This window comes from Panicum virgatum, chromosome 9K (genome assembly GCF_016808335.1).
Source record: "Panicum virgatum strain AP13 chromosome 9K, P.virgatum_v5, whole genome shotgun sequence".
NCBI classification, from domain to species: Eukaryota; Viridiplantae; Streptophyta; class Magnoliopsida; order Poales; family Poaceae; genus Panicum; species Panicum virgatum.
Genome location: NC_053144.1, coordinates 59,997,349 through 60,059,527, shown reverse-complemented (window position 1 = coordinate 60,059,527; position 62,179 = coordinate 59,997,349). Strand labels below are relative to the sequence as shown.

General features: G+C 46.6%; 9 protein-coding genes across 10 annotated transcripts in view; 4 read left to right on the top strand and 5 right to left on the bottom strand.

Annotated features, from left to right (window-relative positions):
* The first annotated feature begins 2,498 nt into the window (after nucleotides 1-2,498).
* On the top strand, nucleotides 2,499-5,953 carry LOC120652927 (glycine-rich selenoprotein-like). Its single transcript, XM_039930878.1, has 4 exons — nucleotides 2,499-2,765; nucleotides 5,210-5,313; nucleotides 5,421-5,571; nucleotides 5,653-5,953. Exons 1-4 carry the CDS (start codon nucleotides 2,747-2,749, stop codon nucleotides 5,685-5,687), a joined length of 309 nt encoding a protein of 102 aa, XP_039786812.1. The 5' UTR covers nucleotides 2,499-2,746; the 3' UTR covers nucleotides 5,688-5,953.
* A 1,015-nt stretch (nucleotides 5,954-6,968) lies between these two features.
* On the top strand, nucleotides 6,969-11,271 carry LOC120652926 (probable BOI-related E3 ubiquitin-protein ligase 2). Its single transcript, XM_039930877.1, has 4 exons — nucleotides 6,969-7,178; nucleotides 7,283-7,380; nucleotides 7,472-7,782; nucleotides 10,519-11,271. Exons 1-4 carry the CDS (start codon nucleotides 7,081-7,083, stop codon nucleotides 11,047-11,049), a joined length of 1,038 nt encoding a protein of 345 aa, XP_039786811.1. The 5' UTR covers nucleotides 6,969-7,080; the 3' UTR covers nucleotides 11,050-11,271.
* Nucleotides 11,272-12,567: 1,296 nt separating this feature from the next.
* Nucleotides 12,568-15,590, top strand: LOC120652925 (uncharacterized TPR repeat-containing protein At1g05150-like). The gene has a single exon (XM_039930876.1). It carries the CDS (start codon nucleotides 12,769-12,771, stop codon nucleotides 15,313-15,315), a length of 2,547 nt encoding a protein of 848 aa, XP_039786810.1. The 5' UTR covers nucleotides 12,568-12,768; the 3' UTR covers nucleotides 15,316-15,590.
* Nucleotides 15,591-16,417: 827 nt separating this feature from the next.
* On the bottom strand, nucleotides 16,418-22,434 carry LOC120652923 (ASC1-like protein 3). The gene is made up of 6 exons (XM_039930875.1): nucleotides 21,952-22,434; nucleotides 19,638-19,846; nucleotides 18,431-18,586; nucleotides 17,546-17,731; nucleotides 17,279-17,457; nucleotides 16,418-16,959 (listed from the first exon to the last, which is right to left on the bottom strand). The coding sequence occupies exons 1-6, from the start codon at nucleotides 22,048-22,050 to the stop codon at nucleotides 16,940-16,942; spliced, it is 849 nt and encodes a 282-aa protein (XP_039786809.1). The 5' UTR covers nucleotides 22,051-22,434; the 3' UTR covers nucleotides 16,418-16,939.
* A 9,984-nt stretch (nucleotides 22,435-32,418) lies between these two features.
* Nucleotides 32,419-35,672, top strand: LOC120652922 (cold-responsive protein kinase 1-like). Of its 2 annotated transcripts, none has more exons than XM_039930873.1 (7): nucleotides 32,419-32,920; nucleotides 33,038-33,239; nucleotides 33,565-33,683; nucleotides 33,835-34,045; nucleotides 34,125-34,362; nucleotides 34,572-34,722; nucleotides 34,923-35,672. In XM_039930873.1, exons 2-7 carry the CDS (start codon nucleotides 33,149-33,151, stop codon nucleotides 35,286-35,288), a joined length of 1,176 nt encoding a protein of 391 aa, XP_039786807.1. In that variant the 5' UTR covers nucleotides 32,419-32,920; nucleotides 33,038-33,148; the 3' UTR covers nucleotides 35,289-35,672. The 2 variants fall into 2 exon arrangements, with proteins under 2 accessions (XP_039786807.1, XP_039786808.1); XM_039930874.1 differs by having other exon boundaries at nucleotides 32,541-32,920; nucleotides 33,560-33,683.
* A 1,082-nt stretch (nucleotides 35,673-36,754) lies between these two features.
* LOC120652921 (anthranilate synthase alpha subunit 2, chloroplastic) lies at nucleotides 36,755-40,676 on the bottom strand. Its single transcript, XM_039930872.1, has 10 exons — nucleotides 40,290-40,676; nucleotides 39,994-40,183; nucleotides 39,753-39,904; nucleotides 39,300-39,415; nucleotides 38,972-39,218; nucleotides 38,821-38,877; nucleotides 38,579-38,731; nucleotides 38,267-38,347; nucleotides 37,646-37,732; nucleotides 36,755-37,259 (listed from the first exon to the last, which is right to left on the bottom strand). The coding sequence occupies exons 1-10, from the start codon at nucleotides 40,674-40,676 to the stop codon at nucleotides 36,933-36,935; spliced, it is 1,797 nt and encodes a 598-aa protein (XP_039786806.1). The 3' UTR covers nucleotides 36,755-36,932.
* Nucleotides 40,677-46,379: 5,703 nt separating this feature from the next.
* LOC120652920 lies at nucleotides 46,380-48,747 on the bottom strand. Its single transcript, XM_039930871.1, has one exon. The coding sequence runs from the start codon at nucleotides 48,198-48,200 to the stop codon at nucleotides 46,869-46,871; it is 1,332 nt and encodes a 443-aa protein (XP_039786805.1). The 5' UTR covers nucleotides 48,201-48,747; the 3' UTR covers nucleotides 46,380-46,868.
* Nucleotides 48,748-52,078: 3,331 nt separating this feature from the next.
* Nucleotides 52,079-53,949, bottom strand: LOC120652919 (protein ENDOPLASMIC RETICULUM-ARRESTED PEN3-like). The gene has a single exon (XM_039930870.1). It carries the CDS (start codon nucleotides 53,868-53,870, stop codon nucleotides 52,443-52,445), a length of 1,428 nt encoding a protein of 475 aa, XP_039786804.1. The 5' UTR covers nucleotides 53,871-53,949; the 3' UTR covers nucleotides 52,079-52,442.
* Nucleotides 53,950-54,322: 373 nt separating this feature from the next.
* The window catches only part of LOC120652918 (chromosome transmission fidelity protein 18 homolog), a 7,872-nt gene continuing 15 nt past the window's right edge, over nucleotides 54,323-62,179 (bottom strand). Inside the window, exons 1-24 of the mRNA XM_039930869.1 lie at nucleotides 61,860-62,179; nucleotides 61,441-61,773; nucleotides 61,269-61,330; nucleotides 60,527-60,664; nucleotides 60,173-60,424; nucleotides 59,980-60,066; nucleotides 59,379-59,480; nucleotides 59,240-59,305; nucleotides 59,001-59,108; nucleotides 58,855-58,916; nucleotides 58,726-58,770; nucleotides 58,538-58,611; nucleotides 58,135-58,202; nucleotides 57,981-58,049; nucleotides 57,510-57,607; nucleotides 57,342-57,423; nucleotides 57,132-57,210; nucleotides 56,974-57,061; nucleotides 56,754-56,907; nucleotides 56,230-56,421; nucleotides 56,086-56,145; nucleotides 55,354-55,619; nucleotides 55,147-55,252; nucleotides 54,323-54,602 (exon numbers count right to left, since the gene is read on the bottom strand). The exon at nucleotides 61,860-62,179 is cut by the window's right edge and continues 15 nt beyond it. Coding sequence (XP_039786803.1) covers nucleotides 54,546-54,602; nucleotides 55,147-55,252; nucleotides 55,354-55,619; nucleotides 56,086-56,145; nucleotides 56,230-56,421; nucleotides 56,754-56,907; nucleotides 56,974-57,061; nucleotides 57,132-57,210; nucleotides 57,342-57,423; nucleotides 57,510-57,607; nucleotides 57,981-58,049; nucleotides 58,135-58,202; nucleotides 58,538-58,611; nucleotides 58,726-58,770; nucleotides 58,855-58,916; nucleotides 59,001-59,108; nucleotides 59,240-59,305; nucleotides 59,379-59,480; nucleotides 59,980-60,066; nucleotides 60,173-60,424; nucleotides 60,527-60,664; nucleotides 61,269-61,330; nucleotides 61,441-61,773; nucleotides 61,860-62,070 — 2,859 coding nt within the window. The 5' untranslated portion in view covers nucleotides 62,071-62,179 and the 3' untranslated portion in view covers nucleotides 54,323-54,545. The remainder of the gene's footprint in view (nucleotides 54,603-55,146; nucleotides 55,253-55,353; nucleotides 55,620-56,085; nucleotides 56,146-56,229; nucleotides 56,422-56,753; nucleotides 56,908-56,973; nucleotides 57,062-57,131; nucleotides 57,211-57,341; nucleotides 57,424-57,509; nucleotides 57,608-57,980; nucleotides 58,050-58,134; nucleotides 58,203-58,537; nucleotides 58,612-58,725; nucleotides 58,771-58,854; nucleotides 58,917-59,000; nucleotides 59,109-59,239; nucleotides 59,306-59,378; nucleotides 59,481-59,979; nucleotides 60,067-60,172; nucleotides 60,425-60,526; nucleotides 60,665-61,268; nucleotides 61,331-61,440; nucleotides 61,774-61,859) is intronic.

Sequence of the window (62,179 nt, the reverse complement as noted above, 5' to 3'; positions counted from 1 at the left end):
TAAATATAGAGCAAGCAAAAGGGAAATGCATGCTGGAAAAGGCCATTCGGAATATATATAGTGAGTCGGTATTGATCAAGATTGGTCTCTATTGAGTTGAATGCACCAACCAATTCAATCCAAACACTTAAATTGATGGGAAGATGTGAGAAATTTACTTGTACTTCAGTGGTCTCTTTTTCCATGATGCATATTTTTCTCTTGCAAAAGAAAATTGCTTTTTCTTTTTTCGAGGTTGCAAGATGCTCGCTGTGAACTACAAATGCCCTATCTAACCATCTTTTTTTTGGGGGTAATCATCAGTCAGACCAATCACCAATGGACTTAGCTTTTAAGGTTAGGGGGTGGGGGTATCCCCCATCTGAATTTCATTGCTGTGGCACTGAATGGCCCATCAAATGTTTAAAAAAAAATTACATGTAGAGCTCCTCTAGAGTTTAGATTGCGGATTTGAAGAGAGTACCAGGACAGAGCAATGTGCAGGTCTTTTTGCAGGAGCCGACTCCCTCGTGAGCGTGCGTCATCGCGAGCTGCCTGCAGGACAGCTCCCAAAGGATCTAGCTGTTGGATTCAACTTGAGCAAGCTAGGAATTGAACCTAGGCATCTAGCCTACTTAGTGGAGAATGAGAGCAAGACTAATAATTTAACTAAGTGCCATATAGTAAGTTGACTGTTATGGAAGAGCTAAGTATTTAGTGTTTACATGTACACATAATCTTCTATGAGTAAATTTTTGTGGTCACTGCAACAACATAATAACTCCACCAGGGAAGGGGGCGGACCGGCGGAGCACGGGATCAAGAGGAGGATGAAGCGCCACTTCTGTCGATTGCAGAGGATGAAGCGCCAACTTCTGTCGCCCGCAGCGGACTGCATGCGAGCATATATTTTCTCGAGTTTGCTGTTTCAGCCGGCGACTAATTCTTCACCCGCTCCCTTCCCTCCCTTGTATTCTCTTTCTGCCACCTAAGATTTTAACGACGCGTCCAGTTATTTAGCCGGCTGATAAGGCTTTATAATACTTGCTCTGAGTGCGCGTATATACTCTCGTCATCCACACTTAAGTCCTCTTCAACTTGAATTTGGTAGCATTTTTCTTAATAAAAATCACTTAGCTTATAACAGTTGATTTTCCTTTTGTTCTTTCATAACAAGTTATTCGCGTATTCATCTTTCACTGTGTGTGTTGGGAGTGGGGTTGACGTTAGTGAAGATTATGGAGTCTTTAATCTTGTTAGATTCAGGTTGAATGAGAGATATAATTTTAACATTGGGGAGTTTCAGACTAAAGTGAGTTTGGGTCTATCTATAGTGCATCTAAGTATTTGGTTCAAAAAAAAATTTGGTTCAAAAAAAATAGTGCATCTAAGTATTTTAGACTTGAATTTAAGATCTTCAAACCTCTACTAACATTTCATCCAACAACTTCTATTCTCTCCCTTACCTCTACTCCTCTAGCTCTCTTCTTCCTCTAATGATAGTGGCCCTGTTTGGATCACTCTTGGATTCTAGCGCACACATTTTTCGAAAAAATAATCTCGTATATATGGAGTACTAAATGAAGTCTATTTGCAAAACCTTTTTAGGTATTAGTGTAACTTTTCGCGATGAATCTAATGACGGTAATTAATTGATAATTGGCTACAGTGATGCTACAGTAACCATCCTATCATCACGTGATCAAAGGCCTCATTGGATTCTTCAGGGTTCCTAGCACAGGGGTTCTGGAGTTTATTTTGCAAACTGACTTTATTTAATACTTTTAATTAATGGTCAAAGTGACTAACATGAACTTCCTAGCATGAAGGGCCAGTCCCGTGCAATATCTGGGCATCCTCACCTAATCTACTGCCGCTCCCAACTACCATGGGAACCTACGGTAGCGCGCTGCTATTGTTCCTTCACTACCAACATCTATATCACCCTGTTGCCTTACCATAATTATATCTCTACAATTTTCTTTTTTCGAAATACATGACATACGTAGATTAACAACCAACTGTTTTACTATTAATACTACCGTTACCAACCGTCTCTGCTACTAAGAGTAAGTATTATAGTAGGCTGCGAACAAGTTAAATTCTGTGTGGAGGAAAATTCTATGTGGAGGAAAGTGAAGAAAGTTGGCGCTCCGCTTGCCGCCCGCTTAGCATTCTATTCTCTGCTTGTGGATCCGCATGCATTCAACCGCCAGCACGCACCCTGCAGCGGGCACATTGGCGGGCGTGTGCCCACATGCAACCAGCTGGCTGGCTAGGTTATTACCCTCGCTCTAAATCAACTTTCCTCCAATCTTTCCTTGTGCATTCCAAGATCCTTAAATCCTAATATTTATCGTTACCTATTGGAAATCCCCCAACCTCAAACCATCTTTCTTTTCTTTTTTGAGATCATGATTTATTTCTTTTTTCTTTGGCAAATCATGGGTTTTCTTTTGCTGCAAAGGTTCCTGTCTAATTGTTCATGAACCGTTGTTCTAAAAAAAAAATCCGGAACCGTAACGAGGCAGCAGCCGCTGGCCCCGAAGTCTGGTTGAGCGCGCTCGAGCCTGGTTGACCTTTGACCGGTTTGCGAGTCCCGACCGCATCGGCGTGACCTCTGGCGGTCTCTCCACGCGCAACGAGGAAAGGTTCGGGAATCCCCTTCTCTCTTCGCCCTCGCCTTATTATTCCCCGCCAAACCAAAGCACAAAACATCCTAGTTTCCATCGAGGAGGGCGGCAAGGGGGATCCAGGGCGACCGACCATGGCTTACGTCGAGAGAGGTAATCCGATTTCCGAAGGAATTGTCCAATCCTTAAGATCCGTTCTTGGAATTGCATATCTATCATCTGTTCTGTGGGTTCGCTTGCCTGTCCGATCTGTTAATCGATTCGTGTGATTGTTATGATCTTATAGCTGTAGATGCCGTGCGAGTTGAGCATGTAATCCTATAGATTCGGACCCTAGGGAAGCGGATACAGCATGCTGACATCTCTATTTCCAGATGCATAGGTGAAGTCCTGGCCGTATAATAGAATGGATGTCTGCTCCATGTTTTTCTTCGCAAGCGGATGTTTTCTTTCTGAATGACCAATTATTCTCCTATCACCGGAAATCAAGTGTAAATTCTGTTGGAAATCCCAGCTAGTGGATGTTTGGATAAAGGGGAATTCGAAATCCCCAATCCGATCAGGCCCTTTAGTGTTGGAACTGTAGCCAACTACCCTCGGTGGTAGGTTTTACTGACTTTTCAATTTACTGGATTAGTACATATCTTGGTGCTGTCGCCATATGTTTATTTGAGGCATCATGATGAATGGCTAGGATGAACAACTCAATGTTTGTGCCGTAGTCCTTCATTCTTGATTTCGTGGACCACGTCATTTAGACAAGAATGGGAGTAGAATTATCCAGTTTTACAGTTGAACACACTGGAGGCAGGATCCATCCCGGAGAGTGGCACTGGCCCCTTAGTCCTCTCTACTAGTATCTTATTGATCATATGTAGGTGTCCGTGTCTTTTCAGAACAAAGAGGTAGCTATTAGGATTGTAGAAATTAAAGAATATAAAAGTAGTTGATATTTTGAGGAAAGTACAATTGTTAGTTTAATTTTTTGGATTGTAGCAATACTGAGTTTTTTCCCATGAAAAACGCTGAGCTATTTCCTTTAAGCTGTGGAGTAAGAATGCAAAATGCAATTATATCACTCAGCTAATGAAGTGCTGAGTTACTGTATGTTGTCAATCATGCTATATGTTTTTCTTTTTATGAAACTGCAGACTTTTTACCTGCTAAAAGTTAGGCAATTAATAGGTTGAAGTGCCTTGCAAATTTTATAAGTTGTTCTTTGAGCTCAAGAACTGTTTAGGATGTTTTCTTCTTTTTATGAAACTGCAGACTATTTACCTGCTAAAAAGTTAGGCAATTAATAGGTTGAAGTGCCTTGCAAATTTCATAAGTTGTTCTTTGAGCTTAAGAACTATTTAGGATGTTTTCTGACAAACAACTGCCATACTTACCAGCGGGGCTTGTAGAAAACAAAACACAGCTTAAGATATCACATGTACCTTTTTCTAACACACATATAGAGGAATTATCATGTATATCTAAAACAGAATATTGTGTGTGTGCTGGTGCCTGGCGACTTATCTGGTTTAATTGTTTTCTTCCCTCAGAAGAAATTGAAATTTCTACTTTTAAAAAGTAAGCGGACAGCATTTTTTTTGGGGGGGGTGTGGATTTTTTGGGTTTCGATATCTTTGCGGAGCCCAACTCAACAAAAAGGAGAAACTGAAATGTTTTCCTTGGCATAAGGACAGGATATAAGTATATGCTGTGTGTGGAGAACTTAGTAATTTGCCAGCATAGTATTTAAGGATAGTCCTTGTGGGGGTTCTAGTTGGCTTCTTTTTCTCGATGATGATGCTTAGTAGTGGTAGTGGGTTTTCTCTTGCACTGATCTGATCACTGTCCATTACAGATTCATAATTATCCATGGCTCCCTAATATATTAGGCATGTTGGTGATGTTCGCCTGTATGGCTGTATCATTATTATCCGTGGAAAGGTTCTGAATACCCTGATTTGGTTGAAGAAGAGTCTGTAACTACTCATGTAAAAGATCATGCTTTAGATTTTCCAACTGATATCTGAAGGAAATGATTATAACAAGCAGTATTAAATTTCCTGGAGATAATGTCTGGTTTAAGAAAAGTGAAAAGTTTGAGGTTGCATTTTCTAAACCTGTTTTTAATTATTGATTTTGCTCTGCAAAAATTGATGTTGTCATTTTGGACAGCGAGGCAATAGAAAGTGGAAGATACCATGTTGAAGAAAGTGATTCATTTGTTGTGAAGCATCGAAGGATCAGGATACTTCGTCCTTCTTGCATCAAATCATAAGCAGGCTGCTCATGATTTTTCTGAGCAACATGCATTTGTTTGGATAAACCACATCGAAGAGTTGCATCAAATTTAAAACTTGTCTAATTTTGTATAGTTGTCAATTCATTCCTAAAGAACTTTTGGCAAGGTTGATAGAGGTGCTTCATTTCTGGAGGATGAAGCAGGAAGTCATTATGTTTACTTTCGAAGAATTCATAAATGGTTCTTGAAATTGGTAGGATTGCTTCCATTGCAATTGTTAGGATCCAAAAAGGACAACAACAACAGAGAGGGAGGGAGAATTGCCTTTTCATATATAATCTAATATGGCCTTGCTTTGCAGGTGTTGTGAAAGACAAGCGAACCATATGGCGACTGAGCATAATCTCTGACTTCTTTCGAGCTGTTGTGAACTTCATCAGAATCTTCTTTCTCACAATGTTCTCAGTAAGTAATAATACTGAAGTACCCAATGTTAACTGCTAACTTTGCATTTGTTGGATGTCTTTAAATTTGACAAACCAGAATCTAATCGTTGTACTTGGGCCTTCTAGGTGGAGAAAACAGACAACTACAGGAAAGGATATGGTTCTGGTAAGAAATGGGATGGTGGACCTGGTGGTGGCGGCGGCGGCGGTGGAGGCTTTGGCGGCGGTGGTTCACGTGGTCCTCGCACACTATCTGACATTCGATCCAATGACCACAGTATGTGTTCAATTTCGGGACTACATAATCCTATTTCACCACTGTGAACTTCTGTTTTCTAACCATCAGTGCTTATTTCAGGTTCTCTCCCTGCTTGTGGATCCTGCTGCGGCTAATAAGCGCACAACCATTCTGCCTGATGACTGTTTAACGGATGAATACACATGCTCCTACATGTTCTGAAGGGCATCGTAGCTATTGATATGTATTTCACTATCAACAGAGTATGGTCAGTGTGTTGTTTTAAACAGTCCATAGCTTGACTCTGGCATGATTCGCATAGTACATTCGTGGTTTATTTTGCGTGTAATGATGTCTGATGCATAACGATTCCAATTACCAAGCTTGATAAAATGTCTCATTCACTGCATCGTGCGATTAATCCTTCTTATGTGGTAATTGGAAGGTAAACAGACACTGAAGCAGCTATTGGCAGCTGTATTTGGTTCCGGCTGTGGTTGCCCAATTTGATGCTTCTGATGGCAACGAGTTGGGGCTGTTCGGCTGGTCTAAAAGCCGGCTGATTTCGGCTAATTTAATAGTACTATGTGAGAAGAAATAAGTCAAAACAAGCCGAAATAAGCCGGGAAAAGAAAAGCGAACAGTTCGTCAAAGCATAGCTTTCTTAAGTCTAGTGAATAGCGGCTCAAGGTATTTTCTCATGACCTTTTTTTCTCATGACCTTTTTTTTCCTCGAACAACGCAGGAGAACTGCACGTCATTTCATTAAGGTAGAAAGCTCAGGACCTGGTGAGTTTAGCTGTTTAGGGCGTGACTCCGGAGAGCCCGCTTTAGGCTTTAACCTCTACAGTTAGAGTTTAGAGGATATTGTGACATTTTTAAAGTAAATAAATTATTGAAGACGTTATTCAACAACGGTATAAAATACTACCAATTATAAATTTTGTGAAATTTTTTAAAACCTCCATTTCATCTCGTACATGCTATTGCTCCATTTCATTTCTACTTGCTACTATTTCTCCTTGGAGTTGCCGATTCAAAATTTCACATTGATGAAAACAAGTTTAACGATGTTTCACTCATCATTTGATTGTTCCATATCATTTACCGATCGTATATGCATTATTCTTCGCTTAAGTCGCATTTTGATAGATTAAGAAGTGAACATAATCCTGTGGATTTTTTTGCAAAACGTCACCTAATTTCCATGTATTATGAACATCATCATTGTCTAATACATGTAAAATATCCTAATCTGAGATTAAAAAAATATCCTAATCTGATTTCGCATAATTTGACGAAGCACGGGGGTGTTAGCAAAAATCTGCGGATCAACCATGTATTCCCTACTGACATGCGGGGTCAGGAAGCATGCCCCCACATGTAAATGAGAGATCTAGAGTTATGTAAGCCCATCTCTTGTGTATCTCTAATTCACATTTTGCCATTCGCCCCCAGAAGGCCCGTCTCTCTCTCTCTCTCTCTCTGACCCGCCCCCTTTCCCCTCGGTGGCTCGGTCCTCTCTTGCCTCCTCACCTCGCCTTCGCCATGGCGTTCTTCTCTCACCACCATCTCCAGCAGCCGCACCCGCAGCAGGCCCCGCCGCCGCCGCAGCATCAGCAACAGCCGGTGCTTCCTTCCTTCAGGTGAGTTCTGGACCTCAATTTTCGTTTGCGCCCCTTCTCTCGAGAACTGTTGCAACGTGAGAATCGCGCTCAATTTCCTTTCCGGATGCTGCAATTTTGGGCAGGAACGCGCTGCCAGTGCCGGTGGATGGCCAGATCCCGGCGCCCTTTGCCTTCTTCAACCCGCCGCCTGCCTTCCCGGAGCAGCCCGCGCAGGCACCGCGTAAGCTTTCTCCTCTAATCCTTTGTTCGCCTCTTGGAATTCCGCTTGAATTGGCGCTGATTTTGGAGGGGTTTCGCTCTGTTTTGGGTAGTGGTGGATGCGGTGGGGTTGACGGCGGCCGCGGGGCTTGGGTGGAGGCAGCCGAGGGAGCAAGAGCTGCTTGGGGAGAACTCCCAGATGTCGTCCGTCGATTTCCTGCAGACGGGCTCGGCAGTGTCAACGGGGCTGGCGCTGTCTCTTGAGGACCGGCGCCACGGCGGGGGCGGGGGCGGGGGCGGGGGCGGCGGGGCTGGGAACTCCTCGGGCGATTCCCCGCTGCTCCTGCTGCCCATGCTGGACGATGACATCTCCCGCGAGATGCAGCGGCTTGATGCTGATATGGACCGGTTCATTAAAGCTCAGGTCACCCACTCATCTTTCTGGGATGTGCTCATAAATATAATTGTTGATGCATTGAGATGTGCAACACTATGGGTCTGCTCAACCAGGTCATGTTACTATGTTTAGGAAATTACCGAAGAGCTATTGTTTGAGGTTTAGTTCACCAGTTTGTGGACATAGATGTTTTGGTGGCACAGTGCACATAGATGTAGTCTAGATTTTTATCTTCGCACTAGGTGGAGCATTGAGACAATTTCCTCTTTTGTGTCTGATTTAGCATCCATATTCCCTTGCTGCTATCTTCCATGTTTTGGAGCTGAGTTTTAGTCTTATCTGACTATCATAATTAATCAGGCTAAACTTGATGCCAGTAGAGTAGGCGTATAATTTGATAGCACTGATATCCATGAATGTATTACATGGATATAGACTTTGTGGGTTTCAAGCACAAGGCACAGTTAACACATCAAGCATTCGAAGTGCAAGAATAGAACTCCCTGATACAAGACCAAGATCAAAAGTGTGAAATAACTGTAGAACAAATTCTTATATGTGCCATGGTGTATTTTTAGGCCTTATGTTTGACATTTTTATTAATGCAAGACACCATTCTTTCATGTGAATCATGTTTCCTAGCACATCTCTAATTACACAGGGCAGTTTCATTTCATCCGTACCACATCTTAGTGCACCTTTCATCGGGTCTGGTCCTATACATGTCGTTGATACAGACTGGTGATGTAGATGAAAGGGGCACCTCAAATGGTGGTATGGATGAAATTTATTCCAATATCGTGATCATATGTTAATTGATGCAATTAATGGAATGGCTCTTTTTATTTGTTTATTTTGTTGAAATACGTACATAAGCTATTGTAGTGTATCTTCACCAGTCTCCCTTATGCTCTTCAACTATGATTTTGCTCCTGAGTTTTCATTTTCGTGTGTGACCCTGCCACCCTTTTTTTATGATTGAGTAACTGCAATTAAAAGGAAGAAGAAGCTGCACTCAATGCTGAAAGCTTGCACACATTTTGGGATCGGGCGAAGGGAATTTCTATTCAGCCTTATCCTTGATTGTTTTTTACAAGGAGGCTGTTTTGAACCCTAGACCTCTGGGACACAACTAGAAGGATTATTGTATAATTTGGTCTCCAGACTCCACCAACTGTCCTGTACCACATCCCTGGATTCCCTCCTGAAATGTTAATTTCATCTAAATAGCCGCTGTAATGTAATGAGACTTATTTCCAGCCAAGCAACCACCAAACAAGCAGTTTTAGTAATTTTCTTGAGTACAGATTATTTGCTTCTCAAGTTTTGCGCACCTCTAATCTGCACCATTGAGGATGCAAAGGTATTCGTGCTACTGCTAGTACACATCCTGATGCATCTTCAGTGGTGTATATTAGGGATGCACATGCCCCTGGGAGACATCATTTTCCTGACTTAATGTTAGTTATATCTTTGAATGTGTTTGGTAGAAAAGAAATCCTCTGCCTGCTTTTGAAAAAAAAAATATTAGCACAGTGGTCTTGCATGGGCTTCACTTTTGGATATAGCTCGTGCTGGCCATGTTGATTTTGTCATCAGCCCTCACCCATGAAGCAAGCAAGCCGTTCTATGTCATCACTGTTGGTGCATTTTCTTGGGATGTGTTATTGCAAACATTAATTTTGAATAGTTGTGATTGATGATCTATAGGAATTAATTTGTAACCTACTTGGTCTTTAGATTGTTGTTTAAAGAATAATTAAAAAACATTTCCAGTTTTATATTTGCATTGTTCTGCCTTTTGGCTGTAATATCACTGTTGAATTGCATGGGCCTGGATGGGCTTAATGAACTTGTATTCGCGGCATGATTTGAAAATCTAATCAATTCTCATTAATGGGAGGACACTTGATCTTTTAGCAGATCTGGGGATGGAGGTGTGTATATAGGCTTGAAGACTGGTTGGCGAGCTTTACTTTTGGGTGGATTATTTTATTTTTTTATTGTGTCTTTTTAAAGCCACATTTCAGAGTTCAATATTCAAAATGGAGGGGAGAGAGAAAAAGAGGGTGTGAACAATATTGTATGTAACAAGAGAAGCTTGGTTGCATGTGCTTCAGTTGAGGCGGCAAACTTTCTATCTGGCAGAAATCCAATCATTGGGTGTGTGCATTTGACAATAGAGGTTCTCAGGCCTGTAGGCAGACAAGCCAAAAACAATGTGACTTAATAATACTTGTCTATCATGAGAATGATGTTGCTAGTATATGAAGGTTCTCCAAATCCCTCAAAGAAATTAGGGTGAGTTTGTGAAACATAAGTTAGAGGAGAAACATCACCGACCATGTCTCATTCTAATTTGCAGTACTTGACATTCCAGTTTCATTATTTAGTGCTACCTTTATTGATACAGTATATGGTTAATTCTTTTGTCCGAAGCCCGAACTTTACTATCAATCCCTGGAGTACTGGTGCCTGAACTATCTTACTTTTATGATGCACTGGAAGATTTTTGAGCAAGGGAGAGTGGTTTTGACCGATCACTTGTGAAATTTTATTCCACTGCAAGATAACAGTTACACCTAGAGTAGTCACACAGTAGGCATAATTGAGTAACCATAAAGTTTTTTTTTTCTCTTTGTTTCAAGAAAAGTGTTTTTTTCCTCAGAATACTTAACTCTTTCTAATTGGCATTATTACGGTTGCATTCATTGTTTGTCATTTATTTTTAGTGTCCTAATTCTAACTTTCTTTAATTTGCAGAGTGAACGGCTAAGGCAATCTATATTGGAGAAAGTTCAGGCAAAGCAATTTGAGGCACTGGCCTCTGTTGAGGACAAGATACTACGGAAAATACGGGATAAAGAGGCTGAAGTGGAGACCATTAACAAAAGGAACTCTGAACTTGAGGATCAGATTAAGCAGTTGGCAGTGGAAGTTGGTGCGTGGCAACAAAGGGCCAAGTACAATGAGAGCATGATCAATGCACTCAAGTACAACTTGGAGCAGGTATGTGCCCATCAGAGCAAGGATTTCAAGGAAGGTTGTGGTGATAGCGAGGTAGATGACACGGCATCCTGTTGCAATGGTGGTGCCGTCAATTTGCAACTGATGCCGAAGGAGAACAGGCAACCGAAGGATTTGACGGCCTGCAGGGTCTGTAATTCAAGCGAGGCATGCATGCTCTTGTTGCCTTGTCGGCATCTTTGCCTATGCAAGGAGTGCGAGAGCAAGCTGAGCTTCTGCCCCCTGTGCCAGTCCTCGAAGATACTTGGCATGGAGATATATATGTAGAATAGAATTTATGTACCACATGAGTATCTTACGAGGTATCTTACAAGATACTGCTGTGTTAATATGCCAATCTATTGCCAAACTTTAGAACCTGTGTACCACTATGACCTGCCACTTGATCGAAAAGACTGCCGTTTATGGTAGATTTGCCTCAGCAAATTTCATCAGACTTTAATGCTTAATTTGTAATAAACTTCTTAGTAGAGTTGATTTTGTCATTCTGTGCTACTGGTTGTTGCCTGCACTGCATTTCAGTGACTACGCGTTTTCAAAGTGCATCGGGCCTTTATTTTGTTATTCCCTAATTTTTTTAGGTTGAGGAGAAGTCAAAAGTATTGATTACTTTGAAAGGATAAAAATATTGATTGTCAGTTAGAAGGTGTCTCCAGCCATTAGGATTTGACAATGCCTAAACATATGTAAATACCCGGTTATCATATAGCTTTCCCGTTGAAGCAATCATATAGCTGGCGCTGCATACAAGTAACTAATGTATCTCGAATTTGGTTGCCGTACACGCATACGCATGGGCTATCAGGCTATGCCACTTGATAGCCTATCTTCAGGCGGATTACGGCAATTATGACCTGGTGTCTGGTGGTTAGCTGAAAGCACCAATAGCCTTGTCGTTCAAGCCCAGCAAATCAATTACTCCTGTCGCCTGCTGGCCCGGCTATCTCATAGGTTAGGGCAATAGCAGGGCTTTATTCAGGAGAATGAACAATGCAGAGTTCAGGTGCGTTCCAGAGCAACCGATCGATCTTTTTTTTTTGAGGGCAGCAACCGATCGATCCTTCAGAAGTTGATATACGGTCTAGAAATATTCTCTGCTTAGATTCTGACTCTATAAACGGACTAAAAAACCACAAATAAATCGATAGACCGTCCCCGTGCCCCCCTCCAGGTCTCTCCACCTTGTCCAGTTTTGTTTTGACGCCTCCGAAATCCAAATCGACGGTTCCAGCAAAGCTGCTGGGCCCCGGACCACGCCAGCTAGGCCCGGCCGCCTCGCGCAACAGGATCCTCCTGCCGCTGTCGCCGCAGCAGTAGTTGTACCACCACTTCTCCATGACTCCACCCGTCCACGGCACCACAGCGACCCGCGAGAGCGAGACAACGACGACCCGGCCGCGATCGGCGCCAGCCCGAGCCTGCGCGGCGCTGTGACCAGTGGGGACGGGCGCAGGGGCGGAGCGCCCACTTTCACTGTGTTCGGCTGGCGGGTACTCATGGTTGGTGTTGATTTTTTATGAAAGAAAAAATACTGCTGGTTAGTTGGTGCTGGTGGCTAATTTTATGTGAAAAAAAATATTATTGGCGGGATATAGCGAGGATGAAGCAAACCGAGTGCTTGTGAGCTAACGAACGTTGGGGGCGAGGCGAGCCAGCCAGGCAGCCGCCTTGGGCGCCCCTGGCCGAATTGGATCCCCATGCCAGCCCAAGCCGCAGCCAGCCACCCCTCGTGCCCCCATCCACCGTCATCATAGCCATCGTCTCCTCTCGTTTAGCAGCCAGCGCACGGCCCCGCCGCCCCCTCCCCTCCGCTCCGCCCGCCCCCCCTCCGCTCCGCGCCCGTCCTGCCCGGGCCCACCCGGCATTCCTGAACACCCCCCGCATCAAATCCCCCACCCGTGCCGTGGGAGCGCCCGCCCCCGCGTGCCCGAATTTCCGCCGCAATCCGGCTGGTGTTTCCCGTGCGCAGCAGGCAGCGGGGCCGTAATGGCGCTGTCCGCGTCGGCGGCGTCGGCCGGCCGGGGCTCGCGGGCGGAGAAGGTGAGGAGGATCTTCGAGCGCTTCGACGCCAACGGGGACGGCGGCCTGAACCGGGACGAGATGGCCCAGCTCGTCGTCGCCGTCAACCCGCGGGTCAAGTTCAGCGAGGACCAGATCTCCGCCATCCTCGACGAGGTGTTCCGCACCTACGCCGAGTTCATCCTCCCCGACGGCAAGGGCCTCTCCCTGTCGGGCCTGCTCCGCACATACGACGACGGCGCGGGCGACGTCGACCGCGACTTCCTCGCGCTCTCCCTGCCCGCCGTGGACTCCGACGCGTCCTCCCCGGAGATCGCCCCGGGGGACGCCGCCACACCCTCCTCCCCGCCCTCCGGCGCGGCCGTCGCCGCGTCGCTGCTCGACGACCACGTCAAGCCGCTCGGCACCGGCGGGGGTGCCCCGCCCTCGTTCAGCTCGCGCGCCGCGGCCGCGGCCGCGGCGCCAGCGTGGGCGACCTCGCCGAACCACGGCATCGCCTTCGACTCCTCGTGGGGGCTCCTCGACGACCTGGAGATACTCGTCAAGCGCCTCCGCTCGAAGCAGCAGCGGAAGGGCTCCATCGACGGGAGCGTTGGCGGAGGCGCTGGCAACAGCAACTTCGACTCCTTCTCCGAGGCCGGGTGGTCCAGGGAGATCTCCGGCGCGGCGGATTCGGCATCCAGCGCCGCACCGTGGGACGAGACGAGCCGCGACTACCTCACCTTCGTCAAGGAACTCGCCGTGCTCCGCACGCGCGCGGACGCCTCTCGCTCGCGTGAGGAGGCCTTCGACAACCACATGGTCATCGGCCGGGCGCTTTCTGAGCACCGCCTCTTCCGAGACGCTCTAGCCAGCTTCCGCCGCGCCTGCGAGCTGCAGCCCACTGACGTCCGCCCCCACTTCCGCGCGGGGAACTGCCTGTACGCCCTCGGCCGCCACGCAGAGGCTAAGGAGGAGTACCTCCTTGCTCTTGAGGCCGCAGAGGCAGGAGGCTCCCAGTCCGCGGACATCCTCCCACAGATCCATGTCAACCTAGGCATAGCCATGGAGGCCGAGGGGATGGTACTTGGTGCCTGTGAGCACTACAGAGAGGCAGCTATACTGTGCCCATCCCATGCCCGGGCGCTCAAGCTCCTAGGGAGTGCTCTCTTTGGTGTTGGAGAGTACCGTGCAGCGGAGAAGGCACTGGAGGAGGCCATCTTCTTGAAGCCAGACTATGCTGATGCGCACTGTGACCTTGCGTCAGCCCTGCATGCAGTGGGGGATGATGACCGAGCTATTCAGGAGTTCCAGAAGGCAATCGATCTCAAACCCGGGCATGTCGACGCCCTATACAATCTTGGTGGATTGAACATGGATGCAGGTCGTTTTGTGAGGGCTGCAGAGATGTATACTCGTGTGCTAAGCATCCGACCAAACCATTGGAGGGCACAGTTAAACAAGGCAGTGGCTTTGCTCGGGCAAGGGGAGTCTGAAGAGGCCAAGAAGGCACTCAAGGAGGCATTTAAGATGACACAAAGGGTTGAAGTGTATGATGCCATCTCTCATCTGAAGACACTGCAAAAGAAGAAGCCAAAGGCGTCCAAAGGAAAAGATGATGGTCAAGGCGAGCAGGCCTATGTTGTTGTGGAGGCATCCAAGTTCAAAAGGGTTGGCAGGAATACTACCTTGCGACAGGATTTGGCTAATGCCTTAGATATAAGGTCCTTTGAGAGGATGACAAAGCTAGGTCACTGCGATGTGGAGCTTGTTAGGAAAGAGATGAATGAGACTGATGTCCCTGTATCTTACTCAGGCACTGGCATCCCCGAGAAGTCAATACGGAAAGCAGCTCTTGAGGTTATTCTTCGCAGGCTCCTCTCGTTTCTCAAGCCAGATACCTTTCAAGGAGCTATCAAGGCAATCAACGAAAGAATTCTCTCAGTCCTTGATGCACCTGGCTCTGGTCGGGTTGATCTTGGAATGTTCTTCGCCATCATTGCTCCAATCTGTTCTGGCCCAGTGGAAAGGCGCAAACGTGTGGTGTTTGATTCACTTCTTTTTCGTCCTGCTAGTGAAGGCAGCAATGGCCAGATTAGGAGGAGCGATGCGCTTACTTATATTAAGCTTCTTCGAGCTGTTTATATACCCGCCCATGGTGCTAGTGACATGCTTGAAATGCACGGGGAGTCTGACCCTACGATGGTATCATACACAGAGTTCCTAGAGATGTTCAATGACCCAGATTGGGGATTTGGGATCCTCAGCACTCTGGTGAAGCTTGAAGAGAGTGATCACATACGTCACGGCCGCCACACATGCTCCATCTGCCGGTACCCTATCATTGGATCACGGTTCAAGGAAACAAAGCACTCGTTCAGCCTTTGTAACCGGTGCTACAGTGAAGGGAAGGTTCCATCAGCGTTCAAGTTGGAGGAGTACAGGTTCAAAGAATACGGTAATGAATCTGAGGCCCTCATCGATAAGTGCATGTGCTTCAATTTACATTCTAAGAAGTTGGAAACTGATGCTTGATCATTCAAACTTTGATCCCAAGTGCTCAAGCATCAACTTGTGTATTTTCCTAGGTGCAAAGGTGTCTAGTTAGCCCTTGTAAACTAAGGTGCTGTTATTCGGAGTTCTCCAAATGTCTCCTGGTTACTAGTAACCCTAATGTGTTAGCTGCTGTTTTGTTTGAGTGTGCAGGAATGAGTAAATGTTAATTCCATACACACTGTTGTCACAGTCAAATACAACCTTGCTGACCCTTGCATATTCTTTTTTAAGCCAGAACAATTTTGGGTTTCTCATTCAGGTTTTTATCCTTTCATCTCATACTCCACTTAGAGTACTTTATCTTAGTGGCACATCATTTTCGTTTCTATTAAGCCATTCATGATTTCATGGTGTCATTGTTTGTGGCTCTGGTGAGTTCACTGTGAGCAAAAGGACTTTTACCGGTAGAAGAAATTACACATGCTGAAATTCTTTTGCTTTTTTTTTAAAGACCTTTGTGAATCAGTTACGCACTGCGGAGCTCCCTCGCTAACCCCGTTGGCGTTAAGTCATTTTAAGATAGGTACTCAGATTTTAAGTTTGACTATCCAAGGTGTCATGACTGGACAGACACAAAAGTTGTTTAAAATTGCAAAAAAAAATCGCAATATTTTTCTCACCCCTAACTAAACGCGTCCTGAACTGACACAAAAGTTGTTTAAAAACACGCGCGCGCTCTCTCGAGCCGTTTGCTATTGCCTCATCGTTTTTACACGTTTATAACCTGTTTGTTGCCGCCGGAATCTAAAACACCACTCCCTTCGATTTGGTATATTTAGTCAATGCCGCTGGAAGTTTTCTACGCTGATTTGATCAGCGAACTTTCAATGCCTCATTATGTATAGTGAAAGTTACGCACCCAGTATATGCTTTACAAATAAATACGATAGTCTGATAATGTTAAATCGATGATATCCACTAATATGAATATTTCTCCATTGAGTTTGAAGCGATCAGATTGTGTTTGATACAGAAAAGTTACATGTTCGCATCAACATTTTTCATTTCGTATTCAACTGAAGTCTAATTGGGAAAAATCTGATAACAAGATGCATCTAAACCATACTTCTATCCTAACATAGAAGAGGGATAACGCATATTCTTAGATGGGAACTTCGTCCAACTAGAACGTTCAGAATACGCTGTTCAAAAAATTTGTACAGCTGCATAAAGCTCAATGCACACCACACCAGATCACCAAGATACATGAGATTTACTCCCGATCAAAAGAATCAATTTATTACCATGAATTAGAACTAAATCTACTCACAGGTGAAGTATACTGAACATGGTACAGAGGGGTTCAGCAAGCTTCGGGAAAAAAGCTACGGAACACGCCCTCTCATGTCTTTTCCCATATCAAAAAAGGTGAACCAAAAATTTGTGAAGGAACCTTCAAGTAAGCTGCTAGCTGTACCCATCATGTATAGGACCTGCTCCATTCTCGGTCTAGCCACGTTTAATATCATAAGGCAATATACAGAGATCAACTTTCCTATCCGTGCCCTGAACTTGCCAAGACCCAATCTATTCTGGAAGCAGGCATAGAAAAGTATCAGCGAAGAAATGACACATTGAAGATGTCAAAGAATGATTCTCCCTATTACTCGTCATCCTCGGAATCTGCATTATTAAAATAAAATAATTTAATCATTAGAACTAATGCTAATGCCTTTGCCACTAGAGTCTGTTTCAATGAAAGTTCACATATGCATGCTATACTATAACAGGAGGGCTCCTAAAATGTGCCAATCCATTTGCCAGAAATGCAGGACTTGTCATTACACACATGCCATGATGGCATCCTCTATTTCTTTTACCTAAACAATAATAATAAAATAAATGCAAGGCTCTCTTGTTGCAAGTAATGTGCCAAAATAATATCTATGATTCATGGCTGAATGCAAACCAACCAATTGAGTAATTCCAAAGAATTATTTACCAGATCGAACATCATCTGTAACTTGTCCTTTATTATTCAATTGTCTCATTATCATCAAACATATGAGTTTCCCCCAGTACACATGGAACACAAGCAATGTGAGAAGCATTGTGTTGGAGATATAGTACAGAGTTGTAGGGAATTCATCCACCTTCCTCAAGAATGTGATGGAATGATAGCTGGCATTGCAAGGGCAGCAACAGTAAGTCTAAAACTACAAGGTAGCAAAAAACAAAAAGTTATCATGAAGAGAAGTAGCAAACAAACCTAGAGGTTTTGATTATCCAAAATGGAAAGTAAATCAGACGCAATAGGAGCCAGGAGATAGCAAAGAGACCGAAAAACAAGCTAGCACCCAGCTCTTTTTCTGTGTACTTGCACAATTTGGCAGTCTCAAGAAACACATCACTTGTATCATGCAGGGCGAGAATGATTGTCCCAATTCGAAAAAACCTGCAAGAGGCCACAACAGCTGTCTTACAATGGCAATACCCTATGCCTAATGGAACCAGAGTCAAAAGAAAATGAGGTGGAAGGAAAACTGGTAATACCATGTGCCTAGCAGAGACATAAATTTTCATAACAATTAATGTGCAAGAGCAGACATAGTTATGCTTTGAGGGAGGGTGGTCAAATAAAGGACCGGAACTGAAATATCAGGATCAAACGATGCCAATACATAGTTACATACCTTTTAAATCTCATTGTCATTGAGAGTTTCGCTTTTCTATTTATTTATAATAATCTCAGATCCAAATGTTTATCAATACATTCCAAGAACCAAACTACCACCCTTTTTTTCACTCTATCTAGAAAAAAACGACTACTAAAAAAAACTACTCCCTCCGTTCCAAATTGCAGATCATTTTGGCTTTCAAGATACACAGTTTCTGCAATCTATTTAGACACAGTGTATATCTAGGTTCATACCAAAAGCTATTAACTTAGAAAAGCCAAAATGACCTATAATTTGGAACGGAGGGAGTATCTAAGTCCAGAACATCCTTGAATTCTTGTGGAAATTTAGCCTAATGAATCACACTGTTGCCTCATAAAACTCAGAATATTACCAGTTGACCCTAAATATCTGACACCAGAATGAAGGTGTTGTGAAGTGAAAATACATCATTAGGTGATCGAAAAAAGATTTACCCGGTCAGATATGAAACTCCAATTAGAGCAGATGTTATTACATGATGAGACATCATTACAGCAAAATCTTTTCTGCGGGTTTCCCAAGCAACAAGAGCACCAATGCTGTAGACATAAAATCCACACTGGCACATGTAGAAAAACATCAATATCTTCCTGAAAGAAAGCAGAATATACATTAGAGGAAGCAAAAACTACCAATTCACTCCAGATAACATATTAATAGTTCACAAATAATATGCTTGAGCGTGTTTCACTTGTGGAAGTTAGAACAGAATGATGATACAGGGAAGAAATACAGGGAGTTGTGCTGCTGGCATCAAATGTTGCAGATTAAAGTTTGTACAAGACATGTTTAGCAGAAGCATCTGCCATTTGTAGTCAAATTATGGCAAACAGAAGTAAACTTGGTGAAGTACATTTATGATTTACAGTTACAGCTGCTAGCAGTGAATTAAGCAGAGGATTCAGCCATCATGATGTGAAAGCTGTAATAATAACCACGGTGAATTAAAAGGCAGTACAACAAGTAGCATGGTTGTTAGACAGCAGATTTTTGTTTCTATTGATGTCTCAGTGTCACCTCTGACTAGTAAATCAAAACAAAGTTCATCACATAGCATAGTATATGGCCATGTGCTTTAACCACAATTAGGGAACTAGATAAAACGCATTAGCTAGCCAACAAAATTGTACAAAAAAATCATCTATCCCAACTGAATTACCAACAAAAGAAGAAAACAATGACAGTGTTTGGAGGGAGTTAGATAAGTATTATGTTGTTCTTACTTTCAAGTGCAACTAACAAAATGGGATAGAGTAAGAACAGTAGAACACCGAGATGGTTGATGAAGCGCAAGGTGCAAATCCTAAATAAACATTGTTGGCTTGTTGCACGACAATAATGATTTTTTGGGTACATTCAACTATCATGTTACCTCAATAACAATAACAGGAATGAAAATGTGCTGATAACAAGCAAGCAATGATTTCCACAGCTACCAAGTTTTAGAAAATAGATGTTGTCCATTCTGCAGAAGTGTAGAACCAAGCACTCAAAATGCCATGGAAAATTCCACGGCTAGAACATTTGGAGGATAATTTATACTAATGATAGTAAAGTGCTGTCTCTTCAACTTCAAAGAGACTGGCAAGTGGCAAGAGCAGTAGATTTCAATAGCATATTAAGGAACAGTAATGCACTCACGGAATGGGTTGATTCGGCCAGCCATTGAAGTATTGCATTGTATCCAATGACCATGGTTCCTGCTTTATTATCATGAGGACCCATGCTTGAACAGAAGCATAGTATGTAAGTTTCCAAATGGACTCTGAGAACTTGACAATCTTTGCTTGCCTGGTCTCGTCATTCATCAACTTAGAAGCTTTGGTACTGAATAGGTAAACTGCCAATGGCTGAAAAGAAATATTTACATAAGGCCAAGTGTAGGATGTATAAGTTAAACTGACAGCTATCTGGCATGTAAAAAGGTAACGTTCAAACTGCAATTATGGAAAAACTTGAACCAACGCCAGGATAATTTAAGAGGTTATGAAGGGGGGGCAGCTATATAGCTATTAGTTTCCTTATTGGAAAAAAAATATAGAGTAAAGTACACCAGCGGTCCTCAAACTTGTAAGGGTGTGTCATATAGGTCCATCAACTCCGAAAGTGCATTTCTGGGTCCCTAAACTTTTTAAGTCATTCACCGGAGGTCCATACGCATCCATGTGGGCAGCTAGCGCAGATGTGGCACGCTGACTAGGCGCCACTCTTTCTTCTTCCTCCAGACATGGGTGCCAAGCGGCTCCGCTCGTCCGACGAGCTCCGCGGCCCCGCTCGGCAGGCGAGCTCCGCGGCGAGGGGGCACCTCCGCTCGAGGGAGGGAGGGCGGCCCCGCGGCTCCGCTCGGCCGACGAGCTCCGAGGCGAGGGGGCGCCTCTGCTCCGCGTCTCCTCCACCGCCGGGGTAGCCCCTGGCCCGCGGAACTCGCTGGAGCCGCCCACGTTGGTAGGAGGTGCGCGAGGAGGCTCGCCGCCGCACCGAGAGAACCGGATCTGGAGGGAGCACCGGCGCGGGGAGGCCGCCGCCGTGCCATGGACCCGCGCGGGCATACGCCATGGCCGCTGCCGCCATGGACCGGAGGAGCTCGAGGGAGAGGGACGGGCGCGGCGCGGGATTGGGAGGAGGGGCGAGCTCGGCCGGCGCAACCGCATGCGCGCTCGCGGGTGCTCGCCGGTGGCCACCTCGTAGGGCTCCGGTGCGGCGCGGGCCTCCGGCCGCCACCGCCTTGGCCCCGCGTGGGTCCGGCCGGGACGGAGCTCCGGGGCGGCGTCCAGGCGCCCTCGAGGCCGACGGGGCACGCTCGCCGGCCGCCTACGCCCCGCCTCCGCTCTCGCTGGCCTTGTCGCCGGCGGAAGCCGCGCGCCGCTGCACACCATGGCGGGTGCCGCGGCAAGGGTCGTGGAGGGGTGCCGCGGCGAGCGCGGAGGTCGGGCGCGGCGGCGAGGATGGTGGCGGGGCGCCGCGGCAAGCCCGGAGCCCGGGCGCGGCGGCGAGGATGGGTACGGGGTGCCACGGCGAGTGCGGTGGCGGGGCGCGGCGGCGAGTGCGAAGGCGGAGCGCAACGGCGGCGAGGGCAAAGGCGGAGCACAGCGGCAAGCTGGTGGCGGGGCGCGGGACGAGCGGCGCCAGCGCAGGGAGAGAGGGAGGGTGGGAGCCGTCGGCGCAAGGAGAGAGGATGGGTGGGAGAGAGAGAGGGAGGGGTGGAGAGAGGAAGGAGAAATGCATGAAAGATAAAGATGCCCAGTCAGCACGCCATGTCATCGATACTTGCTCACGTGGAGGGGTATAGACCTGCGGTGAACGACTTAAAAAGTTTAGGGACCCAAAAATGCACTTTCGAAGTTGATGGACCTATATGACACTCTTACAAATTTATGGACCTCCCATGCATTTTACTCAAAAATATATATCTATCACCATATTTGCATCACCTCTATTCGGCTCAAACCTTCTAGACAGAGTCAATGACATCATCACGGACTCGCAGCAGTTCAGGAAAAGGTAAAGCAATTGGCAAGCCAAACCAGATGTAGATTTATTAAGTGCAAGGGTTTATTGCAAAAAAGCCTCGCATAAGCACAAAACAACTGATCCGCTACTTAAACCACACCCAGAGCATGAGAACAAAAACACAAGCTCGTATTAGCCAACGTTGATCCTCAGCAGGATAGCAGCCACCGATAATAACGCAATTAACGACCAGTTTTCAGTTTGGAGACAGGCGGGGAGCACTACGTCACGCGAGCGCGGCTGATCCCGCCGCCGGATTAGCGGGGGATCAACTGATCGGTTACGAAGACGCAACGAGCAGCGGCGTATACCCACACCCCGCGCCCGCGTTGCGACTCGCGACGGGGAGCATTGGTGGCGCGGGCCGCAACCAGGGAAGCGAGAGATCTCGCGGAACCCGGCGCGAATCTGGCGGTGGCGGGACGAAGGGGGATTATCACTGTACCTTGTAGACGAGGCGGTCCAGCAGGAAGCGGGCGCAGATGAAGGCGAAGGAGAAGAGGACCGCGACGGACACCGCCTCCGCGCCGCTGACCCCCACCATCGCCGCCGCCGGACGGACGCCCTCCTCCCCCGCTGGGCGGCACACCCCCGTCGTCGCTCACGCGCCGCGCGCCGCCACCAACAGAGGCCGCACGGCGACGGCACACGCGACGGCCGCCCGAGACGCCCGCGCGCGCGCGGATAATGTGAACGGCCAGGGCGGGATTAACCGGAGGAGCGGGAGGCCAGGGCGGCACGCGCGCTTATATTTCTACTAGTCGCGCACGCAGGCTGGCAGGAGGAGACGGGCACGCACGCAGGCGCGAGGCGACGCGGTGGGGATTGGGGAAAGGGAGGGAGGAGGACGATGTGCGCGTGGGCGGAAGAGATTTGGATCTCCCTCCCCTGTCGTCGTCTCCTCGCCCCAGCGGAGAGAGCCCCCGGCTTCCGTTGCGTCTCCTCGTTTTGGTTCCGGACGGATTCGATTCCGGAGCCGATTAGTTCAAACCGGGCGCCGCAGATCTCGGTAGTACGGGGCCCCAGGTGATTTAAGAGTAAATTTCCTGTATGCCATTAGAAAATTGAAGTGATTCCTTATGTGCTATTGGAAATAGGATCATCTCTTCTATGCCATCGTTTATAATTTTTCATCCCCTCCATACCATTGCTGTTAAGTCTCCTTAACATATCCATTAAAGAGTATGACGAAAAGACCAGAATACCCCTCCGTTCCCTCTCCAGTTACTTCTTTTTTCCCGAGCGGCCCACCCTCCCTCGCGCGGGAGGTCACCGTGCTCCCCTGCTACATCCACCACCTCCTCGCGGCCTCCTCTCGAGCGGATCCGAGCGGCGGGGAGGACCGGAGGCGAGCAGGGCCGGCGCATCCTCCCGCCGCGGCGCCTGCTCCCTCCTCCCTCCTCCGCGAGCGTCGTTGGATCTGGGCTCGGCGGCGTCGAGCTCCACGGCGCCGAGCTTGGGACGACGAGCGGTGGCCGGCACGCTTGCCGGGCGGCGGCGGCGGTGAGCAGGCGGCCCCTGCTTCGGTGAGGTGCGCGGCCGGCCATGGAGCGCGGCCCCTCCCCTGTTCCCTACTCCGGCGACCCGCGGAGCCGCACCGTCCTTTCCCTCCCCTGCCCCCTCGCCACGGCCCCCTTGCCGCGCCCCTCGCCGCTCCGCGGCGAGGCGGAGCGGCCGCAGCGGCGTGCACGCGAGGCCGCCGCGCGGCGCGACGTCGCGTGGCGGGGAACACTCGAGGCCGGCCGCGGCGAGGCGGAGAGGCAGCGGCGACCTCGAGCTCGGACCCGGAGGTAGCGCCAAGGCGGAGCAGAGCGTGGACGAAGGTTCCGGCGGCGCCATGGGCGGAGGAGACGGAGAGGAGCTGCCCCAACACTGGCTCCGTCCCACCGGGCTGGGGCACCGGGGCCCGCGCGAGGGAGGGAGGCGCGCCGCTCGTTCAGATCGGCGGCAGAGCCTAGGGTTCGGCGGCAGGGGGCTCTGGCGGCGTCAGGATGGGGAGGGGGTGGGCCGCGAGCTCTGGTTGCCACGCTCGCCCAGCTCGCCACCACCACCGCACTCCCTGCGTCGCAGCCGCCGCCGTGCTCCTAGCGCCGTTACCACCGGCCGCGAGCTCTCCTTGCTCGCGGGCCGCGCGCTCCGCCGGCCGGCGCGCTGCCGCGCTGCTCCTCCATGCCGGGCGCTGCGGTTGGCCCCTTGCTGCGCCGCCGCCGCCGCTGATGCCCCTGCGCTGCGCTGCTGTGGCGGCGCCGCCGCCGCCGTTGCCCCTGCGCGCGTGGGGCGAGAGGTGGAGTGTTGCGTGATATAGTGCCGGAGGGGGGAGAGAGAAGGGTGGAGATGGACTGGCGGGTCGTCGACGGTAGTTTGACGGTGAAAACAAATGGCAGTGGCACTGAGGGGATCAAGAATTATAAACAATGGCACTGAAAGGGATTAGACATTTTTCAATGGCATATAAGGGATGAGTTGTATTTTACAGTGGCATAGAAGGAATTTACTCTCGATTTAATGACAGGTCTCTCCCAGCCCCACGGCCGAAGAATGTTGGCGTTTCTTTATTCGAAAAGAGGTAGTAGATAATCCTACTTTTTTTTCAAATCATAAAAGCTACTCCTGCTTAGAACAACCGTATTGGATGCACGCTAAGGAAACACGGTGGAGCTTAATCAGCAAGACTCCCTAGACTACCGTGCGGACACTAAAGAACGTTGGTTGCACGGGTCATACCGACGTATAGCTTGAACAATTCGTCATTTCTCTGTTTGTTTTTTTTTGCGAGTAAAGAGAGATTTTATAGATTACTTATGGAAGAGTTACAATCATAAGCAATCAACTGCTCAACACAAGCTAGAAAGCGACTACGCCACATAGCGCTATGATCCAGTCGCTTAGCCAAATGCGCGAGCTCATTTGATACTCTATTTCTTTCTCTCTTCACATGACACAATTCGAGTTCCGGTAGCCTGCTAGCAGCCTCTATCGCCTCCTGGATGATGGAGTGGCAGGCCGGTCTCATCGTCTTTTCCTCCTTCAGGTACTGGATAACCATGGAGCAGTCTGATTCTAATATTGCCGGTAAATGTTCACATTCTGTAGCAAGGAGGATTCCTTCTCTACATGCCAATGCTTCTGTTTCTTCTGCATTGAAGGCGCCATAGATGACTTTCCATGCCGATAGCTTGACATTGCCCAAATGGTCTCGTATGATAACACCGATGCCAGCTCGGCCCGACACTTCGGAATAGGCTCCATCGATATTTATTTTCATCCAGCCCAGCTTTGGAGGTTCCCATACTTGCTTCAGGGGAGTACTCTCCTCCCTTCGATGATCAAGCTCCTCATGAGCAACGAGTTGTTTACCTTTCCCATTCTCTCCTATCCGTTGTTGTACAGACAAAAGTTCTTCACTATAGCTTGTCAGAACTTGACTGAGCCCATGATAAAAATTCCCTTTCCATGCACCACCTCATTTAGACTGTACCAAGATCTCCACAGGAGCAAGAGAACCTGTACTGCTCTCTCTGGGCTAATCTGGCCTTGTAAACCTGTACTCTTCCTCCAGAGGTAAGTTCCAGGATTTGCGCATTTCAGCTCTTAAGACCGCTGCCAGATCACACCGCACTACTGCATGGTGTTCGTCCTCATCTTCCATTCCGCAAACTTCACAGTTGCTTATGGTCTCCAAATTTCTCACTCGTTTGTTAACTCTTGTAGCCAGCCCCCCATGAATTAATCTCCACGCAAATACCTTGATCTTTTGGGGGACCTTTAGTGACCAGAAGCGTTTCAATGCAGGTCTTGAGCCATCCGGCCTGGTACTGGAACCTGTCCCTCCCTTTTCAAGGTCACAAAGCTCAACACCAAGTTTATAAGCACTTCTAACTGAGAAGCATCCCGATTTCTCATACTGCCATGCAAATGAATCCTCTAATGGCATTTGGGGAATTTTAGTCTTGCAGGTAGCCTCCACATCATGAGCATGGAAATAATATGATAGCAGTTCTTCTTTCCACTTCTTGCTGTCCTTATCTATAAGTTCAGCAACCCACTTGAGCCGGCAGTTTTAGGAAGACACCCCTTGGGATCTAATTATGTCTCCAGATTTTTACTTTCTTTCCATCACCAATACGCCATATTGTTCCCTTCTTCAACAGTTCTAGACCAAATATAATGGATTTCCAGATTGGAGATACCTGGAAAGGGAAGGCTGTGTCTAGCAGATCTCCGTTCGGAAAATATATAGCTTTCATAAGCCGTGCACACAGGCTTTCAGGAAAAGCTAATAATCTCCATGCTTGTTTGGCCAAAAGTGCTTGATTAAAGATTTGGAAATCTCTCAAGCCTCGACGAGCTTTACTTCTTGTGAATTTATCCCAAGCAATCCAATGAGTTTTACGGATTCCATCTCCAGCCCCAAACCAATAATTCCGCCAGCTCCTCACAAAATCCTTTAGTCATTTGGAAAACGCTTATAATATACGTCGGAACTGCTTGGGCAATAGCTTTGATTAACACCTCCTTCCCTGCAGCTGAAAGTAACTTCTCTGACCAAGCAGAAATCCTTTTGCCGAACCTCTCACCTAGCGTTTGGAATCTCTGTTCTTTTGTCGCCCATCAAGTGTGGGGAGGCCCAAATACTTTGGTTCAAACTCAACTCTTTCCACCTCAAGAATCGCCCTTATATGCTCTCGACGATCGTCCTCTAGATGTTCCCTTGTCATTTCTCTGTTCATCTTGTCTTAACATTAGGACATCTAAAAGATAATACCGCTCTAGAAATGGTAATGTACGTGCCCATGAGACCATAAAATATTCTTTTAGTGCCACATGTCTAATAGTATTGATGTCCTAGTCTTACGTAGAATGGGCACAAGTTCTGGCTACATCTTGATATCTGCGTATGCTTGTTCAGTACTATTATTTATTTCCAAAATAAATAAGAAAATTTTAGTTTGGCTTTATCCTTGATGTGCCGTTAACAGAACTTTGGACTTGGTATACATCTATCGTGGTATTGCTTGTCACGAAAAGAGGCATGTAACATAGTTAGAGCAACTCCAAGAGCTTAGCAAAATTCCACTCTCTATATTCACATTTAGCTATTCATTTGACTAAGATTTCTTCTTCAAATTTCGGCACAATCCAACAAACTCTCCAAATCTCCTCTCCGTATTCTGTATTCATCCTAGCGACCAGCCCACCACCCACCTCCTCTGCGCAATCCCTTCCCCATCGGCGAGGTTCAGCAGAGCACCACGCAAACAGCTCCCTTCTCCCTCTCCATGGCGCTTCTCCTCCACCACGCCTACCTTCCTCCTCCACGCTTGGGTGGATTCCGCTCTTCTTGCAGTTGGGTTCTCGTTCTCGAGCAAGCCGAGATTCTTCAGCTTCTCTGTTCATGTAGCTTTTTGATTCGTATGCTTATCATGGTTCCCTATGAAATCCATCCATCCGCCCTTCCATGGTTCAATTGGGCTCTTGTTCATCATGCAAGGCCGGCTCTGCTAGACATCATAGCGCTCTGCGGGAGGGCAAGACGGAGATGAAGGCGGGCTAGCCGGCGGCGCTGCTCCTGCTTGACCGGCGGGTGACAACCGCGAGCTGGATGGGCTGCCGCGAGAGGGCGGGACGGAGACACGCGCGGGGCGCCGGGGCGGGAAGAAGCAGTATGGCGAGCTCACTCCTTCGCCAAAGATGCCGACCGAGGGGGCCGGGTTGCCGAGCTGGAAAGATAAGCGAGCCGGAAAGAGAGTCTGTTGCATCCGGATTTTACAGAGATTTTTTCATTTTTAGCCAATCCAAAGGATATACAGAGGCTGTTGGAGTTGCTTTTAGGCCTCGTTTGGTTTTTAAATAGCTGTCACATCAATTATTCGAATGTCAATTTAAATATTCGGATGCCAATTTAATATATAATTGATTATATAGGTTGCAATTAGGACTCTAGATGAATCTATTAAGTATAATTAATACATGATTAGCGGACAGTTACCGTAGCAATTAGTTGTCAAATTATGAACTAATTAAGTTTAATAAATTCGTCTCATGATTAAGTCGCGACTTATGAAATTAGCTTTGTATAATAAGTTTATATTTAGCACTTCTAGTTGGTGTTTAAACGTGCTATGTGACGGGACTTATGACTTAAACTGAAAAAAACAAACGAGGGCTTAGATTTTATCTCCTTTGGTCAACCCTTCTTCAGTTAATATCCTTAGAGCAAATAGATCCTTTTTTTTTTGGCGTTTCTGTTTGCAAGGGAGTATAATGAAAATCAAATAAGATGAATTAACTTCCACTAGATTGTTTATTTGGGCAATGGGGTGTTTGGAATGGAGAGGTGCTCCTTTTAGTTTTGTTTAGGAAGTACATCGAAGACAGACGGTTAACACACATCGCACTCATATATTATCTCCGCGGACTGGCTGCATGTAGTCATGTACTAGATACCGCAACACTAGGGTTGGATATCGAGCCAGCTCGGCTCGTTAGTGGCTCGGCTCGTTATAGCTCGGCTCGTTATGGCTCGACTCGTTATAGCTCGTTATACAAACGAGCCAGAAAGCTAGCTCGGCTCGGCTCGTTAGTGGCTCGAGCTAGCTCGTTTGGCTCGCGAGCCAGAGTATAAAAATATTTACATAGAGATGATAACCGTAAATCTATAAAAAAAATACATCACATGCATATTTAAAGTAAAATAAATAAAATAATGTGAATTTTATAATAAAAAATATAAGTATGTTATCATCCATGACCATGATCAACCATTATTCGTTGATCGTTTCAACTAATTCATACAATATTTGTTATTTATCTTGGCTCATTATGGCTCGCGAGCAGCTCGCGAGCCAGCTCGAGCTGGCTCATTATAAAGCAAGTTGGCTTGTTATTAAACGAGCTGGCTCATTATAAAACGAGTCGAGCTCGAGCCGAGCTACTAACGAGCGAGTCGAGCGAGCTAGCGAGTTTCGAGTTTTTCGTCCAGCCTTACGCAACACTAGCCGCCCTCTGGCCATGGGCGACTTTCATGCTTCATTTAAAATTGGAAGTGTATGATAAAACACACGGTACAAGACAAAAACATTTAAAGTTGGAATGGAACCTAGTCACAAGTTTCGTGCGCTCGATTGTACGCGGGCCCTTGTGCGCAGCTAGCTAATCGACATCAGCTAACCAACCGGGTGGCCCGGGTTAGAGAAGAGCATACTATATATCTGAATTTAATTACTTTGATTTGAGTACTCTCCCGTCTTCAAATGTATACGTAACAACTTTTGCAAATTTTATACCTCAAATTAAAGAGGCAAATTTTATACTCCATATTTTTTTAATAAAAAATCTAAACGGTAGATTTCCTTGTATTTAAGGAGTTATAGAGTACAGTACTAGCTAACATACAGAAGTGGAGTGAGCGTACGTATCATTCTCTTAGGAATAAAAAAGAAATAGTACTTGAGAACGACCGATAGCCAAATCGATCCTGTGGTTTCTCGTATTATGGCCAACACTGTCCCAATTCACAAACGCGTTTTAATCGATCCCTTTCACGATCATGCATGTGTTCTGTGAGAGAAGCAGCATCCTAGCAACACGGTTACCACCTTCATTAATTGGATGTGCGTTGAACTTTAGTAGTACTGAGGCCCTATTTAATTCCAAAAAAAATTCTATAGTACCCGTCACATCGAATGTTCGGATACATGCATAGAGCATTAAATATAGTTGATAAAAATAACTAATTACATAGTCTAACTGATTAGCACGAGATGAATTTTAAACCTAATTAATTCATAATTGAACATATTTGTCAAGTAACAACGAAATATACTACATTACCAAAATCAATAACTTTTCACCAACTAAACATTGCAATCGTGTTGTGAATCTTCCGCATCGACTGCCATCGACCTGTTTTGAACATTTGCCACCGTCATGTCACCATCAAGCTAATAAAGTCAGTCAGACCTGCTTGCTCATTCAGCTACTACGTGGCGCAAAGATAGTCGTTCCTCGACCTTGGTTTTTTTTTTTCAAAAACCATGTACTTCTTTTTATATTTCCTTACAAAAAGTAAGAGGAGAACTTCACAAAAAAGCGGGATGCTGACTGCCAAAGTGCCAAGTACACTAAGAGCAAAGGAAGAAAAAATCCTGGACACAAACGACCCCAAACCTTGTGCGAAGCAAACGCGTAAGCATGTTGGGCGCGATGGGAGCTCACCTAGGATTAAAGTTGAAAGTTAAATTTTAGCATCTATTAGCATATATATATATTTATTAAATTTATTTTTTAGTCGGATTAAACTATAGGTTATCTTTATATTTTAATATATTAGCATTTCGATTGTACCCAAATCTCGAGCACGCGTGAACAGAGCCTACAGACTTGACATGAGGACGAATGCGTCTTGGATTTCAGCTAAGATTGCGATCGAGAGCAACACCACCTCACGACTCACGTCGCCCTGTTGTTTACTGACAACTGGCGCCGATCGACAATTCAACACCTTGCAATAGCACGAGAGGACTGGATGGGATGAAGAAGCTGGTACGAACTCACCCCTGTCGTGGCGGCGTCCCGTCGTCCACCTCCTCTAGTTAGGTTACATGCCCTAATCCTATCGTCGTCAGACATTTGGAAGCGACTAACAAGAATCAGAACCCGTAGTCTCTCAAACGGACTCCATGGTGAGTTGGTGATCTGACGTCGGCGTTGCCTTCTGGTTTCTAGAAGACTTGAACATTCAATTTGTCTCCAAGATTATCAGTTCTCGGCCCTTTTGACCAAACTGCTCGAAACCACAATCTTTAGACCAAAGGTTGAAAGAGAAATAGCAAGCTCTAACGACAATTTTCCGTTGACCAAACCGTGGGAGTACGGTGGGCGTGGACCTGGAGACGCGCACTGGACTCGCTCACTCGCCGTACTACACGCAAGGTTAACCTAACCGGTGGGAACCGGTCCGGTTTGACCGGTTATCGGTCAAACCGGTCCGGTCCGGTTCCGGTCCGGCCGGTACCCAACCGGCCAAAATTCAAATTTTAATTTTGAATTCAAAAAATGAAAAATTCCCAAAAAATTCCTAAAAATACTTCAAGGTGTGATGAATCTAATGGTGTCAAATTTTCTCAAAAATTCATTCATTTAGTATAGTTTGTGGGAATTTAAAGTTAAATCAAAAAAGAAAAAGAAAAAATGGGCCGGCCCATGAAGGCCCACCGATCAAACCGGTCAAACCGGCCGGTAAACCGGTTGCACGGGAGCTTTTGAATTTCAAACCGGTCAAACCGGCCGGTAAACCGGTAAAACCGGCCGGTAAACCGGTCGGAACCGGTTGCACGGGAAAATTTGAATTTATTTGAATTTGGATTTGAATTCAACCGGTTTCCACCGGTTACCGGCCTAACCGGTCCGGTAAACCGGTACCGGAGGGCGGCGGTAACCGGTTTCCGGTTGGGAAATAAAACCCTGACTACACGACGCATCCCGTCCCCGGGGGCCGGGGCCAAGCACGAGCAGCTCATCCGAGCCGTCCGCCCCGGCAGCACGCGGTCCCGCGGCTGGAGCGGTCAGCGCGGCCGCCGCCGGGCGCAGATTCCCTGACTTCACCATTGGAAAGTCAGGGCTGACTTTACTACCCCGTGATGCCGTCCGCTTCCCATCCTACGGGCTGCTCGCCCTCCACCCGCTGCTCCTCCTCCTCGCCTCAGTCCACTGCAGCACTCAGCTTTGCGTCCCGACGGCCCGACGCGCACCATCTCGCAGAGGGACGTCCCTCGCGCATCACCTCAAGCCCGCGGCGCGGCCGGCAACAGCCACCAGCACGCACACCACGCACGCGTCGGCGGCTGCGGACACACGCAGCAGCTGCCGCGCCACCACCACCATGCCCGCCCGGTGCGCCGCCACCGTCGCGTGCCCGTCCGCGCACGCTCACAGTTCCGCCAGCAGCGCCAGCGCCCGCTCGTCGCCCTCCTACCGCCGGCCCCCGCGTCCAGCGACAGCTCGACGGTCTCGTGCGCCGCGCCAGCCTCTACGGTCAGCGCGCGGTTCCGGCCCACAGGGAGCAGCGCGCGCAGCGCTGGACGCGCCGCGCCCACTGCCGCCGCCGTGAGCGCGCGGAAGAGCTCGGGGCGCAGCCGCTCTAGGATCGCCGCGTCGGGCGGTCCCGCAGATGCACTGTGCTCGCCCTCGTGGCGTCGCCCGGCGCGAGGGATAGCAGCACGTCCGTGACCGCGTCGACGATGTCGTGCGCGTGGGTGTCGGCGACGAGCAGTGGTGGCAGAGCTCGTCCCTGCAGATGGCGAGTGCGCGGGCGAGGCCCAGGCACGCCTTGAGCTGGCAGGCGCGGTGGACTCGTGCTCCAGCTCCGTCTCCGGCGCGGCGAATGCATCCCTGCCGCGAGACCTGTACGGGCTAGCGGTGGGGGAGTCGCACGCGTGCGGGCTGTACCGGGCCAACCACACCGCCGTGTGTTCGAGTTGCCCGCCGCGGCGCCGGCGGCCTACAGGCCGCCCGCGAAGCCCCGGCCCACGGAGATCTCGGCGAAGGCGAGCGGCGAGGCGACGGCGCACGCGATGGCGTTGGAGGCGGAGCCGGAGGCGGGCACGTAGGCGAGCGGGCAGGGCAAGGTGGAGGAGGAGCAACGGGTGGAGGGCGTGGTGGTGGTGGCGCGTCGGCCGACGCGTGCGCGGTGCGCGTGCTGGCGGCCGTGGCCGGCTGCGCCGCTGGCCCTGAGGTGCTACGCGCCATCGGGATGCAAAGCTGACTGCTGCAGCAGACTGAGGCAAGGAGGAGGAGGAGCAGCGGGTGGAGGGCGAGCGACCCGTAGGATGGGAAGCGGACGGCATCGCAGAGTAGTAAAGTCAGCTATGACTTCCTGAAGTCAGGGAATCTGCGCCCGCCGCCGCCCACTCCACACTGCTGCCGGGGCGCGGGCGCAACCGGCCGCCCCGGCGGGATTCAATTTCCGGGCCACGCCGCTGCCGGTCGTCGCCTTCGGCGGTAGAAAACGTGGACTTTCTTCCTCGCGGGGGGAGGGGTGGGGTGGGTGCGGCACGCCTGGCGATCTGCATCTGACTGACCGCGCGCGTAGCCACAGGAGCGAGCGAGAGAGCAACAGCGACAGCGGAGCCAGCGAGCCGCGGGGGCGCGGCGGACCGGGTAAAAGCGCCGGGCCTCGGCCGCCTGCTCCGCCTTCGCTTCGCTTCCCTTCCCTTCGCTTCCCCCCTGTCCACGCAGTCGGCCTGACCTCAGCCAGGCGGCGTCGGCGCGTCGACGGTGCCTGGGCGGAGCGCTGGGGCGCCACCGCGGGGGAGGAGGAGAAAGGAGGAGGCAAGGAGCCCAGAGCTTCGGCTGTCCGCGCTTTTGCTGCCTGCGCTGCGGGGCTGACGGCTCCCCGCCTCTCCGTCCACCAGGTTCGTACCCAATTCTTACCTGCTTTTGGGGAGCCAGTATGGCGTATCGAATCCAGCTATTTCCATGCGTTTCTCAAGATTCCTGTTTAATTTGTTCACAAACTCGCCCCCCTCTAGACTGTGGCGACCGAGTAGGCGGACTTCGTCCTCGTCATCTCTCCGCAGCAAGGAGCATAAATTGGAACTGGTTTCGGATACACGTCTGGAGGAGGCCTCGGCATCTGGAGCATGGGGAGTTCGGTCGGCTGCTTGGGAGGCCGCTCCAAGTCTAGGCAAGGTCAGAATGGTCAGGCCGCCGCATCTACGTCTCCTCGTTCAGGTACATTTCATTCAGTTCCGTTCCGTGAGCACATGAAAAGTGACTCTAGTGAAGAAACAATTACAACAAACATCTTTATATGTTAACCGTGAAAATTTACAGTTATAAACTTTTCATCTTTATATATCTATAATCGGTCAAACGGTCAAACTAACATACATGTTGTAATTGATGATTCATCATTGAATATTTTGGTTATAACTGTAATACCATTAACCAAAGTGACTGTCATCCTATTTCAGGGCACTTTTGTGCTGACATTTCTTTATTTTCGGTGTTCTTTTGCTTAACAGCAATTGACGATGCAACTCTGATAAAAGTGCAGGTCGTGTAAGAGCTGGAAATAATGTACAAGTTTTCTCTCTAAACGAGTTGAAGACTGCCACACGAAACTTTCACATGCTGAATTGCGTTGGGCGTGGAGGTTTTGGAGCAGTGTATAAAGTGAGGCCAGGACTTGTTTATGCATTTTTTTTAAAGATTCTTGCTTTATCTGTTGCTTCTACTCTGAAGACCTCTTTCATAGAACTTTGCAAATATTTTAGTCATATAACCTGCAGATTGGAACAACTAACAAAGGTTCTACCTCACTTAGGGAAACCTGAAAGATGGCACTCAAGTCGCAATAAAAACGCTTTCAGCTGAGTCAAAACAAGGAATTAACGAATTCTTGACAGAGATTAATGTCATATCAAACGTCAGGCACCCAAACCTTGTCAAGCTACTTGGTTGCTGTGTTGAAGGAAAAAACAGATTATTGGTGTATGAGTATGCGGAGAATAACAGTTTGGCAAATGCTTTGCTTGGTAAGTCAAATATTAAAACTTTACTTTCTAAATCAGCCAATCTAAATGTATTAAATTTACCTTTGTGACTTATGACCAGGACCAAAGAATAAATGCATTCCATTGGACTGGGAGAAAAGGGCTGCTATCTGTATTGGAACTGCTTCTGGCCTTGCGTTTCTTCACGAGGAAGCACAACCGCGCATTGTCCACCGTGATATCAAGGCTAGCAACATATTACTTGATAAAAGGCTTCTGCCTAAAATTGGAGATTTTGGACTGGCCAAGCTTTTTCCTGATACTATCACTCACATTAGCACGCGTGTTGCAGGAACAATGTTAGTGCCTTTGTGGATCTTTTGCTTTATCTTCTTCGCAAAAAGATGCTGTATTTACTTGCTTCTATGATGAGGCTATGTGCATTTTATGTCAATTTCCTTCATAGTGCTATGCTTATTTTAACTGATGAAAGGAAAAAACATATTAGTCAATGCAATTCTGTTATAACATACCTGTATTGAACTCCGAATATATAATTTTCCTGCAGGGGCTATTTAGCACCTGAGTATGCCTTATTGGGACAATTAACCAAGAAAGCAGACATATATAGTTTTGGGGTGCTTCTTCTTGAAGTTATAAGCGGTCAAAGCAGCAGCAAGTCAACTTGGGGGCCTGATATGCATGTCCTTTTGGAATGGGTAACTCATCTATAATGCACTCCTCTCGCACTCTTGATGGACTGAAGTATCACACATGAACCTAATAAGTACAAACGTTTCCCATGACAGACTCAGTACATGTTGACGACGGTGTTTGCAATTTACATATTAGATTCAACATATACGAGTTGCTATTCTTAAAAAAAATGATTGAATTTATTATGTGGGTTAAACTGCAGACATGGAAACTGCGGGAAGAAGAAAGGCTCTTGGAAATTGTTGATCCAGATCTGGAGAAGTACCCAGAGGAGCAAATGCTCCGTTTCATCAAGGTGGCACTGCTGTGTACACAAGCCACGTCTCAGCAAAGGCCATCCATGAAGCAGGTTGTCAATATGTTATCTAACCAGACGGAGATCAATCTGCAAAATGTGGTTCCCCCAGGTGTGCTGAAAGAACCACGCCCGCGTACCGGAGGCTTTGGGGGTTTGGCAGTAGACACATCCTCAAGCCAAAGTACCAAATGCAATCCAGCTGAATCTTACAGTACACAGACGAACATGAATAGTGGTCAGTTTAGCACAACTGAGGTATCACCAAGGTGATGCAATGGACTGTCAACCAGCAAGTTTGTATAGAATTTTCAGAGGTTTCTTGAACCATCCATGAGGTTTCACTGTGCTGAAAGGCCTGATCCATTTTCATCCTGATTTAGAACTACATAGGATGTGAGGGCCGTTGTGAATTGCTGATGTACAGGAATTGTAGTACCCCCCCCCCCCCCTCTTGCGGAGGAATTGTAGTTCAATTTAACAATTGCATTCTGTTTCTTTAAAGCCCGCTGTAGGGATACAGTGCAAAGAGTGCGAGAGGAGTGCATTATAGACTACAAAAATTGCACTCGGAATATAAGCAAGAAAGTTGTGAAGAAGAGTTACTTTTTTTAAAAAAAGATTTGAATAAGAGTTACAAGATATTAATGTTCCATACATTGACTATAGCAGCTCAAAGTATGATTTTAATTCATCTTCTTTCAGCCTGCGGAACATGATTGCTTTCTGTAAAAAAAAACTTTGAGACAGTATTAATTTTTCATACCTGCCTCGAAGGTTATGGTGTTAGCAGAATGTCTTTTAGTGACCTATGGGTGCTTCTTCATAAGCTATGCAACTTAATATATGCAGTAGTCTTTTCTTTTAGAAAATGCTGAACGTGTGATCAACCGGTCATTTATGCTTTCTGGAATTTATAGAAAGAAAGGAAAGTAAGAACATTTCAAAATTTCTGTCTACAGCCGCATGAAGCTGTTTCTCTCATTCAACGTGGTGTTCTATCTCTAACGCATGGTAGAGCACTAAGTTCCTGCGTTTGTTTTGTTTTGAGAGAAGTCTTTTTAGAACACCGAGTATATAGTGCAGGTATTTAGGTACTAAGTCAGTAGGTTGTATATTGCACACATTTAAATATTTAATTATAAGTTTGGCAAGGAATGAAGGAACCATGTTATTCTACGAGGAGTTGCAACCGCGACTGCAATTGAATATGATTACTTCTCCAATCAAAAGGCTTATCTTGTTTCGTTAAGATAAACCTTTGATCAACAAAAATTATGTTCATACTTTTCAGTACATATTTTCTATGAATCTAAGTTGATGTCTCAATATTGGCATTGAAATATTTGCTTATGAGTATATTTTTTATAACATAAATGAAAATATTAATAAAGTAATGGTTGATCAAAGCATTATCGTGTAGTGTCTTACAAGAAAAACAAGGAATGTGCAACAAACTGACAACGAGTTAAAGAGTATATTGAGTATCGAACCAGAAAGGAGTCGGGTGCCAAACTGCCAATCTAACAATATATTTGCATACTACTACCTCTTTCCCAATTATTAGTCGTTTTAGCTTTTCTAGGTGCATAGTTTTTCCTATGCATCTAGATATATATTATTTCTAGATGCATAATAAAATTCATATACAGAAAGGTGAAAATGATAAATAATTTGGGACGAAGAGAGTACTAGGATACTAAAACGGGAATATCTACCTTTTTGCTGAAGAATCGATAGGCATACAACATAACCACAGTTCTCATATCTATAGTTAAAAAAAAGTTCTCAGATTATTTGATTTGCAGGAGAACATAATATGCTTATTGCTTTTCTCCACCGACTAATGGCACCTTTCTTAACAGAAAGTGGGTAAACAAACATGAGCTAGAATTAAAAAATAATTCTCTTGACACACTATTCTTTGTCTACAAAAGCTGACTCCGCAAGATCGATAGCCCGAGCTAATGCGGCAGCCTTATTCTCGCATTCACGCTGTTCATCATCCGGGCTACTGTCAGCAACAATGCCTGCTCCAGCCTGAAGATGAGCAACCCATTCCCGGCGCCTATCAGCAGCTTTGTATGAGTACATCGTGTTGTGGCTTGGCGCTGTTGAGAATACAATGGTGCGGAGAGCCAATGCGATTTGCATATCACCATCAAACGATATCCCTCCTAAACCACCACTGTATGGTCCTCTCCTTGTGACTTCCAACTCATCTATCAACTCCATGGCTTTCACCTGGTTATATAAACAAACTTTCATTAATCAACATTGTTCAGAATAGGAAAATAACCTTTAAACAAATAATAAGGCAGTGATGATTTAGAACATCTCCAAAGAAGCCAGCTGCCAAACTGAGCAAAATAGCCAGATAGATCTACCAAATGCATTGCTTTGCAGTTAAACTACACGCATCAGGGATTCAGGTCTGCTGCATGCCTAATTGTAATAACTAAGAATGCAAAAAAAAAACCCATTGATGATAGTAGAGAAAACGTGGTCTATATGAAATACAAAAAATTTTCAAGAAGGGAGTAAATTTGGAAAACATGCCACACTTAAAATATAGAAGAGTGAAGGTTGGACGGTAGATCAAAATAAGAATATTAGAAGGGAAACTTCACCTTTGGTGCTCCACTGACTGTTCCCACAGGCAATGCAGCTCTCAGGGCATCCCAGCTCTGGAGATGATCATCCAACTGTCCACTAACCTGCAAAACATTCAACCAGAAGTTAAACATTTTGGGGAAGATATTAATATTTTATGGAGGTTAGAATGCTTCATACACTAAAAATCAAAGGGCATTGTGTAGCAAGAAACATCTGTTGAATAAGATGGGATCATGGGAAACAAACAAAAAGGTGATAAAAGTGCACACTAAATGGGTGCTTATATACGATAAGTCAAACAAGATAATAAGAAACAACATTGCAGGAGCTTGGTGGGTTGTTCAATAAATTGTTTTCATGTTTTTGAGCTGAACTCCTATTTGTAACGTATCATTGGATGCCAAAAAAAAGCTTAATGACTCAAGAAACATGATTAAGTAATGTTTTTTATATATATCTGAGCTAAACCATTAACACTGTATGCTATATAAAGAATAGTGACTTAAGAAACATGCTCAATTAAGCTCATTGAATGAGATTATTAAGAATTGTCAAACAATTATCTATAAATTGCCAAAGTATATAATTTGATATATCATGAGAACAATTGGTATCCAAAAGAAGAAGAGCCTAACCGTGGAGCTAATGTGCATAACATGGGAGTATCGCTCAATGTTCATTAACTTTTCCACCTTTACTGATCCAGATTTGGAGACCTGTCAAATAGTAGTAGTCATCAGAAAATATCCATTGTGCTGCAGCAGAAGAGTGGCAAAAACATTCATTTTCGCTAAAGAATGACTAGAATTGCATACTCTAATAGGGCTGTACTACTAAGACTCAACAAAAGAAAAAAATATATCCAAAGAAACAGAAAGAAAATGGCACGTTGTGTCAGAATGCAATGCAGTAGATCTCATGGGTCACAAGGATAAAGGAATACAGACCTTGCCAACATCATTTCTTCCCAAGTCTACAAGCATAATGTGCTCGGCACACTGTTTTTCATCACTTAGTAGCTGTTGCTCTTGCATTTGATCTTCCTTCTCTGTCTTGCCCCTTCGAACAGTCCCAGCAAGTGGCCGATTAATAATCTTGCCCTGAAAAACATTTTAAAAAGGCGCAGATTAGTGAAAGGTCGATGTTGAAATTTAAAGAATAGCCATAAAAGGGTTCATAATTCACATACCTTACTGACTCGTGTAAGAATTTCAGGGCTAGATGCAACTAGGACACAACCTCGTGCCTAAATCGATGGTCAAAGGGTGTTGATTAGAATCTCAAAGGAAAATCAGTAAACAATGTTCAAATTTTGCAATGCTTCATGCTTCTATTTCTACCTGTACATAAGCCATGTATGGGCTAGGATTCACAATTCGTAATGCTCGGTAAACCTCAAACGGGTTGGCATATGTTCGCCTCTCGAACCTCTGGCTTAAAACAATCTGGAAGATGTCCCCAGCCATAATATGCTCCTTAGCCTGCATAACAGCCTTCTTGTACTGATCACTTGTCATGGTCGACTTATTCAAAGGTGTACCAAACTGGCGAGTGTGTAGCTTCACAAATCCAGGAGAGAGTGTGGGGCTGTAGTCCAAAGCAGATAGATCTATGAGCATCGAACAACATAAGCAGCAGAAATTAATGAATAGGCGCCGCATAGCTTACACATTAGAATTGTGCACTTTGGATAGCAACAGATCCAGCCGGGATCTGCCATCTTGGTATGCTTCCTCAATTGATGCGTAGCGGTCCACATTTACCCAATGGATGACATACACTTTCTGAAACAAGAAAAGAGCCATATAATTTGAAATGGACACATATTTCCAATAAAAAATGTCTTCAAGGGATAGAATACCATGAGTCAATTAAAGCTATAGCAAGTATAAGTTTTCTGCCTCATGAGGTGCAGATTGCTTAGTGCAGGACAGATGACTGGTGTAGTTTCAGTTACAGTGACAAATTACATGGTGTCCGCTTTATTATCAGTACTAGCCTATCAGCAAGCAATTTATAGTTATGTATGTCCCTAGTTAACATTCCATCAGTTTTAAATTATAGTTTGTTTTATCTCTGTTAAAGAATGAGATGAGAAGATGGGATTTCAGGAATAAACACCTTCTCAACATTGTCGAAGACAAGAACATCATCGTAGAGCCCCAAGTGCACATCAGGAAGGTTCCTATCATCCTGAGGAGCACCAGAGAAGGGTAGCTTCTTCTTCTCAACATACCGAACCGTATCATAGGAAAAGAAACCAACCCATCCGCCTATCACAAATAAGAAACCAAATGTGACTGCTCGCATAACATCATTGGCAACATCAAATCTTCTCTACTCAACAATATCCGCTGCTCACCTGAGAAGGATTCAGGGAGGTCGTCGATCTGCTGTGGGTGCCATCCCTCCATCATGCTCCTGGGCACCTGCATAGGATCGTCCACGACCTGCTCCGTCACCTGGCCCTTCTCGTGGTCCATGATCGTGACCTTGTGCTCCTTGGCCACTATCTCCATCACCGGGTGGGCTCCCACCATGCTGTAGCGGCCCTGCAATGCAACCCAATCCAATCAGTTCCGCGGAGTTACTGACTTGGATAAGAATCGATAAGGGAGCATTCGCCCCCCAAAAAATCAGGGAGCGGCAGATACGTACGACGTTGGTGGTGCCCTGCGGCCCCTGCTCGACGGACTCGAAGAGGAAGCTCGGGGCGTCGACGTTGTCCTCCGGGACGAGGCAGCGGTAGGCGAGCACGGGGGTGAGGTGGTCCGACACGATGCACTCCCACATGGGCACCAGGTTGCCCTTCCCGCTCCCCCGCGCCGCCGCCTCGAAGAACCGCCTCTTGTCCTCCTCCGCCACGGCCCTCCTGCTCGCCACCGCGCTCGGCTGCGGCGTCACGACGGCGCGGCACCGCAGGCCGCCGCTCCTCCCCCTCCTCCTGGCTGCTGCCACCGCCCCGGCCCTAACCAGGGCCCCCGCCGCCGGGGCGGCGACGCGGGACGGGGAGAACACGGAGGAGGCGGCTGCTACGGATTCCATTGCGCTAGCGGGTGGCTTCCGCACCACCAGCCGATGCGGCGTCCAATTTCAATCTAGCGATTTCGCGCTCGGAGTCGGAGGAAGCGAATGGGGACGGTGCGGGTTATATAAGTTGTAATCCGATTGGAAAATTCAACTCAGGCAGCCAGTGAGGGTGGGGCACTGGGAATCACCTGCAGATCCAAAGGCGATTCCAAAAATATGGCGAGTGATGCAGGGAGATGGGAGCGGCTGGCGTGGGTGGGGTTTTGTGGTTGACTCTTTTGCCTGGATGGGGGCTTTTGAGAAGGGGAAGGGAAGGAGATTAGAGAGGAGGTGGCAGCCGGCCCAGCACTTATTAAATACTATGGATATTCAAAATGACATATCTTTTCATAGAATCATTAATTGTACAGCTTAAATACGCACACTCATCTCTATAAACGAATACACAAATCTTATTACTATGAGCATTTTTGAAGATTGAACTAGCAAAGATTGACGAAACTACCACAGGCATCTTGCTATCGACGAAAACATCGCAAGTACAACGCTAAACTCTAAAATATTCGTTGCTACGACCTGATGTGCTACCGAGACTCTTGTAACCACAAGACTACGTGACTTTTGGTAAAAAATTAATAATATCTACGTTGTATTGTACCTATTTTAACATTTATAGTTAATTATAACTTTGAATACCATTTATTAGAAAAAATAACGGGTATTCAATGAATACCACGAATACCCTTTGGACCCGCCACCTCTGCAGCTAGTCTGATGAATGCTGATGGCGCACGTGAAGAAACAGGAGAGTCCTCCCATCAAAAAAAGAAGAAACAGGAGAGGATTACAGTAGATGCGCACGTGACACCTCTGTGGCCTGTGGGAATCTGCTGTCAGTGTCACAGCAACCAAACAATCTTATCAGAGATGGGACAAGATCGCTGGTTTCCAGTACGCCACAAAGACCTCGTGACGGAACTGGTCCCCCCACCAACCAGAGGAGGGAGGAGCGCCGGAGCGCGGACGGCGACGGCCAACCGGACTGGTCGAGCGGCGGAGCAGTTCATCAAGTGCAGCGGCGGGCTGGACCCGCCGCGGCCGCGGCAGAAACGGCGAACGGCGGGGGCTTCCCGGCGCTCACCGCTCGCGCCCAGCGCGCGCCCAGCGCGCGCCCCCTTGGGCCTTGGCCACTTCACTTGGGTGTTTGGCCTTTGGGGTCGTGCATGCCAGACTCGTGCTGCGGCAAGGAAGCTGCGCGGCAGCGTGCTCGAGCGCCCGCGGCACCACGGCGCGTCGGCGCGCACGAGCGGGGGTAGGTAGGGCAGGCAATGTTCACCCACCGGATGGCGTCCCCTCCGGCGGGCCTCCGCGGCCGCCCGTGATTCCTGATTTTTTTTTTGAAATAAAAATGATTCCTGCTTTCCCCATGAGGGAAACGAGACTTGTTTTTTTCTTTCTTTTTTTTGAAAAAACACAAACGGAACTTGTTTTAATCGGAGCGAGAGAAACGACACGGCGACACCACGAAAGGCAGCGGTGGGGGCGTTCCGCAGGCTGGAAAGCCATCTGTGCTCCAGAGTCCTCGCTGCATAGTCCGTTTTGGTGCGTAAGACCGTCCACAGCGATAGGAGGAAATGGAGGAGTAAATTTACTGTTTGGCACTGTAGATGTACTGTTTGGCACTGTAGACAGAGAGGGCGTGGGAAACGAGGCAAAAGCAAATTTGCTCTTGCTCTTGCCATTGTGGACAGCCTAAAGATCGGAGATCGCGGCCGTCGACCAAGCCGGCAAGGCCTGCCGCTGGCCGGAGGCGGAGCTGCTGGCGCCGTCGGCATCAGCCGGTGATAGCGGTCTTGGAACGGTGTCCCTTCGTCCAAGCAAAAAAGTTGCAAAACCCATCAGGATCTGAACTGATGAGCTCGTTGCCCGCGCAGTGAAAAACAGACTTTGCTTGTCCATACTTTAATCGGCGTAGCAGCTTATTTAATCCAGCTGCCCACTAAGCAGCACGTGCGCTGTTTGCTTCGGTGTTTGATCGGATCCGATGCTGTGCGGGGTTGCCGACCGCCGCTGGGTGAGCTGAGCACGCGGCACTCCCATCTCTAGAATCTTGGATAGTTAAAACAATATCAAATTTAATTAAAATTATAAAGACAAATATAAAGATTTATGATATTAAAGTGATGTACTATAAAAATATAACTAATATAATGGTACTTACTTTATATAATAAATATCATTATTCTATTATATAAATTTGGTTAAACATAAAAAACTTTGACTCTCCAAAATTGTTAGAATGTCTTATAATTTGGAACGGAGAGAGTAGGCGCTAACACATCATAATTCTATAATTAGTGGTGTCTTCATAATTTAATCTGGTTCTTTTATATTTTTTTAACTAAAAAATATATAAGATTAGACTCTTAGATTATTTAGATTAAATTTTAAATGCTTGTACCCCCACTCGCACGTGCTGTGGTCTATATTGTAGTCCGTACGACCTGGGGACAGAAGCGATCTCGAGATCAGCATCTCAGCGATTCCATCACATGGACCGCGCGATCGGAGCACGTTGTTCAAGGGCCCCGGATAATTTCAAATATCATATCCAGATCCGGACCCCTATACCAGGCCTTTTGATACCCTTGAAGCCTTGTCGTTTCTCTCAAAGTCCTTGAGGCTCTGGGTGTGTTTAGATGAAGCAAAAAAAATTTGCGACGGGATGTTACTAATTTGAAGTACTAAATAAAGTCTATTTACAAAATTTTTTGCGCAGATGGATTGTAAATCGCGAGACGAATCTAATGATGTTAATTAATCCATGATTAATCAATAATTAGCGGATGGTCACTGTAGCATCAATGTTGCAAATCATGGATTATGTAGGCTCATTAGATTCGTCTCGCAATTTACAACTCATCCATGTAAAAAGTTTTGTAAATAGACTTCATTTAGTACTCAATGCATGTGTCGAAACATTCGATGTGATTTTTTTTGTGTTTACGGGTTTATGGGGTGGGAAGCCTCTTTGCATTGGCGAGTGGTGCAGAGCTGGATCAACATGCTACTCTCCACTGTGCGTTTTCTATGGCGTCGACCAGAGTGTAGTTCTGCAGGCATGAGGTGGTGCATCGAGGGTGTCGTTTGTCAATTCAGTGTAAACGAATGGCAACTTGTCACCGATGCTGTCCATTCTCCATTCTCGCACATCGCAACGGGTGGCTCATCTCATTGTTCAACCAGGTAGCATGGACGGTTTGATTAGCCATGCGGCTAGCAAAGACGGCATAATTCTAACGGCATCTCCAATCATCAAAGAGGCCAGAGTCATCACTTGCATTATTGCCGCTTGCTAGCTCCGATCTATACATGCACATCTAGAAAAATGCTTGATGATGAGGCATCGTGGGAGCTCCAAAATAAATAAATAAAAATCCCTGCCAGGCTGCCACAGATTACTCCGTTCTGTCCACTATCGACGAACGTAACTCTGATACAAAGATTCAAATCTAGGTGGACGAGGTACCTGTAAAGATGTCGATTTGGCCAGGGCTGCTGATGTCTACAAGTGGTTTTGCCTCATCCTTGTTACGTCCGTTGACTCCTGCATATACACGGGTTTCTAAAGCTTCAGAAAAATACATTTTTTTTGCAAGGGGTTTCAGTAAAAAATACAGACATTAGATTTTCGTGAAAGCGACTATGATTGCATATTTATAGTTGAGCAAGAGAGACATAGGCCAAGAGTATTGTTTAGGTGAACAACATATGGAATGTTGCCATACCATGACAATGTGTTACAATAATATAGAGGCAAATATTGGAGGTTCTTGCTTTGGGTTAATGCTTTCACAGTGGCAGATGCCAGTACTTTAAAATAAAAAAAATAGAGGTTGTTTTACCGCAAAAAAAAATTATTCAGAAGGCAGGGAATGACACCTGCTCACTTCAGTCTAGACTAGGATATAGGGCAAGCACACCGCGGCCTTAAGCACCATCTGTCTCGCGACAAATCTCATGTGGACCCAATTTTTTAAGGAAAAATTGTTTCCCCGATTCAATCGCAGAGGAAAGCTGGAAACACACACCTTCTTGGATGGACCGGGCCCTCAAAAAGGAAAACTTGGTTGGACCAGCTACCCAATTCCTATGATAAATGGATCTGATAAGACCTTAGCATTAACCACTAGTGGCCCAATAAGGGCTCAGGGCCCAGAAACAGCCGTGCGTGTTTTTTTTTGCGCTACAGATATGACTAAACTATCATGTGCAAACTAACTTTTTCGTACAAACTATCAAATTTCAATCCGGGCCACCGGATCAACATTCAAAGAGGTGTGGAGGGAGTGGGCGGGGAGATTTACAAAAATGTGATTAGAGGCGGGCTTAATTTTAAAATTATCCGATCACCCATGCCTCTTAGATGTTGATCTGGTAGTTCATATTGAAATTTGTACGAAGGAGTTGGTTTGCATCTAATATATTCCAAAACAATCTCTTACTGCTTAAATTATTGTTTGTGGTTTGCACCCTTAATACGCAACAGAACAGTGTCTTCGTAGGAGTACTACTTTTTTTCAGGTATTCGTAGGAGTACTATTGAGTACTGTAGGAAAAGAAGGGTACAAGGCCAAAACAGTGTTTAGCTTGCACTATTCTTAGGCAGGCCGTACATCTTACGGTGCAAATGGCACTGGGCCCAAATTTGAGGGTCCATAATCAGCGGTTAGCCTATCTCACTACAGGTTAATTTGTAAGGCCTCCTCCAACGGCGACTTATGTGCTAGCTCATAAATTTTTTAATCAGTACACAGTGCCAAAATGAAGAGCCGATCGCGGCTGCGAGCGCTAGTCTCACTCAGAGCCCGAGGTGTCTTTCTCTCACCGCGCAGGTACTGTGAAGTACTGTACCAACCTCGAAATACTGTAGCTATAAGCCAGTGATAGCTCGGATCGTTGGAGGCGGCCTAAGTACTCTTCGACGGCCTCTCAAGCTCATGGCACCAGCGATTCAAAAAAAAAAAAAACTCATGGCACCAGCGATTTGGTGGCCTTTATGCTTCGCATTCAATCGACGCAGCAGCATGACGTCGACACGATCGACGAATTGGCGATTAGCGGCTTAGTCGCTTAGAGGTCGAAGCGCCGCCGCCGTGAATTGAATTGCCGTCCTGCCGTCGTCGTTGCGCCGCCGCCGCAAACTGCACCGGTGAGTCAGTCAGGATCAAGCATGACTGCATCAGTAACATGTAAATGGATGGAGTCCTTCCTCCGGGGCTGCCTGCGGCTGCACTCTCGGTTTCTTGTCATCTAATATTCTAACTCAGTCATTTCTTATTGTCAATTAGGTTGATGTGCGAGTCTAATCATCTTATGGATACATGGAGCTTGGGCTTCTAATTCTATTGACATCGTGCCATCGCATGTGCATCAAGGTTCGGGATCACAAGCAAAGCAAATTATTCCCCCTTTTTTGGTTACTACGAACTGTAATATTTCATTTATGTTATTTGTATTTAGTATGGTAAAGTCTTAATACCTTTTAGCTTTTTATCCATTTAGCATAAAATGTTATGGTAATGTTACGTGACAAAGTATAAATACATTTGGATTATCTGTATTTTTCTAACTACATAGGTCCCATTTTATATTTTGCACCAGAGCCTCAAAATTTAGGTACTGGTCTGTTCTTATAGCGTACGTGCAAAAGAGAGATACGCAAAGCAACCCTGAACATAAATCAAGATCAAATGAGAAACTACGATAATTGTGCAGAGACCACTAGCAAAACAGTTGACAGGGGACCCAACAATAGTACGTAGCAGCCACAGAAACATGCCAACCACACCACTATACATGACTCCATAACATTATGGTTCTGGCGCGTCGCATCACTATCCGCGTGGTAGGCTCGCTCAACTCCGTATCATTCTCAACCTCGATCGGATCCGGCAAATTAGACGACGGCATCGGCGGCCACTGCTGTTCGCACGGTCCAACCAGGAGATCCAGAGCTCCATGACAGGCGCGCGAGCCTCCCCACCACCGCGCCCACGCCGCGCCGCGGCGAGTGACCGAGCGGCGACCACAGCGGCGGGGACACGGGACACCGAACTGGGGATGGGGCAAAGGAGCAGCGAAAAGGCTATAATACACTAGTACTGCGTGCAGGCTGGCCGCGTCGTGGCCTGGCGGTCGTCGTGGCTACTGGCTACTGTAGAGGATGACGAAGCACGGGAGCACGGCTCTGGGGTTGAACACCAGCAGCTCGACGTCGTCGCCGCCGGCGCCGGCGCGCGCGGGCACCATGGAGTCGTAGGCCACCTTGTCGTCCGCGGCGCCGCGGCCGACGCGCCCCGCCACGACGCGGCACACGAGCATGGCGCGGCGCACCTGGAGGAACGCGAACTCGCGCTCCACGTCCTCGGGGAGGGACGCGTGCGCGGCCCACGCGGAGGCGTAGGTGGCGATGCCGTCCACGTCGGCCTGCTTCCCCGCAAAGCCCTGCCGCAGGGTGCTGCACACGCAGCAGTAGGGGCTCCCGCACGCGCCGCCGCCGCCCAGCGAGCAGAGCATGGTGGAGCAGTGGAAGCGCAGGCGCTCGTTCCCGTCCGCGACGCACCGCTCCTCCTCCACGACGGCGGCGCCGGCCCCCTCGCCGCGGCGCCGGGCGGCGCGCGCACGGACGAGGTCGCGGTACTCCTCGAAGCGGGCGAGCGCGCGCGGGTTGTGGTGGATCCGGAGGATGCGGCGGACGGCGGGAGCCTCGGTGGCGCCGGACGCGGCGGGCTTCCACCCGGCGAGGAAGATCATGCGGATGATGTTCATGCTGGAGTCGAGGTGGGTGAGCTCCGACAGGGAGTGCTTCATCGCCTGGTGGAGCTCCAGCAGCTGCGGCCTGCCCAGCACCTCGCCGCACACCTTGCAGGGGAACACGTCGCCGCGGGCGGCGAACGACCGGGACGACTGCCTGCCCGCCTGCAGCAGCTTCTGCGGCGAGGACGGCACGGGGGTGGCGCTGAGGGAGCGCACCGAGAGCGGCGACATGAACGGCGACGACGCGCACGGCGATGACGGCGTCGACAGCACCACCGACGCCGAAGCCTGAGGCGGCAGGGACCGTGCGAGCGGCGAGGACACGGTGGTGGCCGCCGCCTCTTCCTCCTCCCTGCCCGCAACGGCGCCATCCTTGGCCCCGGATGAAGAGAAAATTCGGTGGAGGTAGAACCGGAGGCTGGCGGCGACCGACGACGCGTGCCCGCGCCGGGCTCTGGCACTGCCATTGGTAACGGCAGAGGACGACGCGGCCGGGGAGAAAATCAACGGCGATATCTTCCTCCTCTTGTTGCTCCCGCCGCCGCCGCCGCCCACCTTCCCACCGTCTTCCGCGTCCGCCGCTTCGTCCTCCTCCCGCGCCCGCGCGGCAGAGCCCGGAGAGAAGCAGCAGCCGGCGTGGCCAATGTGGAGGAAGAGGAGGAAGAAGAGCGACAGGAAGCCGCGCAGCAGCGAGCTTCCACCGCCGCCGCCGCTCGCCATCTCCGATCTCTGACCACCAGAACCTAGCTATCTTTGCTCAGATCATGCCGGCGCAACGCGATGAGAAGCCGAGGACCATAAAAGGAAGGAATACTCTGACAGGCGCGCGGAGGAAGCAAGCTCCAAGCCGGGAGTGAAGTGATCGAAGGACGGAGGTGGAAAGGGGAGGCGAACGTGCCGACGTGGTGGGCGGTGCGCTGGTGAAGTACGGACGGAAGCCGAAGGCAAAAGGCGATCCGGCGGCGACAGCGACAGGGAGGGTGTGCGGTGTGCCGTGTAGGAGTAGAGACTAGTGCATACACGCAGGAACGGCAAGGCACGCAGCTCCTGCTTGCTGCTGCTGTAGGCCGTGACAGCGCTAGTCGGCCAGAGCCATGCACCGGTGGACTAGTGCAGGCGGGGGAGAGAAGAGAAGGACGGTGGATGTGGACAAGCCACCAATCGACCGATCAGGAGGCTTAGCTTGAAGCGCGGAGGTTGACGCCGCGCCTCATCTCGCCGGTGGGCCGGGGCATGGATTGGAGCCTGTAAAGCTTTGGAGGGAGCCATCATCATTTGTCGATGCGCCTGACCTGCGCGCGTCTGTCACCACACCGTTCGATCGATCTCCATGGCTCATCATGCCACGTCTCGCTGACCCACCGACTCCATTATTCATCTGCGGCAGCAGATGCCGGCTGGTTGCTCTGCCCGAGTCGCCCGACGGCAGCGGGGGGCACGCATGCGGCCGCGCTGCCCCTGGCTGCCTGCTAAACCCCAAAAGATTAGCCGTACTCCTGCTAATGGGGCGGGTTTGATGAGTTTTTTGATGGATTTTAATACGGGTACTATTGGATGGGTGAAAACGGGTGATACTATGAAATAGGTTGGGGCGGGTTGGGTTGACGACATAGACGGGTTAGGACGGGTTGGGGCGCTATGGTAGTAGATCGGCACGTAAGTCGCATATCATCTTCCATCGTGACTTCGGGTTGGGGCGGGTTGGGGCATTGGGCCGACGGGGTGGGTCGGGGCGGGTGGTAGTTAGGGCTCTTAAAATATGGGTATGGGCGGATTTGGGGTGGGTTCAACCCCACTGGCAGGCCTAATTAGCCGGGGGCAACGCAACGGGCGGCGAGGCGAGACAGCGGGCGGGACAAGATGCGACTGTCCATGCCGCGCTCCCGAACAAGGAAATGTACAGCGGCAGTCTGATGACCAGCGCAGCGCAGAGATCCCAATATCCCATGGCTTGGCTAGCTACGCCTGCCTGGCCCGTGCGCTCCCCCCTCATGATGCCGCCACGGCGAAACGAGGTGGCCGCGAGTATTCGGGTTCGATGGCGCGGCGGGCGTGCCTTCTATACGCAGCTAAACGGGTGGGAAGAAGGCTCGTCGGCAGCGCTGCGTAATCATCCGCATCAGCAGCGTATATGGGATCCGAGACTCGCGAGCTACAGCTAAACTGTGGAGGAGTGGAGTACATCTCGAATCCGAGTCGTACACAAGAACGAATGATGTGCTCCGGCTCACAGGGACAGGGATAGACCGGGGTTCTTGAGATTCGATGTTCACTTTGCCGTGCTGGGTAACGTACATTTTAATCCCTTTTTTTTCTGGATGACATGTTCGGATGGTTTTTATATTTTTTTGCCCAATGCTTTGTGGTACGACTCGCCATGTTCTGAACCAAAAGGAAGCCATTCAAGCCCATGCAGACGACAGTCATCCAAGAAGACACCAGATAATGCGATTCCCGGACCTCATCATGAAACAACAAAAGTTGCGAGCCAACCAAGAAGAGCATCTGAGCCACACAGACAGACTCACAGACACACCAAAAGAAGAAGAGAAAAAGAGAGAGAGAGAGGAGGTTTTGACAAATGCTAGCTCTATGTTACGGTTCAGATTCACGACGTTACCCATGCACAAAGGCGCACACAGCACTCTCGGCAGACGCTAGACACTGACTCCCGGCCCTCGTCATGAAACAACAAAAGTAGCGACCAGACCAAGCACTAGCGACAGGAACTTAATATCAGAATCATTTAACTCCAGTTCATAGCAATAGCATAACTTCAGTTCATAACGATCAACAAGGCACACGAGAATCTACACACTGTCTATAAAGATCCCCAATTGGAAAAGGATAACTCCTCGAAACCTTCATATTTTAACTGTTTCCTATGGTGTTCCTCCAATATACCAGCAATGCAACGCACGTCAAGCGAGCCCTATATGAATAACAAACCTATTTGGAATACCTGCATCTACTGTGTCCAAGTATAAATCATCAAAGTTATATGCCAAGCCTCAAGATATTTACAAAGATAAAATATGCATGCCAAGTCTAAAAGGAAAAATGGAATAGTATAAATTCGGCATCTTGCAGCAACACTTTTGAGCCAAAATATATAAAAAAGAGAGTATTAATGCATCACATATAACCACGACCATTTAAGATAAGTCAGTCAGCGATTCACAATATCATACCCTGGTGCTGATGGAACAAAATTAACTAAAATGATATCATGCATTGTATCTCTGATGCTGAGTGCCTGAAGCTGAAAGAAGGAAAAAGGGTACTTATAAAATTCTTAACTTAAATAAGAAAGCAGGTTGCTCATCACATAAAGCCTACATGCTCGCTGTGTTCTCTTTCTTTGCATTATATCTGATGTTATTTGGACACAGGCACCCTACCTAACATCCCTAAAGAACATGTAATGTCACAGATACAATTTTCATGGTGACATTATGAAATGAAGCTTTTAATATGGACGAAAGCTGCCATTTGGAATGAATAGGACTTTCTTTTTTTAGTCCGGGTGGAATTAATGAGTTTGAGACTTGAATTATGCTATTTCGTACGCTATGGTAAGAGTACAATCAGCCCATTGTACAACATAATTTATTGCACCATATCCAAATTCCAGCAAGCCAATATCAAAACATAACTATAGGTGTTCAAGCAAATAAATTTGCAGATATCTGTGGTTGGATTTGCAATTTGAAATGATCTTACTGCATCAACAAAGAAAAGGTTGTGAGGTTGAACAAAGTTTAAAGAGGAAGTCACCAACTACATTTTTAGGTAGTAGTAGTACATTTTTTTCATGATGATTAGTAGGGTACACCAAAAGAAAAGCCTTAAGTTCTCTGAAAATGAGATTGTCCAAGATGATGAGCAGGGAAATAGTCAAGAGTAACTAACCTCCTCTCAACAAATTTACTGAAGCTGTTGCTTGAAACATCTTCTTTCAAGGAAATTGCGGCCCTGTTTGGTAGGGTTCTAGCTCCAAAATGAAGTCATAAGTTTTTTTTTGTTCTAGATTTGTCTTTTATTTGTAGATTCAGAAATTTGTGGAGCTGAAGCTGTGGGTACACAAGTTGTTTGGTTGAACTGTTTTCATACAATTCTAGGAAAAAAAAAAGAGTCGTAAGATTCTTGATTCTAGCATACGCACTTCAGATCTGAGGTGAAGCTCAGAGCTAGGAGTTGTGCCAATACTGCCAAACAGGCTTGCAACAGTTTCGTCAAAAACTATACTACAACAGGTATAAAATGCATCTGATTTGTAAGAGTAAAAGATAAATCATCCGGCAGGAGTAATATTTCTACCAGTCTGCACCAATACTATATCTATGATCGTGCCCAAAGGATTACTGTTATTTCTATTAATTATTTGTATTACTGTTATTTCTATTAATTATTTGTATTACTGTTATTTCTATTAATTATTTGAATTCTGTGTTATCAACTGCTCGATGGTTACTTTACTCATAATTTCATACGTCCTACCCCTAACCAATAAATTATAAAGATGAGGATAGCAATAGGTTACTTTCAATGTCAAAAATAAATTATTCTAATGCATTTAAGATAAGAATAACAAGTTCATATAATGCTCTCAGCTCAGGATGCTTTGGCAGGGTAATTATAAAGTTAGATGATATGTAAACATTTCCACTGAATCAAAGGATGCTTTGCGACACTGTAGCTAAGAACTTGGAGCTAAGAGATTAAGAAAAGGGTTCTACATCAAATGAAAATGAAATGCATCTGCAGAAGCCAGAAGCAAGACATGTGACTATACATTGATACATAATATCTTGCGAGGCAGACTACACAAGACCCATATTTGAGTACCGAATTGTGCATGAAGACATGAACCAAGAACGAGAATGCCATCATGTAAACACACTTTTAATATCTTGGTAGAGACTTACTGAATGGTCACTCCAAATCCACAAGGGGAAACGGCTATGAGAGAGGAATTGCACCAGCAAGGTGGGAAGTCTCCCACACTTCCACACCTTGCATCTCTACTCTTGTCACAAACAGGCGGTCTCCACCCCCTTCCATCATCTGTATCATCCCACGTTTAGCATCCTCTTCCGTGTCCACATAGCAACTCCTATAAGATCTTTCATCAATTCCTCTTTCCTTTGTTCCTGGTTGCTCTGCCAAGTCACCTGTGTTATGGCGTTGTTCTTCCAATCGGGACCAAACCTCCAATCCATCCTTCCGGCTGACAAACACTTGAGACTGGTGGCAATGCAGAACACTGCCATAGCCTCCTCCGCTCCCTCTTGGTCCTGATGACATATAAACCCAAGGGTCGTTACCAAGGCATCTCAGGTCTGCCACTGCTACATCTCCTGACTTTGAGCAAACCTTGTATATTGCCTGCTGCTTAACATCAACATCTGCATCTGCAAATGGATCACCAAACCTACTGCTTCTTCCAGCTCCTCCTGGCTCGCTCACCTCCCACACCACATTACCAGACCGAATATCCCACAGCCTCATGTAGCCAGAGTAGCCAAATGCCCCGGAACTCACAAATGATGCAAACACCAGTCCGAGTGCCGGCAGATGCACCACTCGATCTGGTGTCGATGACTTTGCTGCGCTGCCACTTTGCCGGCCAATCTCCTGCGTGGGCTTCAGAGTTACAGGGTCGACCACCACGATGCAGTTCTCCCGGTGAGGGCTCTCAAATGTTGCCAAGATGGGCGAATTGTTATCAGCTGCATCAGCTGGAGGACGGGCAGCAATGGCGATGACCTTCGCCTTGCTGACGCGAGTGTCAGTGGGATCCCACCACTGAACGGAGGCGACATGCCGGCCTTCGAGGAAGTCGTACACGTGCAGCCCTGGAGCGGAGGCGGACCCGAGGATGACGAGGCTGGGGGGCAGTTGCCGGAGGGAGGTGATGCGGTGGAGGTGGGTCCGGAAGGTGGCGAGGTGATCCAGCGCCGGGGAGTAATAGGTGACCTGCCCGATGCCGTGGGCGAGGCAGAGGGACCCATCGTGGTGCGGCGCGAGGGCGGTGGGGTACGGCTCGGAAGCGGGGCAGAGGGTGGAGGCAAGGGAGACGGAGAAGCCGCGGAGTGGCGGCGGAGAGAGCGCGGCGAGGAGCTGCTCGTGGAGGCCGTAGAAGTGGGCCTCGTCGAGGAGGACGCGCGCGGGGAAAGCGGCCGCGGCGGAGGACGGGGCGCGGATGGCGGCGAGGATGGCGGATAGGAGGGCTGGGTCGCGGTCCACGAAGGTTGGGTTGGGGGAAGGGGAATCGAGAGAGAGGGAGAGGGAAAGGGAGCTTGCCTCCAGCGAGAAGAGCTTGCCCCCTACGTTGAGCTGCTTCACTGTGCCGCTCTTGCTGCCGCCGCCGCCGTCGACGGTTCCCATCGTTGGCTCGTCGCTGGTGTTGGACTGCTGCTGCTGGATGCTGTTGTGATGTCCGACGAGGCGACGACTTTTCTTCAGACTGGGGAATGGATCAGGTCAGTTCGGCCCACCAGACGAGTCCTTAGATCATGCTGTCCAACCCACAAGCCCACTATGGGCAAGAACGACGGGAAAGAAAACAATTTGAGCCATTTCTTAATTTTAAGAGCCATGTTTCAAATACAAAATCGACATCGGTAATTCAAATTCAAACAAGAGTAGTTTCTTTTGGAAAAAGGATAGAAGCCCTTTATTATTGACTAGTATATGGGACTCTATGGTGCTGGTTCCTTTTTTTTAACCAATGTTAATGAATTTTTTATGATTTCTGCTGCCTTTTATTTTAAAAATGAATACTTTAAACCATACTGATCTTGGCATGGAACCAACAGAAAGTGCTTGACAGTTGAGACACCAGACATAATACATCCTGATGGCATTCTTGATTTCTAAGTCTCCCAAATCATCGAGAGAGAGAAATGTGCATGTTTACAGACAAGTGTAATTTTAGTTTGATCCATCAATAGTTCAGTCTATCCTACTAGATACACATGGTGCAATCAATATACAGGGAGGCATACTTAAAAAAGAACAGAAAAAATGAATTTACAGTACAAGGGCAGGGACCAAACGGGCCTAACTGAGCAGAAGATCGCGAACTCTCACTGGTCTTTTTACCGCATTTGTGAAACCCTGCACATTGCAGTCACCTTATGAGATACTGGCAAAAGAAATAAACTAGAAAGGGGCATGCAATTGGTGACATAAGTCCAGAAGTTGAGTCCAAAGCCAAAGGAGTGGAATCGAATGGCACAGATTAGCATACAAAAATATGTCGGCAACTAAAATCAAATTATTGAATCAAAATTCTGCTCAGTGCTATTTGGGAGGTATCGTTGGATGTGCCCTTAGGTCCCACATATGATCCTCGCACTAAATATTGATTTCTACATTACAATGTCCTCGTTTCCATTGAGCAAATTTGTATCTTAATTCCAAGAGCTTAAACAAAGTAACTTCTAAAAAAGCATTGTTCCATCGACAACGTCAATGTATATTAGTAAATACATATCTCAGTTGGACCTCAGGCCACACCCACGTCCAGTAAACTTAATCATACGGGACAACGAATTTCGTAGGACTTTAGTGCCTGAGCTTATTATAAATTTATATGAACACAAAAGGATAACTAAATATCGGTGTAAGAGAGTCACAGGAGGACCTGTGGAGAACAAACCTCATTATATTTGAATATCAGAGGGCGTGAATCCCTCTGAATTGTTGCTCTTTGCTGCCCCGCATCAGTATGAATTTTTGCATCTGCCGGTCTTTCCTTCCTAAATCTGTTTTCGTCAAAGAAAATAGATAAACTTTACCATTATCAACAGCCATGCAAAATGGCAAGTTGGCATCTAATGAGTGATGGCGGGCATTGCTAAATTACCTGTCAAAGAAATTTATTGCACGGTTGGGGTGCTTTTTGGCAGGTGTAGGATCTTTACCATTCAGGCTAGAGGCTGAGTTTGGTTGCATTTGAAGTGTAGTCGAATTGCGCTTGGCGCTATCCTTAGAAGAATGTAATGCTGGAGCAATAGAATCGGCTACTGGTTTCTTTATTATATCTGATAAAGCTTTGCTCCTGGTATCTCCATCACTAGCTTGGTTCAACAATTTGCCTGTACTATATTTAATGATCTTCTGCTTCTCTACCTGCATCAAAGATATTACGTTGACAAGGATGAAAACAAATTGTCTGTTCTACAGCAAATTTCCCTCATCAAAAGCTTCCTCATGTGCTCAAGTATGCATATGGCCCTGTTTGCTTCGATTTTGCTTCAGCTTCTTACGCCCAAAAAGAAAAGCAAACAGGTTTCAAGAGGAAATATGGAGTTACTGAATAGTTCAAAATTTATGTTAGTACCTATGAAGAGAAAGCTTTCAAGATGCAGCTCAGTCATATGGCAATGCAACGTGCTTTCCTCAGTTGGCATTTATAAAAGGCCAACATAATTTGCCGAAAGATTAAAAACAATAAGTAGTCATCTTAGAGAAACAAAAGGATATATATTTAGTTGTTACAGTTAAATTAAGTCAGAACTTAGAAGTTTGGCATCAAGTGCTAGCAACACATGAAATTATAAATTTACATAATAGAAAAATCAGAAGGGTTGCTCACCTCATGCACCAAGACCTGTTTCATGGCCAGAGACAGATCAATGTGCTCTGATTGATAGCCCTGATATCAGCAGCTATGTTAGGTATAGTGAGAATAGTGCACAAGTGTAGAACAAAGAATAAAAGACTAAAAAATTAAACAGACCTTGAAGTTTATGACATCACTGATTGGAGGATAAAGAGACAGTGAAGGAACATCATGTGGCACCACAGATGTGTTTGCCCTTTCTTGAGGGGCAAACTTTGTGTTCCTATATGTAACTGAGTAGGAAACCATAGTATCAACTAGCTGCACGAGTTCATCCTTTTCTCTCTCTGACAGCAAATTCAGGGCTACCTGAAAAAAATCCTGCAGTGTTAGAAACCGTGTAAAGAGATGAAAACATAGGTTATATTCAAACTTGCAATACCATTTAGAACCAATGTTTCATACTGGTCAATATGGAGACATAGGGCCTTAAATCCTTAGTGGATACTATTTCAGAAAAAAATATTAAGATATTGGCTCCAAGCTCCATGCTTCATTCGTGGTACTTTAAAGTACTATAAACATATATTTACCATGCAATACTCACTTTCAGTTGTTGACAAGTTTGAGCAAATAAATACTGTATACCAGCAGAATAATTTCGAGGTAAAGTTTGGCACGATCATTGAGTGACAACTTACAGGTCTTAAACTCAGTGGAGAGAGAATATGTAAGAAGGGGGAAGCAATGTCTTGAACGAATGATTCTACTGACATGTGCCTTGAAACAACCGGTGACATTTGGTTTTGCCAGGTCTTCAACGTGTCTTTCTTTTCTAAAAGCAATGTTCGAGACCTAAAAAGACAAAATGTTAAGCCCACTGAGCAGGCAGAAAAATATATGATTACGTGGAGGACTTACCTCTGCAAAGCTTTTGGCCATTCAATATTTGGCTTCTCAACTTGAGCAACCATACGACTTATGGTGATGGCAATTGGAGGTTGATAAGCTGAAATGAGTGGTTCAGCTTTGTTAGTAAAATATCTATACAAAGAATAGAATATACACTCTGATACTACCATGAAGTGGCATCTGCTGAGTCCGGTAAACATATTGTGTCAAGGAATCTGAAACTCCAAGTATATCGAGACATTTTACCTGTATGGTAATTTCGATTATAAATAAGTATGAAGATAAATTCATGAAGGAAGAATATTAAGTTTCACGCAAATCAAACACCTCAAATCATTAGCCAAAATCAATGTCTTGTACAGACTACAGATACTCACAGTTTTTTGCAACATCGGGTCATGGTATGATAGTCTCAAGAAGTTTTCGTAGATCCCGTCCATGGTAACTTCATAGTCACCACTGCAAATGAAACACTTGATGTAAATAAAGAAGTGATACCAGCTCAAAGAAACCAGGTAAGAAAATCTCACGGAACAAAATTTTACCGGTTAGATATGAGTGTGAAGAGATAATCTGTGTCCTTGTCTTTACTGAAATGACTTTCAGCCTTTCCAGCTCGCTTGAGTTTTTTCTTTTGCAAAACCTGCGGTACAATTAAACTTAATAATATGAAGGGAAAAAAGAGAGAATGGTAAAAAACTTGTGCTGATTTTGGGTGAAATTTGCTAGCATAGGTCCTAAGACCTGATTTAACATAAGAAAAGGAGTAACATCTTTCTTCTTCTTAATGAAATAATACAAGGCTCTCCTATTTGTTCGAGGAAAAATAAAGAGCAGGAGTAACCAAAAGACATTTATTGGAGGAAATATTACTCCAGGCAAAGCTTCTAAAAATGTTGTGTTACATTGAATTACAGGAGAAAGGTAAGGTCCATAAAGTTGTTAATAGGGCCCAAAAGAACTAAACAGAATTAAACAGAGAACTGCGGAAGAGGCATTACAGGAAAAAATCAAACCTGTTTCCAAACATCGAGGATGCTTTTTGACTTATCCTTCTGTCCGATTACTTGTGAATCAAATGATGACTGCTCCATAATAAATATCATTAGAGAAAGAATACCATATCTGCTAGTAGTATCTTCATATGGCTAACTAAATTGGTTCACTTACGATGTTTAGTGCCACCCCTTTCTTGTTCAAAAATTGAAGTGTGTTTAAGCATGAACGGATGTCACATTCTGCAGGGAAATATTTCTCAGTCTATGAAAATAACCATTCACCTCAGGGGTAGCAAAGATTCTCCATGCAAATAATAGCAATTCCTTTTCATCCATCCAAGTATTAGAAAGTTCATAATACAAGCAAGAGAAGCAGCTCGTTAAAAAAAAAAGAGTAGCCAGGTCAAATATTGAAATGCAGATAAAGATAGGTTTATATTAATTAGGATGAACAGCTTTATCGTAGTTCTGTTACAGCTAGAATGAACCGTGCATGTTACCGATTCATTACACAATAATACTTCAAACATATGTTTCACTGTTGTTACAGATAAAAATGTGTAACAGAAACATACCAGTATACTCTGCTAATGCAGAAAGAGCAATTGCACTTGTCTTGAAACCTTCGCTTTTGCATATATACTTGAGCCTAAACAAGAAAAGTGATTTAACAACAAATGGTCTGTCATGAAGGTACATGGCTACAAACATAGGTTTTATTACTAATGTGATGAAGCTAGAGGAATAAGTGCAGTCACATCACCTGTTCACTACACGACTAATCGTTGGCTGTACGAACACATGAACCCTGTGAAAATAAATCAGTCCTCGTAAGCAACACCTTTAATGATTTACAAATGTACTAAACGTAATGAAAGAAGGAAAATATTACTTCGCTACTTGGCGCAGTTGTCTCAAGGCTGGAGCATAAAGGTCATTGCATATACAAATTACCTTCGAAAATTGTATAATCAGTATATCCAATAGATTGTAAAGACACTAAAATGGAGCCAAAAGGGTTGCAATGTCAATGCTTACAGGCCTCAATAGTTTTGCTATTCTGTGACTTTTTCTAGATGCCTTTCGGGCTTGAGTTTCTTCAGCATTAGCACTTCTTTCAGAATTATTACTCTTTTCAGAGTTGATCTACAAGAGAAGAGCGAGTCATCTGATGCACTCTTATTTGGTAAGATGAAAACCTGATATAGAAGTGAGGGAAAAAAAAGTAAAGTAAAACTGCAGCAAACTATAAGATAACGATGTCAGGAGAGGACTACCATCTTCAGAATAACCTCCACTGCACCTTTTCCATCACCAAGTGCTCCATCAATTTCATCGATTACCTAAACAGGACACAAAATTCAACAGAATATAGAGGGAGAAATTCGACAACTTAGGCAGCATTATTCAACTCACCAAACACTTGGGCTTGGAATCTGACAAGATTGAGTTCATCTGAACGACATCAAGAATTTTTGTTTCAATGGATGAAGCAGAACGATCATCACTGGCATTTATCTGCATTCAACACTGAACATAAGCAACATATAGAACTTGAATTGAGAATATGTCAATGCATATATGAAGCATCCATGATAAAATCATGTGGATATATTGACAGACCAGAATTCAGTACATAGACTATAATGGACATGTTACCAGTGAAAATTTATCTTCCTGAGGAGCTTGAGGGCTCAACAGGCCAATTAGCCAAACCAACAACTGGAGCATTTTTTTAAACAAGAGGCAGTGCTAAAAGTTTGAGATAAATGATATTAAAAGGAGGATCAATATAGTTTCAGCATAAAAAATAGTTTCCAGTGTCTTATATATCAAAATCTTAAGCATTGAGATATAATCATGCCTTGAAACGTTACAAAACTGACACAGGGGGATTTGGAAGGAAGAGAACAGATATATGCGGCACTAATCAGATAGCACACAAATCTTTATTAGTTATGTATCATCACATTAAACAACAAACACACAGCTAGTATTGTATGATCATAACACAGACCTCAACAACATGGTAGCCACAATGTCTGGCTGCAACATGAGCAAGTGTTGTTTTTCCAAGACCAGGTGGACCACAGAGTAGCAACACCTGCAACATCAGGAAGGTATTCAGTTACAGTAGGGAACCAGCATGACAAAGCAGCACAATCTTTTATAGAAAGCTTTTGGTCACAACACAGTAGTTCTAACCCCACCTTTTGTTCTGGTGTGCTGTCTACTGGTGACCTTTTGCTGAAGGAGCCACCCAAACCTTCTGGGTTGCTACTGGGCGCATTCAGGGGCATATCAACAGGACCTCCCTTAGTCTTGGAGAAGAAATTTTTGTTATTTGCATTCTTTTGGATGGTAGAAGAGTGCCGACGTAAGGCAGATAAAACATCATCACATGTAGCTCGAATATGGGACCCAAAAACACAGGAGTCCCATTGTTTTAGCCATAGAAGTACCTGAACAAGGCACATGCACACATGTCAAGTAAAACTGATCAAGCATCAACAGAAAGGTTGACTTCTTTGAAGTAGCAAGGTGCAATTTGGAATGGTATTTACCTCCCTGTTTGTGTGCTCGTCACTTAACAGCTCTGTGAAAGAATTTGGTGCGTACTTTTCCACCCAAAGCTTTTCTGTGACTAGTGGAGTCACTGAACAAGCCTCACGATCTACTGAATCTGTGCTTTCCTGCAAGGCCTTCATAGACATAATCAGAAGTGAGTTAGTGACGTACTTTCAGTTGACGTAGTATAACATATTAATCACATGACATATTATCAAACGCAAAAATGGTCAGCTAAGCCCTTTCTTGAGTTAGTTGGTAATCAGTGCATGTTGTAGACATGGTTAGGTCCATACAGTAGACTTGGGCTTGAAGTACTGAGTACTGACAGCTGAAACTTAAAAATGAACAGTCTTCTAGATCACTCCATAAAACAGAAGATACAGGAATTGTTTATTGAAAAGAAACAAAAATGGCAATTATTATGTGACTTACGAGATTATTGTGGAAAATTTCCACTGTAAAATCTAAAAGGAACAAAGACATATATATCCCTGTTCTGGGCTGAACCAAAATAGAAAAGGTAACATAAGTGATTACCACTTTCTGGTACCAATCGACAATATCCACCACTACATTTTCCAGCAACTACGCAGATAAGCACAATTTGATTGTTAGTGTTCATTTTACATATTAATTATGCTCCATGTGTAGTCATAATTAAATAGTGTTGTGTTAAGATCGATCATTTAGTCTCATCTATTGGCTATTCCTAACGATATCCATTTACATATATACCTTTGCTAAAGCCTCCTGCTCAGCACGCCTTGTTAGTGAATGAAAGGATTCAGAAAGCAGGCCTGCAGAAGCACAATAAAAAGGGAAGTGAGAAAATGAGCCACGACCAAACTAAGTCAATTGCATCCTGATTCCCAAGAGGCAAAGAGAAATAAATCACTTAGTAACTAACCCTTGTGGCTGAGATTTGGGTTGGAGAAGTTAGCCCCTTGCCTCGTTCCACTAATTCCTCCGCCAGTCAACCCCTCCATCGCAAGCTTGGCATAAACCCTCTCCCCGTTGGGTGCAGTGACGGGGACACAGTCCCCATGGATCTCCGATGCGAACCGCGAGATTGTCTTCTCGGCAACGACGACTTCAGGGGCGGGAGGAGGCGAGTAGCGCAGCCAGTCCTCGTCCTCCTCATCCTCCCGCTCAACGTTCCTCCGCTTGCTCCTTTCCTCTTCCTCCTGCTCCGGTGGTGGTGGAGGCGGAGGACGCTTCAACCCGCCTTCCGAAGCTTCACCTTCACATGCATTTGGTAAATTCCGTCACAATCGAAACTACGGAGAGCTAGGGTTGCGGTGCACAGAGAAGGAGAGTGTTGCATACTTGCGCGTGGCGCGGCGGGCTCAGGCGGCTGCGAGGAATCGCGTGGTTTGTCCGAGTCGCCGGGGGGCGGGACGAAGGCCTCGTCGGGGTCGTCGAAGTAGACGTCCTCCTCTTCCTCCGGGAGGAGGCCGTGGCTCTCCATCCACTCAAGCTCCTCCGGATCTGGCATCTCCATGTCCATCTCCATCTCCATCTCCATCTCCATCTCCATTGCCGACTCGCCGACGCCGCGGTGGCGGGTATCAGAGCTGCAGCGGTAGCCTGGCGGCGGCGGAAGTGTGAAGAGTCGATGGCGGGAAGTGGGGGAAATGGAGTTGGGT

Coding starts and splice junctions, on each gene's coding strand:
- LOC120652927 (XM_039930878.1), top strand. Junction 5,314..5,420: donor TCTTTCTCACAATGTTCTCA/GTAAGTAATAAT, acceptor TGGGCCTTCTAG/GTGGAGAAAACAGACAACTA. Junction 5,572..5,652: donor CATTCGATCCAATGACCACA/GTATGTGTTCAA, acceptor TGCTTATTTCAG/GTTCTCTCCCTGCTTGTGGA.
- LOC120652926 (XM_039930877.1), top strand. CDS start 7,081: ATGGCGTTCTTCTCTCACCACCATCTCCAGCAGCCGCACCCGCAGCAG. Junction 7,179..7,282: donor CCGGTGCTTCCTTCCTTCAG/GTGAGTTCTGGA, acceptor AATTTTGGGCAG/GAACGCGCTGCCAGTGCCGG. Junction 7,381..7,471: donor GCAGCCCGCGCAGGCACCGC/GTAAGCTTTCTC, acceptor TGTTTTGGGTAG/TGGTGGATGCGGTGGGGTTG.
- LOC120652925 (XM_039930876.1), top strand. CDS start 12,769: ATGGCGCTGTCCGCGTCGGCGGCGTCGGCCGGCCGGGGCTCGCGGGCG.
- LOC120652923 (XM_039930875.1), bottom strand. CDS start 22,050: ATGGTGGGGGTCAGCGGCGCGGAGGCGGTGTCCGTCGCGGTCCTCTTC. Junction 18,587..19,637: donor TGGCCGAATCAACCCATTCC/GTGAGTGCATTA, acceptor GCTTTCTTTCAG/GAAGATATTGATGTTTTTCT. Junction 17,458..17,545: donor TGGATAATCAAAACCTCTAG/GTTTGTTTGCTA, acceptor TTGCAATGCCAG/CTATCATTCCATCACATTCT.
- LOC120652922 (XM_039930873.1), top strand. CDS start 33,149: ATGGGGAGTTCGGTCGGCTGCTTGGGAGGCCGCTCCAAGTCTAGGCAA. Junction 33,240..33,564: donor ATCTACGTCTCCTCGTTCAG/GTACATTTCATT, acceptor ATAAAAGTGCAG/GTCGTGTAAGAGCTGGAAAT. Junction 33,684..33,834: donor GTTTTGGAGCAGTGTATAAA/GTGAGGCCAGGA, acceptor TACCTCACTTAG/GGAAACCTGAAAGATGGCAC.
- LOC120652921 (XM_039930872.1), bottom strand. CDS start 40,676: ATGGAATCCGTAGCAGCCGCCTCCTCCGTGTTCTCCCCGTCCCGCGTC. Junction 40,184..40,289: donor CGCAGGGCACCACCAACGTC/GTACGTATCTGC, acceptor GTTGCATTGCAG/GGCCGCTACAGCATGGTGGG. Junction 38,878..38,971: donor CATACATGGCTTATGTACAG/GTAGAAATAGAA, acceptor CCATCGATTTAG/GCACGAGGTTGTGTCCTAGT.
- LOC120652920 (XM_039930871.1), bottom strand. CDS start 48,200: ATGGCGAGCGGCGGCGGCGGTGGAAGCTCGCTGCTGCGCGGCTTCCTG.
- LOC120652919 (XM_039930870.1), bottom strand. CDS start 53,870: ATGGGAACCGTCGACGGCGGCGGCGGCAGCAAGAGCGGCACAGTGAAG.